Source organism: Haematobia irritans, chromosome 3 (assembly GCF_050003625.1).
Source record: "Haematobia irritans isolate KBUSLIRL chromosome 3, ASM5000362v1, whole genome shotgun sequence".
NCBI lineage: Eukaryota > Metazoa > Arthropoda > Insecta > Diptera > Muscidae > Haematobia > Haematobia irritans.
The window spans coordinates 75,097,841-75,169,929 of record NC_134399.1 but is presented as its reverse complement, the minus strand read 5'-3'; positions in this window follow the sequence as shown (position 1 = coordinate 75,169,929).

Genomic DNA, 72,089 nt, shown 5'->3' with positions numbered 1-72,089 from the left:
TTTAAGGAAATATGGGCAAAAGAAGTTTTTCATATAAAAATTTAAAGGTTTTTAGGTTTTGGGTGGATTTTTCAATTTTTTGAGGGTGGTCACGAATTAAAGTCCTTTTCGCTCTAGGACGCATATTTAAGGAGATATGGGCAAAAGAAGTCTTTCATATAAAAATTTCAATTTTTTTAGCTTTTGGGTGGATTTTTCAATTTTTTTGGGGTGGTCACGAATTAAAGTCCTTTTCGCTCTAGGACGCATATTTAAGGAGATATGGACAAAAGAAGTTTTTCATATAAAAATTTAAATTTTTCTAGGTTTTGGGTGGATTTTTCAATTTTTTGAGGGTGGTCACGAATTAAAGTCCTTTTCGCTCTAGGACGCATATTTAAGGAGATATAGCCAAAAGAAGTTTTTCATATAAAAATTTCAATTTTTTTAGGTTTTGGGTGGATTTTTCAATTTTTTTAGGGTGGACACGAATTAAAGTCCTTTTCGCTCTAAGGCGCATATTTAAGGAGATATGGGCAAAAGAAGTTTTTCATATAAAAATTTAAATTTTTTTAGGTTTTGAGTGGATTTTTAAATTTTTTGGTCACGAATTAAAGTCCTTTTCGCTATAGTACGCATATTTAAGGAGATATGGGCAAAAGAAGTTTTTCATATAAAAATTTCAATTTTTTTAGGTTTTGGGTGGATTTTTCAATTTTTTGGGGGTGGTCACGAATTAAAGTCCATTTCGCTCTAGGACGCATATTTAAGGAGATATGGGCAAAAGAAGTCTTTCATATAAAAATTTCAATTTTTTTAGGTTTTGGGTAGATTTTTCAATTTTTTGAGGGTGGTCACGAATTAAAGTCCTTTTCGCTCTAGGACGCATATTTAAGGAGATATGGGCAAAAGAAGTTTTTCATATAAAAATTTAAAGTTTTTTAGGTTTTGGGTGGATTTTTCAATTTTTTGAGGGTGGTCACGAATTAAAGTCCTTTTCGCTCTAGGACGCATATTTAAGGAGATATAGCCAAAAGAAGTTTTTCATATAAAAATTTCAATTTTTTTAGGTTTTGGGTGGATTTTTCAATTTTTTTAGGGTGGTCACGAATTAAAAAAGAAGTTTTTCATATAAAAATTTCAATTTTTTTAGGTTTTGCGTGGATTTTTCAATTTTTTGAGTGTGGTCACGAATTAAAGTCCTTTTCGCTCTAGGACGCATATTTAAGGAGATATGGGCAAAAGAAGTCTTTCATATAAAAATTTCAATTTTTTTAGGTTTTGGGTGGATTTTTCAATTGTTTGAGGGTGGTCACGAATTAAAGTCCTTTTCGCTCTAGGACGCATATTTAAGGAGATATGGGCAAAAGAAGTTTTTCATATAAAAATTTAAATATTTCTAGGTTTTGGGTGGATTTTTGAATTTTTTGGGGGTGGTCACGAATTAAAGTCCTTTTCGCTCTAGGACGCATATTTAAGGAGATATGGGCAAAAGAAGTCTTTCATATAAAAATTTAAATTTTTTTAGATTTTGGGTAGATTTTTCAATTTTTTGAGGGTGGTCACGAATTAAAGTCCTTTTCGCTCTAGGACGCATATTTAAGGAGATATGGGCAAAAGAAGTTTTTCATATAAAAATTTAAAGGTTTTTAGGTTTTGGGTGGATTTTTCAATTTTTTGAGGGTGGTCACGAATTAAAGTCCTTTTCGCTCTAGGACGCATATTTAAGGAGATATAGCCAAAAGAAGTTTTTCATATAAAAATTTCAATTTTTTTAGGTTTTGGGTGGATTTTTCAATTTTTTTAGGGTGGTCACGAATTAAAGTCCTTTTCGCTCTAGGACGCATATTTAAGGAGATATGGGCAAAAGAAGTTTTTCATATAAAAATTTCAATTTTTTTAGGTTTTGGGTGGATTTTTCAATTTTTTGAGGGTGGTCACGAATTAAAGTCCTTTTCGCTCTAGGACGCATATTTAAGGAGATATGGCCAAAAGAAGTTTTTCATATAAAAATTTCAATTTTTTTAGGTTTTGGGTGGATTTTTCAATTTTTTGAGGGTGGTCACGAATTAAAGTCCTTTTCGCTCTAGGACGCATATTTAAGGAGATATGGGCAAAAGAAGTTTTTCATATAAAAATTTAAATTTTTTTAGGTTTTGAGTGGATTTTTAAATTTTTTGGTCACGAATTAAAGTCCTTTTCGCTATAGTACGCATATTTAAGGAGATATGGGCAAAAGAAGTTTTTCATATAAAAATTTCAATTTTTTTAGGTTTTGGGTGGATTTTTCAATTTTTTGGGGGTGGTCACGAATTAAAGTCCATTTCGCTCTAGGACGCATATTTAAGGAGATATGGGCAAAAGAAGTCTTTCATATAAAAATTTCAATTTTTTTAGGTTTTGGGTAGATTTTTCAATTTTTTGAGGGTGGTCACGAATTAAAGTCCTTTTCGCTCTAGGACGCATATTTAAGGAGATATGGGCAAAAGAAGTTTTCATATAAAAATTTAAAGTTTTTTAGGTTTTGGTTGGATTTTTCAATTTTTTTGGGGTGGTCACGAATTAAAGTCCTTTTCGCTCTAGGACGCATATTTAAGGAGATATGGGCAAAAGAAGTTTTTCATATAAAAATTTAAAGGTTTTTAGGTTTTGGGTGGATTTTTCAATTTTTTGAGGGTGGTCACGAATTAAAGTCCTTTTCGCTCTAGGACGCATATTTAAGGAGATATAGCCAAAAGAAGTCTTTCATATAAAAATTTAAATTTTTTTAGATTTTGGGTAGATTTTTCAATTTTTTGAGGGTGGTCACGAATTAAAGTCCTTTTCGCTCTAGGACGCATATTTAAGGAAATATGGGCAAAAGAAGTTTTTCATATAAAAATTTAAAGGTTTTTAGGTTTTGGGTGGATTTTTCAATTTTTTGAGGGTGGTCACGAATTAAAGTCCTTTTCGCTCTAGGACGCATATTTAAGGAGATATGGGCAAAAGAAGTCTTTCATATAAAAATTTCAATTTTTTTAGCTTTTGGGTGGATTTTTCAATTTTTTTGGGGTGGTCACGAATTAAAGTCCTTTTCGCTCTAGGACGCATATTTAAGGAGATATGGACAAAAGAAGTTTTTCATATAAAAATTTAAATTTTTCTAGGTTTTGGGTGGATTTTTCAATTTTTTGAGGGTGGTCACGAATTAAAGTCCTTTTCGCTCTAGGACGCATATTTAAGGAGATATGGGCAAAAGAAGTTTTTCATATAAAAATTTAAAGTTTTTTAGGTTTTGGGTGAATTTTTCAATTTTTTGAGGGTGGTCACGAATTAAAGTCCTTTTCGCTCTAGGACGCATATTTAAGGAGATATAGCCAAAAGAAGTTTTTCATATAAAAATTTCAATTTTTTTAGGTTTTGGGTGGATTTTTCAATTTTTTTAGGGTGGTCACGAATTAAAGTCCTTTTCGCTCTAGGACGCATATTTAAGGAGATATGGGCAAAAGAAGTTTTTCATATAAAAATTTCAATTTTTTTAGGTTTTGCGTGGATTTTTCAATTTTTTGAGTGTGGTCACGAATTAAAGTCCTTTTCGCTCTAGGACGCATATTTAAGGAGATATGGGCAAAAGAAGTCTTTCATATAAAAATTTCAATTTTTTTAGGTTTTGGGTGGATTTTTCAATTGTTTGAGGGTGGTCACGAATTAAAGTCCTTTTCGCTCTAGGACGCATATTTAAGGAGATATGGGCAAAAGAAGTTTTTCATATAAAAATTTAAATATTTCTAGGTTTTGGGTGGATTTTTGAATTTTTTGGGGGTGGTCACGAATTAAAGTCCTTTTCGCTCTAGGCCGCATATTTAAGGAGATATGGGCAAAAGAAGTCTTTCATATAAAAATTTAAATTTTTTTAGATTTTGGGTAGATTTTTCAATTTTTTGAGGGTGGTCACGAATTAAAGTCCTTTTCGCTCTAGGACGCATATTTAAGGAGATATGGGCAAAAGAAGTTTTTCATATAAAAATTTAAAGGTTTTTAGGTTTTGGGTGGATTTTTCAATTTTTTGAGGGTGGTCACGAATTAAAGTCCTTTTCGCTCTAGGACGCATATTTAAGGAGATATAGCCAAAAGAAGTTTTTCATATAAAAATTTCAATTTTTTTAGGTTTTGGGTGGATTTTTCAATTTTTTTAGGGTGGTCACGAATTAAAGTCCTTTTCGCTCTAGGACGCATATTTAAGGAGATATGGGCAAAAGAAGTTTTTCATATAAAAATTTCAATTTTTTTAGGTTTTGCGTGGATTTTTCAATTTTTTGAGGGTGGTCACGAATTAAAGTCCTTTTCGCTCTAGGACGCATATTTAAGGAGATATGGCCAAAAGAAGTTTTTCATATAAAAATTTCAATTTTTTTAGGTTTTGGGTCGATTATTCAATTTTTTGAGGGTGGTCACGAATTAAAGTCCTTTTCGCTCTAGGACGCATATTTAAGGAGATATGGGCAAAAGAAGTTTTTCATATAAAAATTTAAATTTTTTTAGGTTTTGAGTGGATTTTTAAATTTTTTGGTCACGAATTAAAGTCCTTTTCGCTATAGTACGCATATTTAAGGAGATATGGGCAAAAGAAGTTTTTCATATAAAAATTTCAATTTTTTTAGGTTTTGGGTGGATTTTTCAATTTTTTGGGGGTGGTCACGAATTAAAGTCCATTTCGCTCTAGGACGCATATTTAAGGAGATATGGGCAAAAGAAGTCTTTCATATAAAAATTTCAATTTTTTTAGGTTTTGGGTAGATTTTTCAATTTTTTGAGGGTGGTCACGAATTAAAGTCCTTTTCGCTCTAGGACGCATATTTAAGGAGATATGGGCAAAAGAAGTTTTCATATAAAAATTTAAAGTTTTTTAGGTTTTGGGTGGATTTTTCAATTTTTTTGGGGTGGTCACGAATTAAAGTCCTTTTCGCTCTAGGACGCATATTTAAGGAGATATGGGCAAAAGAAGTTTTTCATATAAAAATTTAAAGGTTTTTAGGTTTTGGGTGGATTTTTCAATTTTTTGAGGGTGGTCACGAATTAAAGTCCTTTTCGCTCTAGGACGCATATTTAAGGAGATATAGCCAAAAGAAGTCTTTCATATAAAAATTTAAATTTTTTTAGATTTTGGGTAGATTTTTCAATTTTTTGAGGGTGGTCACGAATTAAAGTCCTTTTCGCTCTAGGACGCATATTTAAGGAAATATGGGCAAAAGAAGTTTTTCATATAAAAATTTAAAGGTTTTTAGGTTTTGGGTGGATTTTTCAATTTTTTGAGGGTGGTCACGAATTAAAGTCCTTTTCGCTCTAGGACGCATATTTAAGGAGATATGGGCAAAAGAAGTCTTTCATATAAAAATTTCAATTTTTTTAGCTTTTGGGTGGATTTTTCAATTTTTTTGGGGTGGTCACGAATTAAAGTCCTTTTCGCTCTAGGACGCATATTTAAGGAGATATGGACAAAAGAAGTTTTTCATATAAAAATTTAAATTTTTCTAGGTTTTGGGTGGATTTTTCAATTTTTTGAGGGTGGTCACGAATTAAAGTCCTTTTCGCTCTAGGACGCATATTTAAGGAGATATAGCCAAAAGAAGTTTTTCATATAAAAATTTCAATTTTTTTAGGTTTTGGGTGGATTTTTCAATTTTTTTAGGGTGGACACGAATTAAAGTCCTTTTCGCTCTAGGGCGCATATTTAAGGAGATATGGGCAAAAGAAGTTTTTCATATAAAAATTTAAATTTTTTTAGGTTTTGAGTGGATTTTTAAATTTTTTGGTCACGAATTAAAGTCCTTTTCGCTATAGTACGCATATTTAAGGAGATATGGGCAAAAGAAGTTTTTCATATAAAAATTTCAATTTTTTTAGGTTTTGGGTGGATTTTTCAATTTTTTGGGGGTGGTCACGAATTAAAGTCCATTTCGCTCTAGGACGCATATTTAAGGAGATATGGGCAAAAGAAGTCTTTCATATAAAAATTTCAATTTTTTTAGGTTTTGGGTAGATTTTTCAATTTTTTGAGGGTGGTCACGAATTAAAGTCCTTTTCGCTCTAGGACGCATATTTAAGGAGATATGGGCAAAAGAAGTTTTTCATATAAAAATTTAAAGTTTTTTAGGTTTTGGGTGGATTTTTCAATTTTTTGAGGGTGGTCACGAATTAAAGTCCTTTTCGCTCTAGGACGCATATTTAAGGAGATATGGGCAAAAGAAGTTTTTCATATAAAAATTTCAATTTTTTTAGGTTTTGGGTGGATTTTTCAATTTTTTTAGGGTGGTCACGAATTAAAGTCCTTTTCGCTCTAGGACGCATATTTAAGGAGATATGGGCAAAAGAAGTTTTTCATATAAAAATTTCAATTTTTTTAGGTTTTGCGTGGATTTTTCAATTTTTTGAGTGTGGTCACGAATTAAAGTCCTTTTCGCTCTAGGACGCATATTTAAGGAGATATGGGCAAAAGAAGTCTTTCATATAAAAATTTCAATTTTTTTAGGTTTTGGGTGGATTTTTCAATTGTTTGAGGGTGGTCACGAATTAAAGTCCTTTTCGCTCTAGGACGCATATTTAAGGAGATATGGGCAAAAGAAGTTTTTCATATAAAAATTTAAATATTTCTAGGTTTTGGGTGGATTTTTGAATTTTTTGGGGGTGGTCACGAATTAAAGTCCTTTTCGCTCTAGGACGCATATTTAAGGAGATATGGGCAAAAGAAGTCTTTCATATAAAAATTTAAATTTTTTTAGATTTTGGGTAGACTTTTCAATTTTTTGAGGGTGGTCACGAATTAAAGTCCTTTTCGCTCTAGGACGCATATTTAAGGAGATATGGGCAAAAGAAGTTTTTCATATAAAAATTTAAAGGTTTTTAGGTTTTGGGTGGATTTTTCAATTTTTTGAGGGTGGTCACGAATTAAAGTCCTTTTCGCTCTAGGACGCATATTTAAGGAGATATAGCCAAAAGAAGTTTTTCATATAAAAATTTCAATTTTTTTAGGTTTTGGGTGGATTTTTCAATTTTTTTAGGGTGGTCACGAATTAAAGTCCTTTTCGCTCTAGGACGCATATTTAAGGAGATATGGGCAAAAGAAGTTTTTCATATAAAAATTTCAATTTTTTTAGGTTTTGCGTGGATTTTTCAATTTTTTGAGGGTGGTCACGAATTAAAGTCCTTTTCGCTCTAGGACGCATATTTAAGGAGATATGGCCAAAAGAAGTTTTTCATATAAAAATTTCAATTTTTTTAGGTTTTGGGTGGATTTTTCAATTTTTTGAGGGTGGTCACGAATTAAAGTCCTTTTCGCTCTAGGACGCATATTTAAGGAGATATGGGCAAAAGAAGTTTTTCATATAAAAATTTAAATTTTTTTAGGTTTTGAGTGGATTTTTAAATTTTTTGGTCACGAATTAAAGTCCTTTTCGCTATAGTACGCATATTTAAGGAGATATGGGCAAAAGAAGTTTTTCATATAAAAATTTCAATTTTTTTAGGTTTTGGGTGGATTTTTCAATTTTTTGGGGGTGGTCACGAATTAAAGTCCTTTTCGCTATAGTACGCATATTTAAGGAGATATGGGCAAAAGAAGTTTTTCATATAAAAATTTCAATTTTTTTAGGTTTTGGGTGGATTTTTCAATTTTTTGGGGGTGGTCACGAATTAAAGTCCATTTCGCTCTAGGACGCATATTTAAGGAGATATGGGCAAAAGAAGTCTTTCATATAAAAATTTCAATTTTTTTAGGTTTTGGGTAGATTTTTCAATTTTTTGAGGGTGGTCACGAATTAAAGTCCTTTTCGCTCTAGGACGCATATTTAAGGAGATATGGGCAAAAGAAGTTTTTCATATAAAAATTTAAAGTTTTTTAGGTTTTGGGTGGATTTTTCAATTTTTTGAGGGTGGTCACGAATTAAAGTCCTTTTCGCTCTAGGACGCATATTTAAGGAGATATAGCCAAAAGAAGTTTATCATATAAAAATTTCAATTTTTTTAGGTTTTGGGTGGATTTTTCAATTTTTTTAGGGTGGTCACGAATTAAAGTCCTTTTCGCTCTAGGACGCATATTTAAGGAGATATGGGCAAAAGAAGTTTTTCATATAAAAATTTCAATTTTTTTAGGTTTTGCGTGGATTTTTCAATTTTTTGAGTGTGGTCACGAATTAAAGTCCTTTTCGCTCTAGGACGCATATTTAAGGAGATATGGGCAAAAGAAGTCTTTCATATAAAAATTTCAATTTTTTTAGGTTTTGGGTGGATTTTTCAATTGTTTGAGGGTGGTCACGAATTAAAGTCCTTTTCGCTCTAGGACGCATATTTAAGGAGATATGGGCAAAAGAAGTTTTTCATATAAAAATTTTAATATTTCTAGGTTTTGGGTGGATTTTTGAATTTTTTGGGGGTGGTCACGAATTAAAGTCCTTTTCGCTCTAGGACGCATATTTAAGGAGATATGGGCAAAAGAAGTTTTTCATATAAAAATTTAAAGGTTTTTAGGTTTTGGGTGGATTTTTCAATTTTTTGAGGGTGGTCACGAATTAAAGTCCTTTTCGCTCTAGGACGCATATTTAAGGAGATATAGCCAAAAGAAGTTTTTCATATAAAAATTTCAATTTTTTTAGGTTTTGGGTGGATTTTTCAATTTTTTGAGGGTGGTCACGAATTAAAGTCCTTTTCGCTATAGTACGCATATTTAAGGAGATATGGGCAAAAGAAGTTTTTCATATAAAAATTTCAATTTTTTTAGGTTTTGGGTGGATTTTTCAATTTTTTGGGGGTGGTCACGAATTAAAGTCCATTTCGCTCTAGGACGCATATTTAAGGAGATATGGGCAAAAGAAGTCTTTCATATAAAAATTTCAATTTTTTTAGGTTTTGGGTAGATTTTTCAATTTTTTGAGGGTGGTCACGAATTAAAGTCCTTTTCGCTCTAGGACGCATATTTAAGGAGATATGGGCAAAAGAAGTTTTTCATATAAAAATTTAAATTTTTCTAGGTTTTGGGTGGATTTTTCAATTTTTTGAGGGTGGTCACGAATTAAAGTCCTTTTCGCTCTAGGACGCATATTTAAGGAGATATAGCCAAAAGAAGTTTTTCATATAAAAATTTCATTTTTTTTAGGTTTTGGGTGGATTTTTCAATTTTTTTAGGGTGGACACGAATTAAAGTCCTTTTCGCTCTAGGGCGCATATTTAAGGAGATATGGGCAAAAGAAGTTTTTCATATAAAAATTTAAATTTTTTTAGGTTTTGAGTGGATTTTTAAATTTTTTGGTCACGAATTAAAGTCCTTTTCGCTATAGTACGCATATTTAAGGAGATATGGGCAAAAGAAGTTTTTCATATAAAAATTTCAATTTTTTTAGGTTTTGGGTGGATTTTTCAATTTTTTGGGGGTGGTCACGAATTAAAGTCCATTTCGCTCTAGGACGCATATTTAAGGAGATATGGGCAAAAGAAGTCTTTCATATAAAAATTTCAATTTTTTTAGGTTTTGGGTAGATTTTTCAATTTTTTGAGGGTGGTCACGAATTAAAGTCCTTTTCGCTCTAGGACGCATATTTAAGGAGATATGGGCAAAAGAAGTTTTTCATATAAAAATTTAAAGTTTTTTAGGTTTTGGGTGGATTTTTCAATTTTTTGAGGGTGGTCACGAATTAAAGTCCTTTTCGCTCTAGGACGCATATTTAAGGAGATATAGCCAAAAGAAGTTTTTCATATAAAAATTTCAATTTTTTTAGGTTTTGGGTGGATTTTTCAATTTTTTTAGGGTGGTCACGAATTAAAGTCCTTTTCGCTCTAGGACGCATATTTAAGGAGATATGGGCAAAAGAAGTTTTTCATATAAAAATTTCAATTTTTTTAGGTTTTGCGTGGATTTTTCAATTTTTTGAGTGTGGTCACGAATTAAAGTCCTTTTCGCTCTAGGACGCATATTTAAGGAGATATGGGCAAAAGAAGTCTTTCATATAAAAATTTCAATTTTTTTAGGTTTTGGGTGGATTTTTCAATTGTTTGAGGGTGGTCACGAATTAAAGTCCTTTTCGCTCTAGGACGCATATTTAAGGAGATATGGGCAAAAGAAGTTTTTCATATAAAAATTTAAATATTTCTAGGTTTTGGGTGGATTTTTGAATTTTTTGGGGGTGGTCACGAATTAAAGGCCTTTTCGCTCTAGGACGCATATTTAAGGAGATATGGGCAAAAGAAGTCTTTCATATAAAAATTTAAATTTTTTTAGATTTTGGGTAGATTTTTCAATTTTTTGAGGGTGGTCACGAATTAAAGTCCTTTTCGCTCTAGGACGCATATTTAAGGAGATATGGGCAAAAGAAGTTTTTCATATAAAAATTTAAAGGTTTTTAGGTTTTGGGTGGATTTTTCAATTTTTTGAGGGTGGTCACGAATTAAAGTCCTTTTCGCTCTAGGACGCATATTTAAGGAGATATAGCCAAAAGAAGTTTTTCATATAAAAATTTCAATTTTTTTAGGTTTTGGGTGGATTTTTCAATTTTTTTAGGGTGGTCACGAATTAAAGTCCTTTTCGCTCTAGGACGCATATTTAAGGAGATATGGGCAAAAGAAGTTTTTCATATAAAAATTTCAATTTTTTTAGGTTTTGCGTGGATTTTTCAATTTTTTGAGGGTGGTCACGAATTAAAGTCCTTTTCGCTCTATGACGCATATTTAAGGAGATATGGCCAAAAGAAGTTTTTCATATAAAAATTTCAATTTTTTTAGGTTTTGGGTGGATTTTTCAATTTTTTGAGGGTGGTCACGAATTAAAGTCCTTTTCGCTCTAGGACGCATATTTAAGGAGATATGGGCAAAAGAAGTTTTTCATATAAAAATTTAAATTTTTTTAGGTTTTGAGTGGATTTTTAAATTTTTTGGTCACGAATTAAAGTCCTTTTCGCTATAGTACGCATATTTAAGGAGATATGGGCAAAAGAAGTTTTTCATATAAAAATTTCAATTTTTTTAGCTTTTGGGTGGATTTTTCAATTTTTTTGGGGTGGTCACGAATTAAAGTCCTTTTCGCTCTAGGACGCATATTTAAGGAGATATGGACAAAAGAAGTTTTTCATATAAAAATTTAAATTTTTCTAGGTTTTGGGTGGATTTTTCAATTTTTTGAGGGTGGTCACGAATTAAAGTCCTTTTCGCTCTAGGACGCATATTTAAGGAGATATAGCCAAAAGAAGTTTTTCATATAAAAATTTCAATTTTTTTAGGTTTTGGGTGGATTTTTCAATTTTTTTAGGGTGGACACGAATTAAAGTCCTTTTCGCTCTAGGGCGCATATTTAAGGAGATATGGGCAAAAGAAGTTTTTCATATAAAAATTTAAATTTTTTTAGGTTTTGAGTGGATTTTTAAATTTTTTGGTCACGAATTAAAGTCCTTTTCGCTATAGTACGCATATTTAAGGAGATATGGGCAAAAGAAGTTTTTCATATAAAAATTTCAATTTTTTTAGGTTTTGGGTGGATTTTTCAATTTTTTGGGGGTGGTCACGAATTAAAGTCCATTTCGCTCTAGGACGCATATTTAAGGAGATATGGGCAAAAGAAGTCTTTCATATAAAAATTTCAATTTTTTAGGTTTTGGGTAGATTTTTCAATTTTTTGAGGGTGGTCACGAATTAAAGTCCTTTTCGCTCTAGGACGCATATTTAAGGAGATATGGGCAAAAGAAGTTTTTCATATAAAAATTTAAAGTTTTTTAGGTTTTGGGTGGATTTTTCAATTTTTTGAGGGTGGTCACGAATTAAAGTCCTTTTCGCTCTAGGACGCATATTTAAGGAGATATAGCCAAAAGAAGTTTTTCATATAAAAATTTCAATTTTTTTAGGTTTTGGGTGGATTTTTCAATTTTTTTAGGGTGGTCACGAATTAAAGTCCTTTTCGCTCTAGGACGCATATTTAAGGAGATATGGGCAAAAGAAGTTTTTCATATAAAAATTTCAATTTTTTTAGGTTTTGCGTGGATTTTTCAATTTTTTGAGTGTGGTCACGAATTAAAGTCCTTTTCGCTCTAGGACGCATATTTAAGGAGATATGGGCAAAAGAAGTCTTTCATATAAAAATTTCAATTTTTTTAGGTTTTGTTTGGATTTTTCAATTGTTTGAGGGTGGTCACGAATTAAAGTCCTTTTCGCTCTAGGACGCATATTTAAGGAGATATGGGCAAAAGAAGTTTTTCATATAAAAATTTAAATATTTCTAGGTTTTGGGTGGATTTTTGAATTTTTTGGGGGTGGTCACGAATTAAAGTCCTTTTCGCTCTAGGACGCATATTTAAGGAGATATGGGCAAAAGAAGTCTTTCATATAAAAATTTAAATTTTTTTAGATTTTGGGTAGATTTTTCAATTTTTTGAGGGTGGTCACGAATTAAAGTCCTTTTCGCTCTAGGACGCATATTTAAGGAGATATGGGCAAAAGAAGTTTTTCATATAAAAATTTAAAGGTTTTTAGGTTTTGGGTGGATTTTTCAATTTTTTGAGGGTGGTCACGAATTAAAGTCCTTTTCGCTCTAGGACGCATATTTAAGGAGATATAGCCAAAAGAAGTTTTTCATATAAAAATTTCAATTTTTTTAGGTTTTGGGTGGATTTTTCAATTTTTTTAGGGTGGACACGAATTAAAGTCCTTTTCGCTCTAGGGCGCATATTTAAGGAGATATGGGCAAAAGAAGTTTTTCATATAAAAATTTCAATTTTTTTAGGTTTTGCGTGGATTTTTCAATTTTTTGAGGGTGGTCACGAATTAAAGTCCTTTTCGCTCTAGGACGCATATTTAAGGAGATATGGCCAAAAGAAGTTTTTCATATAAAAATTTCAATTTTTTTAGGTTTTGGGTGGATTTTTCAATTTTTTGAGGGTGGTCACGAATTAAAGTCCTTTTCGCTCTAGGACGCATATTTAAGGAGATATGGGCAAAAGAAGTTTTTCATATAAAAATTTAAATTTTTTTAGGTTTTGAGTGGATTTTTAAATTTTTTGGTCACGAATTAAAGTCCTTTTCGCTATAGTACGCATATTTAAGGAGATATGGGCAAAAGAAGTTTTTCATATAAAAATTTCAATTTTTTTAGGTTTTGGGTGGATTTTTCAATTTTTTGGGGGTGGTCACGAATTAAAGTCCATTTCGCTCTAGGACGCATATTTAAGGAGATATGGGCAAAAGAAGTCTTTCATATAAAAATTTCAATTTTTTTAGGTTTTGGGTAGATTTTTCAATTTTTTGAGGGTGGTCACGAATTAAAGTCCTTTTCGCTCTAGGACGCATATTTAAGGAGATATGGGCAAAAGAAGTTTTCATATAAAAATTTAAAGTTTTTTAGGTTTTGGGTGGATTTTTCAATTTTTTTGGGGTGGTCACGAATTAAAGTCCTTTTCGCTCTAGGACGCATATTTAAGGAGATATGGGCAAAAGAAGTTTTTCATATAAAAATTTAAAGGTTTTTAGGTTTTGGGTGGATTTTTCAATTTTTTGAGGGTGGTCACGAATTAAAGTCCTTTTCGCTCTAGGACGCATATTTAAGGAGATATAGCCAAAAGAAGTCTTTCATATAAAAATTTAAATTTTTTTAGATTTTGGGTAGATTTTTCAATTTTTTGAGGGAGGTCACGAATTAAAGTCCTTTTCGCTCTAGGACGCATATTTAAGGAAATATGGGCAAAAGAAGTTTTTCATATAAAAATTTAAAGGTTTTTAGGTTTTGGGTGGATTTTTCAATTTTTTGAGGGTGGTCACGAATTAAAGTCCTTTTCGCTCTAGGACGCCTATTTAAGGAGATATGGGCAAAAGAAGTCTTTCATATAAAAATTTCAATTTTTTTAGCTTTTGGGTGGATTTTTCAATTTTTTTGGGGTGGTCACGAATTAAAGTCCTTTTCGCTCTAGGACGCATATTTAAGGAGATATGGACAAAAGAAGTTTTTCATATAAAAATTTAAATTTTTCTAGGTTTTGGGTGGATTTTTCAATTTTTTGAGGGTGGTCACGAATTAAAGTCCTTTTCGCTCTAGGACGCATATTTAAGGAGATATAGCCAAAAGAAGTTTTTCATATAAAAATTTCAATTTTTTTAGGTTTTGGGTGGATTTTTCAATTTTTTTAGGGTGGACACGAATTAAAGTCCTTTTCGCTCTAGGGCGCATATTTAAGGAGATATGGGCAAAAGAAGTTTTTCATATAAAAATTTAAATTTTTTTAGGTTTTGAGTGGATTTTTAAATTTTTTGGTCACGAATTAAAGTCCTTTTCGCTATAGTACGCATATTTAAGGAGATATGGGCAAAAGAAGTTTTTCATATAAAAATTTCAATTTTTTTAGGTTTTGGGTGGATTTTTCAATTTTTTGGGGGTGGTCACGAATTAAAGTCCATTTCGCTCTAGGACGCATATTTAAGGAGATATGGGCAAAAGAAGTCTTTCATATAAAAATTTCAATTTTTTTAGGTTTTGGGTAGATTTTTCAATTTTTTGAGGGTGGTCACGAATTAAAGTCCTTTTCGCTCTAGGACGCATATTTAAGGAGATATGGGCAAAAGAAGTTTTCATATAAAAATTTAAAGTTTTTTAGGTTTTGGGTGGATTTTTCAATTTTTTTGGGGTGGTCACGAATTAAAGTCCTTTTCGCTCTAGGACGCATATTTAAGGAGATATGGGCAAAAGAAGTTTTTCATATAAAAATTTAAAGGTTTTTAGGTTTTGGGTGGATTTTTCAATTTTTTGAGGGTGGTCACGAATTAAAGTCCTTTTCGCTCTAGGACGCATATTTAAGGAGATATAGCCAAAAGAAGTCTTTCATATAAAAATTTAAATTTTTTTAGATTTTGGGTAGATTTTTCAATTTTTTGAGGGAGGTCACGAATTAAAGTCCTTTTCGCTCTAGGACGCATATTTAAGGAAATATGGGCAAAAGAAGTTTTTCATATAAAAATTTAAAGGTTTTTAGGTTTTGGGTGGATTTTTCAATTTTTTGAGGGTGGTCACGAATTAAAGTCCTTTTCGCTCTAGGACGCCTATTTAAGGAGATATGGGCAAAAGAAGTCTTTCATATAAAAATTTCAATTTTTTTAGCTTTTGGGTGGATTTTTCAATTTTTTTGGGGTGGTCACGAATTAAAGTCCTTTTCGCTCTAGGACGCATATTTAAGGAGATATGGACAAAAGAAGTTTTTCATATAAAAATTTAAATTTTTCTAGGTTTTGGGTGGATTTTTCAATTTTTTGAGGGTGGTCACGAATTAAAGTCCTTTTCGCTCTAGGACGCATATTTAAGGAGATATAGCCAAAAGAAGTTTTTCATATAAAAATTTCAATTTTTTTAGGTTTTGGGTGGATTTTTCAATTTTTTTAGGGTGGACACGAATTAAAGTCCTTTTCGCTCTAGGGCGCATATTTAAGGAGATATGGGCAAAAGAAGTTTTTCATATAAAAATTTAAATTTTTTTAGGTTTTGAGTGGATTTTTAAATTTTTTGGTCACGAATTAAAGTCCTTTTCGCTATAGTACGCATATTTAAGGAGATATGGGCAAAAGAAGTTTTTCATATAAAAATTTCAATTTTTTTAGGTTTTGGGTGGATTTTTCAATTTTTTGGGGGTGGTCACGAATTAAAGTCCATTTCGCTCTAGGACGCATATTTAAGGAGATATGGGCAAAAGAAGTCTTTCATATAAAAATTTCAATTTTTTTAGGTTTTGGGTAGATTTTTCAATTTTTTTGGGGTGGTCACGAATTAAAGTCCTTTTCGCTCTAGGACGCATATTTAAGGAGATATGGACAAAAGAAGTTTTTCATATAAAAATTTAAATTTTTCTAGGTTTTGGGTGGATTTTTCAATTTTTTGAGGGTGGTCACGAATTAAAGTCCTTTTCGCTCTAGGACGCATATTTAAGGAGATATAGCCAAAAGAAGTTTTTCATATAAAAATTTCAATTTTTTTAGGTTTTGGGTGGATTTTTCAATTTTTTTAGGGTGGACACGAATTAAAGTCCTTTTCGCTCTAGGGCGCATATTTAAGGAGATATGGGCAAAAGAAGTTTTTCATATAAAAATTTAAATTTTTTTAGGTTTTGAGTGGATTTTTAAATTTTTTGGTCACGAATTAAAGTCCTTTTCGCTATAGTACGCATATTTAAGGAGATATGGGCAAAAGAAGTTTTTCATATAAAAATTTCAATTTTTTTAGGTTTTGGGTGGATTTTTCAATTTTTTGGGGGTGGTCACGAATTAAAGTCCATTTCGCTCTAGGACGCATATTTAAGGAGATATGGGCAAAAGAAGTCTTTCATATAAAAATTTCAATTTTTTTAGGTTTTGGGTAGATTTTTCAATTTTTTGAGGGTGGTCACGAATTAAAGTCCTTTTCGCTCTAGGACGCATATTTAAGGAGATATGGGCAAAAGAAGTTTTTCATATAAAAATTTAAAGTTTTTTAGGTTTTGGGTGGATTTTTCAATTTTTTGAGGGTGGTCACGAATTAAAGTCCTTTTCGCTCTAGGACGCATATTTAAGGAGATATAGCCAAAAGAAGTTTTTCATATAAAAATTTCAATTTTTTTAGGTTTTGGGTGGATTTTTCAATTTTTTTAGGGTGGTCACGAATTAAAGTCCTTTTCGCTCTAGGACGCATATTTAAGGAGATATGTGCAAAAGAAGTTTTTCATATAAAAATTTCAATTTTTTTAGGTTTTGCGTGGATTTTTCAATTTTTTGAGTGTGGTCACGAATTAAAGTCCTTTTCGCTCTAGGACGCATATTTAAGGAGATATGGGCAAAAGAAGTCTTTCATATAAAAATTTCAATTTTTTTAGGTTTTGGGTGGATTTTTCAATTGTTTGAGGGTGGTCACGAATTAAAGTCCTTTTCGCTCTAGGACGCATATTTAAGGAGATATGGGCAAAAGAAGTTTTTCATATAAAAATTTAAATATTTCTAGGTTTTGGGTGGATTTTTGAATTTTTTGGGGGTGGTCACGAATTAAAGTCCTTTTCGCTCTAGGACGCATATTTAAGGAGATATAGCCAAAAGAAGTTTTTCATATAAAAATTTCAATTTTTTTAGGTTTTGGGTGGATTTTTCAATTTTTTTAGGGTGGTCACGAATTAAAGTCCTTTTCGCTCTAGGACGCATATTTAAGGAGATATGGGCAAAAGAAGTTTTTCATATAAAAATTTAAAGTTTTTTAGGTTTTGGGTGGATTTTTCAATTTTTTGAGGGTGGTCACGAATTAAAGTCCTTTTCGCTCTAGGACGCATATTTAAGGAGATATAGCCAAAAGAAGTTTTTCATATAAAAATTTCAATTTTTTTAGGTTTTGGGTGGATTTTTCAATTTTTTTAGGGTGGTCACGAATTAAAGTCCTTTTCGCTCTAGGACGCATATTTAAGGAGATATGGGCAAAAGAAGTCTTTCATATAAAAATTTCAATTTTTTTAGGTTTTGTTTGGATTTTTCAATTGTTTGAGGGTGGTCACGAATTAAAGTCCTTTTCGCTCTAGGACGCATATTTAAGGAGATATGGGCAAAATAAGTTTTTCATATAAAAATTTAAATATTTCTAGGTTTTGGGTGGATTTTTGAATTTTTTGGGGGTGGTCACGAATTAAAGTCCTTTTCGCTCTAGGACGCATATTTAAGGAGATATGGGCAAAAGAAGTCTTTCATATAAAAATTTAAATTTTTTTAGATTTTGGGTAGATTTTTCAATTTTTTGAGGGTGGTCACGAATTAAAGTCCTTTTCGCTCTAGGACGCATATTTAAGGAGATATGGGCAAAAGAAGTTTTTCATATAAAAATTTAAAGGTTTTTAGGTTTTGGGTGGATTTTTCAATTTTTTGAGGGTGGTCACGAATTAAAGTCCTTTTCGCTCTAGGACGCATATTTAAGGAGATATAGCCAAAAGAAGTTTTTCATATAAAAATTTCAATTTTTTTAGGTTTTGCGTGGATTTTTCAATTTTTTGAGGGTGGTCACGAATTAAAGTCCTTTTCGCTCTAGGACGCATATTTAAGGAGATATGGCCAAAAGAAGTTTTTCATATAAAAATTTCAATTTTTTTAGGTTTTGGGTGGATTTTTCAATTTTTTGAGGGTGGTCACGAATTAAAGTCCTTTTCGCTCTAGGACGCATATTTAAGGAGATATGGGCAAAAGAAGTTTTTCATATAAAAATTTAAATTTTTTTAGGTTTTGAGTGGATTTTTAAATTTTTTGGTCACGAATTAAAGTCCTTTTCGCTATAGTACGCATATTTAAGGAGATATGGGCAAAAGAAGTTTTTCATATAAAAATTTCAATTTTTTTAGGTTTTGGGTGGATTTTTCAATTTTTTGGGGGTGGTCACGAATTAAAGTCCATTTCGCTCTAGGACGCATATTTAAGGAGATATGGGCAAAAGAAGTCTTTCATATAAAAATTTCAATTTTTTTAGGTTTTGGGTAGATTTTTCAATTTTTTGAGGGTGGTCACGAATTAAAGTCCTTTTCGCTCTAGGGCGCATATTTAAGGAGATATGGGCAAAAGAAGTTTTTCATATAAAAATTTCAATTTTTTTAGGTTTTGCGTGGATTTTTCAATTTTTTGAGGGTGGTCACGAATTAAAGTCCTTTTCGCTCTAGGACGCATATTTAAGGAGATATGGCCAAAAGAAGTTTTTCATATAAAAATTTCAATTTTTTTAGGTTTTGGGTGGATTTTTCAATTTTTTGAGGGTGGTCACGAATTAAAGTCCTTTTCGCTCTAGGACGCATATTTAAGGAGATATGGGCAAAAGAAGTTTTTCATATAAAAATTTAAATTTTTTTAGGTTTTGAGTGGATTTTTAAATTTTTTGGTCACGAATTAAAGTCCTTTTCGCTATAGTACGCATATTTAAGGAGATATGGGCAAAAGAAGTTTTTCATATAAAAATTTCAATTTTTTTAGGTTTTGGGTGGATTTTTCAATTTTTTGGGGGTGGTCACGAATTAAAGTCCATTTCGCTCTAGGACGCATATTTAAGGAGATATGGGCAAAAGAAGTCTTTCATATAAAAATTTCAATTTTTTTAGGTTTTGGGTAGATTTTTCAATTTTTTGAGGGTGGTCACGAATTAAAGTCCTTTTCGCTCTAGGACGCATATTTAAGGAGATATGGGCAAAAGAAGTTTTCATATAAAAATTTAAAGTTTTTTAGGTTTTGGGTGGATTTTTCAATTTTTTTGGGGTGGTCACGAATTAAAGTCCTTTTCGCTCTAGGACGCATATTTAAGGAGATATGGGCAAAAGAAGTTTTTCATATAAAAATTTAAAGGTTTTTAGGTTTTGGGTGGATTTTTCAATTTTTTGAGGGTGGTCACGAATTAAAGTCCTTTTCGCTCTAGGACGCATATTTAAGGAGATATAGCCAAAAGAAGTCTTTCATATAAAAATTTAAATTTTTTTAGATTTTGGGTAGATTTTTCAATTTTTTGAGGGAGGTCACGAATTAAAGTCCTTTTCGCTCTAGGACGCATATTTAAGGAAATATGGGCAAAAGAAGTTTTTCATATAAAAATTTAAAGGTTTTTAGGTTTTGGGTGGATTTTTCAATTTTTTGAGGGTGGTCACGAATTAAAGTCCTTTTCGCTCTAGGACGCCTATTTAAGGAGATATGGGCAAAAGAAGTCTTTCATATAAAAATTTCAATTTTTTTAGCTTTTGGGTGGATTTTTCAATTTTTTTGGGGTGGTCACGAATTAAAGTCCTTTTCGCTCTAGGACGCATATTTAAGGAGATATGGACAAAAGAAGTTTTTCATATAAAAATTTAAATTTTTCTAGGTTTTGGGTGGATTTTTCAATTTTTTGAGGGTGGTCACGAATTAAAGTCCTTTTCGCTCTAGGACGCATATTTAAGGAGATATAGCCAAAAGAAGTTTTTCATATAAAAATTTCAATTTTTTTAGGTTTTGGGTGGATTTTTCAATTTTTTTAGGGTGGACACGAATTAAAGTCCTTTTCGCTCTAGGGCGCATATTTAAGGAGATATGGGCAAAAGAAGTTTTTCATATAAAAATTTAAATTTTTTTAGGTTTTGAGTGGATTTTTAAATTTTTTGGTCACGAATTAAAGTCCTTTTCGCTATAGTACGCATATTTAAGGAGATATGGGCAAAAGAAGTTTTTCATATAAAAATTTCAATTTTTTTAGGTTTTGGGTGGATTTTTCAATTTTTTGGGGGTGGTCACGAATTAAAGTCCATTTCGCTCTAGGACGCATATTTAAGGAGATATGGGCAAAAGAAGTCTTTCATATAAAAATTTCAATTTTTTTAGGTTTTGGGTAGATTTTTCAATTTTTTTGGGGTGGTCACGAATTAAAGTCCTTTTCGCTCTAGGACGCATATTTAAGGAGATATGGACAAAAGAAGTTTTTCATATAAAAATTTAAATTTTTCTAGGTTTTGGGTGGATTTTTCAATTTTTTGAGGGTGGTCACGAATTAAAGTCCTTTTCGCTCTAGGACGCATATTTAAGGAGATATAGCCAAAAGAAGTTTTTCATATAAAAATTTCAATTTTTTTAGGTTTTGGGTGGATTTTTCAATTTTTTTAGGGTGGACACGAATTAAAGTCCTTTTCGCTCTAGGGCGCATATTTAAGGAGATATGGGCAAAAGAAGTTTTTCATATAAAAATTTAAATTTTTTTAGGTTTTGAGTGGATTTTTAAATTTTTTGGTCACGAATTAAAGTCCTTTTCGCTATAGTACGCATATTTAAGGAGATATGGGCAAAAGAAGTTTTTCATATAAAAATTTCAATTTTTTTAGGTTTTGGGTGGATTTTTCAATTTTTTGGGGGTGGTCACGAATTAAAGTCCATTTCGCTCTAGGACGCATATTTAAGGAGATATGGGCAAAAGAAGTCTTTCATATAAAAATTTCAATTTTTTTAGGTTTTGGGTAGATTTTTCAATTTTTTGAGGGTGGTCACGAATTAAAGTCCTTTTCGCTCTAGGACGCATATTTAAGGAGATATGGGCAAAAGAAGTTTTTCATATAAAAATTTAAAGTTTTTTAGGTTTTGGGTGGATTTTTCAATTTTTTGAGGGTGGTCACGAATTAAAGTCCTTTTCGCTCTAGGACGCATATTTAAGGAGATATAGCCAAAAGAAGTTTTTCATATAAAAATTTCAATTTTTTTAGGTTTTGGGTGGATTTTTCAATTTTTTTAGGGTGGTCACGAATTAAAGTCCTTTTCGCTCTAGGACGCATATTTAAGGAGATATGGGCAAAAGAAGTTTTTCATATAAAAATTTCAATTTTTTTAGGTTTTGCGTGGATTTTTCAATTTTTTGAGTGTGGTCACGAATTAAAGTCCTTTTCGCTCTAGGACGCATATTTAAGGAGATATGGGCAAAAGAAGTCTTTCATATAAAAATTTCAATTTTTTTAGGTTTTGGGTGGATTTTTCAATTGTTTGAGGGTGGTCACGAATTAAAGTCCTTTTCGCTCTAGGACGCATATTTAAGGAGATATGGGCAAAAGAAGTTTTTCATATAAAAATTTAAATATTTCTAGGTTTTGGGTGGATTTTTGAATTTTTTGGGGGTGGTCACGAATTAAAGTCCTTTTCGCTCTAGGACGCATATTTAAGGAGATATAGCCAAAAGAAGTTTTTCATATAAAAATTTCAATTTTTTTAGGTTTTGGGTGGATTTTTCAATTTTTTTAGGGTGGTCACGAATTAAAGTCCTTTTCGCTCTAGGACGCATATTTAAGGAGATATGGGCAAAAGAAGTTTTTCATATAAAAATTTAAAGTTTTTTAGGTTTTTGGGTGGATTTTTCAATTTTTTGAGGGTGGTCACGAATTAAAGTCCTTTTCGCTCTAGGACGCATATTTAAGGAGATATAGCCAAAAGAAGTTTTTCATATAAAAATTTCAATTTTTTTAGGTTTTGGGTGGATTTTTCAATTTTTTTAGGGTGGTCACGAATTAAAGTCCTTTTCGCTCTAGGACGCATATTTAAGGAGATATGGGCAAAAGAAGTCTTTCATATAAAAATTTCAATTTTTTTAGGTTTTGTTTGGATTTTTCAATTGTTTGAGGGTGGTCACGAATTAAAGTCCTTTTCGCTCTAGGACGCATATTTAAGGAGATATGGGCAAAATAAGTTTTTCATATAAAAATTTAAATATTTCTAGGTTTTGGGTGGATTTTTGAATTTTTTGGGGGTGGTCACGAATTAAAGTCCTTTTCGCTCTAGGACGCATATTTAAGGAGATATGGGCAAAAGAAGTCTTTCATATAAAAATTTAAATTTTTTTAGATTTTGGGTAGATTTTTCAATTTTTTGAGGGTGGTCACGAATTAAAGTCCTTTTCGCTCTAGGACGCATATTTAAGGAGATATGGGCAAAAGAAGTTTTTCATATAAAAATTTAAAGGTTTTTAGGTTTTGGGTGGATTTTTCAATTTTTTGAGGGTGGTCACGAATTAAAGTCCTTTTCGCTCTAGGACGCATATTTAAGGAGATATAGCCAAAAGAAGTTTTTCATATAAAAATTTCAATTTTTTTAGGTTTTGCGTGGATTTTTCAATTTTTTGAGGGTGGTCACGAATTAAAGTCCTTTTCGCTCTAGGACGCATATTTAAGGAGATATGGCCAAAAGAAGTTTTTCATATAAAAATTTCAATTTTTTTAGGTTTTGGGTGGATTTTTCAATTTTTTGAGGGTGGTCACGAATTAAAGTCCTTTTCGCTCTAGGACGCATATTTAAGGAGATATGGGCAAAAGAAGTTTTTCATATAAAAATTTAAATTTTTTTAGGTTTTGAGTGGATTTTTAAATTTTTTGGTCACGAATTAAAGTCCTTTTCGCTATAGTACGCATATTTAAGGAGATATGGGCAAAAGAAGTTTTTCATATAAAAATTTCAATTTTTTTAGGTTTTGGGTGGATTTTTCAATTTTTTGGGGGTGGTCACGAATTAAAGTCCATTTCGCTCTAGGACGCATATTTAAGGAGATATGGGCAAAAGAAGTCTTTCATATAAAAATTTCAATTTTTTTAGGTTTTGGGTAGATTTTTCAATTTTTTGAGGGTGGTCACGAATTAAAGACCTTTTCGCTCTAGGACGCATATTTAAGGAGATATGGGCAAAAGAAGTTTTCATATAAAAATTTAAAGTTTTTTAGGTTTTGGGTGGATTTTTCAATTTTTTTGGGGTGGTCACGAATTAAAGTCCTTTTCGCTCTAGGACGCATATTTAAGGAGATATGGGCAAAAGAAGTTTTTCATATAAAAATTTAAAGGTTTTTAGGTTTTGGGTGGATTTTTCAATTTTTTGAGGGTGGTCACGAATTAAAGTCCTTTTCGCTCTAGGACGCATATTTAAGGAGATATAGCCAAAAGAAGTCTTTCATATAAAAATTTAAATTTTTTTAGATTTTGGGTAGATTTTTCAATTTTTTGAGGGTGGTCACGAATTAAAGTCCTTTTCGCTCTAGGACGCATATTTAAGGAAATATGGGCAAAAGAAGTTTTTCATATAAAAATTTAAAGGTTTTTAGGTTTTGGGTGGATTTTTCAATTTTTTGAGGGTGGTCACGAATTAAAGTCCTTTTCGCTCTAGGACGCATATTTAAGGAGATATGGGCAAAAGAAGTCTTTCATATAAAAATTTCAATTTTTTTAGCTTTTGGGTGGATTTTTCAATTTTTTTGGGGTGGTCACGAATTAAAGTCCTTTTCGCTCTAGGACGCATATTTAAGGAGATATGGACAAAAGAAGTTTTTCATATAAAAATTTAAATTTTTCTAGGTTTTGGGTGGATTTTTCAATTTTTTGAGGGTGGTCACGAATTAAAGTCCTTTTCGCTCTAGGACGCATATTTAAGGAGATATAGCCAAAAGAAGTTTTTCATATAAAAATTTCAATTTTTTTAGGTTTTGGGTGGATTTTTCAATTTTTTTAGGGTGGACACGAATTAAAGTCCTTTTCGCTCTAGGGCGCATATTTAAGGAGATATGGGCAAAAGAAGTTTTTCATATAAAAATTTAAATTTTTTTAGGTTTTGAGTGGATTTTTAAATTTTTTGGTCACGAATTAAAGTCCTTTTCGCTATAGTACGCATATTTAAGGAGATATGGGCAAAAGAAGTTTTTCATATAAAAATTTCAATTTTTTTAGGTTTTGGGTGGATTTTTGAATTTTTTGAGGGTGGTCACGAATTAAAGTCCATTTCGCTCTAGGACGCATATTTAAGGAGATATGGGCAAAAGAAGTCTTTCATATAAAAATTTCAATTTTTTTAGGTTTTGGGTAGATTTTTCAATTTTTTGAGGGTGGTCACGAATTAAAGTCCTTTTCGCTCTAGGACGCATATTTAAGGAGATATGGGCAAAAGAAGTTTTTCATATAAAAATTTAAAGTTTTTTAGGTTTTGGGTGGATTTTTCAATTTTTTGAGGGTGGTCACGAATTAAAGTCCTTTTCGCTCTAGGACGCATATTTAAGGAGATATAGCCAAAAGAAGTTTTTCATATAAAAATTTCAATTTTTTTAGGTTTTGGGTGGATTTTTCAATTTTTTTAGGGTGGTCACGAATTAAAGTCCTTTTCGCTCTAGGACGCATATTTAAGGAGATATGGGCAAAAGAAGTTTTTCATATAAAAATTTCAATTTTTTTAGGTTTTGCGTGGATTTTTCAATTTTTTGAGTGTGGTCACGAATTAAAGTCCTTTTCGCTCTAGGACGCATATTTAAGGAGATATGGGCAAAAGAAGTCTTTCATATAAAAATTTCAATTTTTTTAGGTTTTGGGTGGATTTTTCAATTGTTTGAGGGTGGTCACGAATTAAAGTCCTTTTCGCTCTAGGACGCATATTTAAGGAGATATGGGCAAAAGAAGTTTTTCATATAAAAATTTAAATATTTCTAGGTTTTGGGTGGATTTTTGAATTTTTTGGGGGTGGTCACGAATTAAAGTCCTTTTCGCTCTAGGACGCATATTTAAGGAGATATGGGCAAAAGAAGTCTTTCATATAAAAATTTAAATTTTTTTAGATTTTGGGTAGATTTTTCAATTTTTTGAGGGTGGTCACGAATTAAAGTCCTTTTCGCTCTAGGACGCATATTTAAGGAGATATGGGCAAAAGAAGTTTTTCATATAAAAATTTAAAGGTTTTTAGGTTTTGGGTGGATTTTTCAATTTTTTGAGGGTGGTCACGAATTAAAGTCCTTTTCGCTCTAGGACGCATATTTAAGGAGATATAGCCAAAAGAAGTTTTTCATATAAAAATTTCAATTTTTTTAGGTTTTGGGTGGATTTTTCAATTTTTTTAGGGTGGTCACGAATTAAAGTCCTTTTCGCTCTAGGACGCATATTTAAGGAGATATGGGCAAAAGAAGTTTTTCATATAAAAATTTCAATTTTTTTAGGTTTTGCGTGGATTTTTCAATTTTTTGAGGGTGGTCACGAATTAAAGTCCTTTTCGCTCTAGGACGCATATTTAAGGAGATATGGCCAAAAGAAGTTTTTCATATAAAAATTTCAATTTTTTTAGGTTTTGGGTGGATTTTTCAATTTTTTGAGGGTGGTCACGAATTAAAGTCCTTTTCGCTCTAGGACGCATATTTAAGGAGATATGGGCAAAAGAAGTTTTTCATATAAAAATTTAAATTTTTTTAGGTTTTGAGTGGATTTTTAAATTTTTTGGTCACGAATTAAAGTCCTTTTCGCTATAGTACGCATATTTAAGGAGATATGGGCAAAAGAAGTTTTTCATATAAAAATTTCAATTTTTTTAGGTTTTGGGTGGATTTTTCAATTTTTTGGGGGTGGTCACGAATTAAAGTCCATTTCGCTCTAGGACGCATATTTAAGGAGATATGGGCAAAAGAAGTCTTTCATATAAAAATTTCAATTTTTTTAGGTTTTGGGTAGATTTTTCAATTTTTTGAGGGTGGTCACGAATTAAAGTCCTTTTCGCTCTAGGACGCATATTTAAGGAGATATGGGCAAAAGAAGTTTTCATATAAAAATTTAAAGTTTTTTAGGTTTTGGGTGGATTTTTCAATTTTTTTGGGGTGGTCACGAATTAAAGCCCTTTTCGCTCTAGGACGCATATTTAAGGAGATATGGGCAAAAGAAGTTTTTCATATAAAAATTTAAAGGTTTTTAGGTTTTGGGTGGATTTTTCAATTTTTTGAGGGTGGTCACGAATTAAAGTCCTTTTCGCTCTAGGACGCATATTTAAGGAGATATAGCCAAAAGAAGTCTTTCATATAAAAATTTAAATTTTTTTAGATTTTGGGTAGATTTTTCAATTTTTTTAGGGTGGTCACGAATTAAAGTCCTTTTCGCTCTAGGACGCATATTTAAGGAAATATGGGCAAAAGAAGTTTTTCATATAAAAATTTAAAGGTTTTTAGGTTTTGGGTGGATTTTTCAATTTTTTGAGGGTGGTCACGAATTAAAGTCCTTTTCGCTCTAGGACGCATATTTAAGGAGATATGGGCAAAAGAAGTCTTTCATATAAAAATTTAAATTTTTCTAGGTTTTGGGTGGATTTTTCAATTTTTTGAGGGTGGTCACGAATTAAAGTCCTTTTCGCTCTAGGACGCATATTTAAGGAGATATAGCCAAAAGAAGTTTTTCATATAAAAATTTCAATTTTTTTAGGTTTTGGGTGGATTTTTCAATTTTTTTAGGGTGGACACGAATTAAAGTCCTTTTCGCTCTAGGGCGCATATTTAAGGAGATATGGGCAAAAGAAGTTTTTCATATAAAAATTTAAATTTTTTTAGGTTTTGAGTGGATTTTTAAATTTTTTGGTCACGAATTAAAGTCCTTTTCGCTATAGTACGCATATTTAAGGAGATATGGGCAAAAGAAGTTTTTCATATAAAAATTTCAATTTTTTTAGGTTTTGGGTGGATTTTTCAATTTTTTGGGGGTGGTCACGAATTAAAGTCCATTTCGCTCTAGGACGCATATTTAAGGAGATATGGGCAAAAGAAGTCTTTCATATAAAAATTTCAATTTTTTTAGGTTTTGGGTAGATTTTTCAATTTTTTGATGGTGGTCACGAATTAAAGTCCTTTTCGCTCTAGGACGCATATTTAAGGAGATATGGGCAAAAGAAGTTTTTCATATAAAAATTTAAAGTTTTTTAGGTTTTGGGTGGATTTTTCAATTTTTTGAGGGTGGTCACGAATTAAAGTCCTTTTCGCTCTAGGACGCATATTTAAGGAGATATAGCCAAAAGAAGTTTTTCATATAAAAATTTCAATTTTTTTAGGTTTTGGGTGGATTTTTAAATTTTTTTAGGGTGGTCACGAATTAAAGTCCTTTTCGCTCTAGGACGCATATTTAAGGAGATATGGGCAAAAGAAGTTTTTCATATAAAAATTTCAATTTTTTTAGGTTTTGCGTGGATTTTTCAATTTTTTGAGTGTGGTCACGAATTAAAGTCCTTTTCGCTCTAGGACGCATATTTAAGGAGATATGGGCAAAAGAAGTCTTTCATATAAAAATTTCAATTTTTTTAGGTTTTGGGTGGATTTTTCAATTGTTTGAGGGTGGTCACGAATTAAAGTCCTTTTCGCTCTAGGACGCATATTTAAGGAGATATGGGCAAAAGAAGTTTTTCATATAAAAATTTAAATATTTCTAGGTTTTGGGTGGATTTTTGAATTTTTTGGGGGTGGTCACGAATTAAAGTCCTTTTCGCTCTAGGACGCATATTTAAGGAGATATGGGCAAAAGAAGTCTTTCATATAAAAATTTAAATTTTTTTAGATTTTGGGTAGATTTTTCAATTTTTTGAGGGTGGTCACGAATTAAAGTCCTTTTCGCTCTAGGACGCATATTTAAGGAGATATGGGCAAAAGAAGTTTTTCATATAAAAATTTAAAGGTTTTTAGGTTTTGGGTGGATTTTTCAATTTTTTGAGGGTGGTCACGAATTAAAGTCCTTTTCGCTCTAGGACGCATATTTAAGGAGATATAGCCAAAAGAAGTTTTTCATATAAAAATTTCAATTTTTTTAGGTTTTGGGTGGATTTTTCAATTTTTTTAGGGTGGTCACGAATTAAAGTCCTTTTCGCTCTAGGACGCATATTTAAGGAGATATGGGCAAAAGAAGTTTTTCATATAAAAATTTCAATTTTTTTAGGTTTTGCGTGGATTTTTCAATTTTTTGAGGGTGGTCACGAATTAAAGTCCTTTTCGCTCTAGGACGCATATTTAAGGAGATATGGCCAAAAGAAGTTTTTCATATAAAAATTTCAATTTTTTTAGGTTTTGGGTGGATTTTTCAATTTTTTGAGGGTGGTCACGAATTAAAGTCCTTTTCGCTCTAGGACGCATATTTAAGGAGATATGGGCAAAAGAAGTTTTTCATATAAAAATTTAAATTTTTTTAGGTTTTGAGTGGATTTTTAAATTTTTTGGTCACGAATTAAAGTCCTTTTCGCTATAGTACGCATATTTAAGGAGATATGGGCAAAAGAAGTTTTTCATATAAAAATTTCAATTTTTTTAGGTTTTGGGTGGATTTTTCAATTTTTTGGGGGTGGTCACGAATTAAAGTCCATTTCGCTCTAGGACGCATATTTAAGGAGATATGGGCAAAAGAAGTCTTTCATATAAAAATTTCAATTTTTTTAGGTTTTGGGTAGATTTTTCAATTTTTTGAGGGTGGTCACGAATTAAAGTCCTTTTCGCTCTAGGACGCATATTTAAGGAGATATGGGCAAAAGAAGTTTTCATATAAAAATTTAAAGTTTTTTAGGTTTTGGGTGGATTTTTCAATTTTTTTGGGGTGGTCACGAATTAAAGTCCTTTTCGCTCTAGGACGCATATTTAAGGAGATATGGGCAAAAGAAGTTTTTCATATAAAAATTTAAAGGTTTTTAGGTTTTGGGTGGATTTTTCAATTTTTTGAGGGTGGTCACGAATTAAAGTCCTTTTCGCTCTAGGACGCATATTTAAGGAGATATAGCCAAAAGAAGTCTTTCATATAAAAATTTAAATTTTTTTAGATTTTGGGTAGATTTTTCAATTTTTTGAGGGTGGTCACGTATTAAAGTCCTTTTCGCTCTAGGACGCATATTTAAGGAAATATGGGCAAAAGAAGTTTTTCATATAAAAATTTAAAGGTTTTTAGGTTTTGGGTGGATTTTTCAATTTTTTGAGGGTGGTCACGAATTAAAGTCCTTTTCGCTCTAGGACGCATATTTAAGGAGATATGGGCAAAAGAAGTCTTTCATATAAAAATTTCAATTTTTTTAGCTTTTGGGTGGATTTTTCAATTTTTTTGGGGTGGTCACGAATTAAAGTCCTTTTCGCTCTAGGACGCATATTTAAGGAGATATGGACAAAAGAAGTTTTTCATATAAAAATTTAAATTTTTCTAGGTTTTGGGTGGATTTTTCAATTTTTTGAGGGTGGTCACGAATTAAAGTCCTTTTCGCTCTAGGACGCATATTTAAGGAGATATAGCCAAAAGAAGTTTTTCATATAAAAATTTCAATTTTTTTAGGTTTTGGGTGGATTTTTCAATTTTTTTAGGGTGGACACGAATTAAAGTCCTTTTCGCTCTAGGGCGCATATTTAAGGAGATATGGGCAAAAGAAGTTTTTCATATAAAAATTTAAATTTTGTTAGGTTTTGAGTGGATTTTTAAATTTTTTGGTCACGAATTAAAGTCCTTTTCGCTATAGTACGCATATTTAAGGAGATATGGGCAAAAGAAGTTTTTCATATAAAAATTTCAATTTTTTTAGGTTTTGGGTGGATTTTTCAATTTTTTGGGGGTGGTCACGAATTAAAGTCCATTTCGCTCTAGGACGCATATTTAAGGAGATATGGGCAAAAGAAGTCTTTCATATAAAAATTTCAATTTTTTTAGGTTTTGGGTAGATTTTTCAATTTTTTGAGGGTGGTCACGAATTAAAGTCCTTTTCGCTCTAGGACGCATATTTAAGGAGATATGGGCAAAAGAAGTTTTTCATATAAAAATTTAAATATTTCTAGGTTTTGGGTGGATTTTTGAATTTTTTGGGGGTGGTCACGAATTAAAGTCCTTTTCGCTCTAGGACGCATATTTAAGGAGATATGGGCAAAAGAAGTCTTTCATATAAAAATTTAAATTTTTTTAGATTTTGGGTAGATTTTTCAATTTTTTGAGGGTGGTCACGAATTAAAGTCCTTTTCGCTCTAGGACGCATATTTAAGGAGATATGGGCAAAAGAAGTTTTTCATATAAAAATTTAAAGGTTTTTAGGTTTTGGGTGGATTTTTCAATTTTTTGAGGGTGGTCACGAATTAAAGTCCTTTTCGCTCTAGGACGCATATTTAAGGAGATATAGCCAAAAGAAGTTTTTCATATAAAAATTTCAATTTTTTTAGGTTTTGGGTGGATTTTTCAATTTTTTTAGGGTGGTCACGAATTAAAGTCCTTTTCGCTCTAGGACGCATATTTAAGGAGATATGGGCAAAAGAAGTTTTTCATATAAAAATTTCAATTTTTTTAGGTTTTGCGTGGATTTTTCAATTTTTTGAGGGTGGTCACGAATTAAAGTCCTTTTCGCTCTAGGACGCATATTTAAGGAGATATGGCCAAAAGAAGTTTTTCATATAAAAATTTCAATTTTTTTAGGTTTTGGGTGGATTTTTCAATTTTTTGAGGGTGGTCACGAATTAAAGTCCTTTTCGCTCTAGGACGTATATTTAAGGAGATATGGGCAAAAGAAGTTTTTCATATAAAAATTTAAATTTTTTTAGGTTTTGAGTGGATTTTTAAATTTTTTGGTCACGAATTAAAGTCCTTTTCGCTATAGTACGCATATTTAAGGAGATATGGGCAAAAGAAGTTTTTCATATAAAAATTTAAAGTTTTTTAGGTTTTGGGTGGATTTTTCAATTTTTTGAGGGTGGTCACGAATTAAAGTCCTTTTCGCTCTAGGACGCATATTTAAGGAGATATAGCCAAAAGAAGTTTTTCATATAAAAATTTCAATTTTTTTAGGTTTTGGGTGGATTTTTCAATTTTTTTAGGGTGGTCACGAATTAAAGTCCTTTTCGCTCTAGGACGCATATTTAAGGAGATATGGGCAAAAGAAGTTTTTCATATAAAAATTTAAATATTTCTAGGTTTTGGGTGGATTTTTGAATTTTTTGGGGGTGGTCACGAATTAAAGTCCTTTTCGCTCTAGGACGCATATTTAAGGAGATATGGGCAAAAGAAGTCTTTCATATAAAAATTTAAATTTTTTTAGATTTTGGGTAGATTTTTCAATTTTTTGAGGGTGGTCACGAATTAAAGTCCTTTTCGCTCTAGGACGCATATTTAAGGAGATATGGGCAAAAGAAGTTTTTCATATAAAAATTTAAAGGTTTTTAGGTTTTGGGTGGATTTTTCAATTTTTTGAGGGTGGTCACGAATTAAAGTCCTTTTCGCTCTAGGACGCATATTTAAGGAGATATAGCCAAAAGAAGTTTTTCATATAAAAATTTCAATTTTTTTAGGTTTTGGGTGGATTTTTCAATTTTTTTAGGGTGGTCACGAATTAAAGTCCTTTTCGCTCTAGGACGCATATTTAAGGAGATATGGGCAAAAGAAGTTTTTCATATAAAAATTTCAATTTTTTTAGGTTTTGCGTGGATTTTTCAATTTTTTGAGGGTGGTCACGAATTAAAGTCCTTTTCGCTCTAGGACGCATATTTAAGGAGATATGGCCAAAAGAAGTTTTTCATATAAAAATTTCAATTTTTTTAGGTTTTGGGTGGATTTTTCAATTTTTTGAGGGTGGTCACGAATTAAAGTCCTTTTCGCTCTAGGACGCATATTTAAGGAGATATGGGCAAAAGAAGTTTTTCATATAAAAATTTAAATTTTTTTAGGTTTTGAGTGGATTTTTAAATTTTTTGGTCACGAATTAAAGTCCTTTTCGCTATAGTACGCATATTTAAGGAGATATGGGCAAAAGAAGTTTTTCATATAAAAATTTCAATTTTTTTAGGTTTTGGGTGGATTTTTCAATTTTTTGGGGGTGGTCACGAATTAAAGTCCATTTCGCTCTAGGACGCATATTTAAGGAGATATGGACAAAAGAAGTCTTTCATATAAAAATTTCAATTTTTTTAGGTTTTGGGTAGATTTTTCAATTTTTTGAGGGTGGTCACGAATTAAAGTCCTTTTCGCTCTAGGACGCATATTTAAGGAGATATGGGCAAAAGAAGTTTTCATATAAAAATTTAAAGTTTTTTAGGTTTTGGGTGGATTTTTCAATTTTTTTGGGGTGGTCACGAATTAAAGTCCTTTTCGCTCTAGGACGCATATTTAAGGAGATATGGGCAAAAGAAGTTTTTCATATAAAAATTTAAAGGTTTTTAGGTTTTGGGTGGATTTTTCAATTTTTTGAGGGTGGTCACGAATTAAAGTCCTTTTCGCTCTAGGACGCATATTTAAGGAGATATAGCCAAAAGAAGTCTTTCATATAAAAATTTAAATTTTTTTAGATTTTGGGTAGATTTTTCAATTTTTTGAGGGTGGTCACGAATTAAAGTCCTTTTCGCTCTAGGACGCATATTTAAGGAAATATGGGCAAAAGAAGTTTTTCATATAAAAATTTAAAGGTTTTTAGGTTTTGGGTGGATTTTTCAATTTTTTGAGGGTGGTCACGAATTAAAGTCCTTTTCGCTCTAGGACGCATATTTAAGGAGATATGGGCAAAAGAAGTCTTTCATATAAAAATTTCAATTTTTTTAGCTTTTGGGTGGATTTTTCAATTTTTTTGGGGTGGTCACGAATTAAAGTCCTTTTCGCTCTAGGACGCATATTTAAGGAGATATGGACAAAAGAAGTTTTTCATATAAAAATTTAAATTTTTCTAGGTTTTGGGTGGATTTTTCAATTTTTTGAGGGTGGTCACGAATTAAAGTCCTTTTCGCTCTAGGACGCATATTTAAGGAGATATAGCCAAAAGTAGTTTTTCATATAAAAATTTCAATTTTTTTAGGTTTTGGGTGGATTTTTCAATTTTTTTAGGGTGGACACGAATTAAAGTCCTTTTCGCTCTAGGGCGCATATTTAAGGAGATATGGGCAAAAGAAGTTTTTCATATAAAAATTTAAATTTTTTTAGGTTTTGAGTGGATTTTTAAATTTTTTGGTCACGAATTAAAGTCCTTTTCGCTATAGTACGCATATTTAAGGAGATATGGGCAAAAGAAGTTTTTCATATAAAAATTTCAATTTTTTTAGGTTTTGGGTGGATTTTTCAATTTTTTGGGGGTGGTCACGAATTAAAGTCCATTTCGCTCTAGGACGCATATTTAAGGAGATATGGGCAAAAGAAGTCTTTCATATAAAAATTTCAATTTTTTTAGGTTTTGGGTAGATTTTTCAATTTTTTGAGGGTGGTCACGAATTAAAGTCCTTTTCGCTCTAGGACGCATATTTAAGGAGATATGGGCAAAAGAAGTTTTTCATATAAAAATTTAAAGTTTTTTAGGTTTTGGGTGGATTTTTCAATTTTTTGAGGGTGGTCACGAATTAAAGTCCTTTTCGCTCTAGGACGCATATTTAAGGAGATATAGCCAAAAGAAGTTTTTCATATAAAAATTTCAATTTTTTTAGGTTTTGGGTGGATTTTTCAATTTTTTTAGGGTGGTCACGAATTAAAGTCCTTTTCGCTCTAGGACGCATATTTAAGGAGATATGGGCAAAAGAAGTTTTTCATATAAAAATTTCAATTTTTTTAGGTTTTGCGTGGATTTTTCAATTTTTTGAGTGTGGTCACGAATTAAAGTCCTTTTCGCTCTAGGACGCATATTTAAGGAGATATGGGCAAAAGAAGTCTTTCATATAAAAATTTCAATTTTTTTAGGTTTTGGGTGGATTTTTCAATTGTTTGAGGGTGGTCACGAATTAAAGTCCTTTTCGCTCTAGGACGCATATTTAAGGAGATATGGGCAAAAGAAGTTTTTCATATAAAAATTTAAATATTTCTAGGTTTTGGGTGGATTTTTGAATTTTTTGGGGGTGGTCACGAATTAAAGTCCTTTTCGCTCTAGGACGCATATTTAAGGAGATATGGGCAAAAGAAGTCTTTCATATAAAAATTTAAATTTTTTTAGATTTTGGGTAGATTTTTCAATTTTTTGAGGGTGGTCACGAATTAAAGTCCTTTTCGCTCTAGGACGCATATTTAAGGAGATATGGGCAAAAGAAGTTTTTCATATAAAAATTTAAAGGTTTTTAGGTTTTGGGTGGATTTTTCAATTTTTTGAGGGTGGTCACGAATTAAAGTCCTTTTCGCTCTAGGACGCATATTTAAGGAGATATAGCCAAAAGAGGTTTTTCATATAAAAATTTCAATTTTTTTAGGTTTTGGGTGGATTTTTCAATTTTTTTAGGGTGGTCACGAATTAAAGTCCTTTTCGCTCTAGGACGCATATTTAAGGAGATATGGGCAAAAGAAGTTTTTCATATAAAAATTTCAATTTTTTTAGGTTTTGCGTGGATTTTTCAATTTTTTGAGGGTGGTCACGAATTAAAGTCCTTTTCGCTCTAGGACGCATATTTAAGGAGATATGGCCAAAAGAAGTTTTTCATATAAAAATTTCAATTTTTTTAGGTTTTGGGTGGATTTTTCAATTTTTTGAGGGTGGTCACGAATTAAAGTCCTTTTCGCTCTAGGACGCATATTTAAGGAGATATGGGCAAAAGAAGTTTTTCATATAAAAATTTAAATTTTTTTAGGTTTTGAGTGGATTTTTAAATTTTTTGGTCACGAATTAAAGTCCTTTTCGCTATAGTACGCATATTTAAGGAGATATGGGCAAAAGAAGTTTTTCATATAAAAATTTCAATTTTTTTAGGTTTTGGGTGGATTTTTCAATTTTTTGGGGGTGGTCACGAATTAAAGTCCATTTCGCTCTAGGACGCATATTTAAGGAGATATGGGCAAAAGAAGTCTTTCATATAAAAATTTCAATTTTTTTAGGTTTTGGGTAGATTTTTCAATTTTTTGAGGGTGGTCACGAATTAAAGTCCTTTTCGCTCTAGGACGCATATTTAAGGAGATATGGGCAAAAGAAGTTTTCATATAAAAATTTAAAGTTTTTTAGGTTTTGGGTGGATTTTTCAATTTTTTTGGGGTGGTCACGAATTAAAGTCCTTTTCGCTCTAGGACGCATATTTAAGGAGATATGGGCAAAAGAAGTTTTTCATATAAAAATTTAAAGGTTTTTAGGTTTTGGGTGGATTTTTCAATTTTTTGAGGGTGGTCACGAATTAAAGTCCTTTTCGCTCTAGGACGCATATTTAAGGAGATATAGCCAAAAGAAGTCTTTCATATAAAAATTTAAATTTTTTTAGATTTTGGGTAGATTTTTCAATTTTTTGAGGGTGGTCACGAATTAAAGTCCTTTTCGCTCTAGGACGCATATTTAAGGAAATATGGGCAAAAGAAGTTTTTCATATAAAAATTTAAAGGTTTTTAGGTTTTGGGTGGATTTTTAAATTTTTTGAGGGTGGTCACGAATTAAAGTCCTTTTCGCTCTAGGACGCATATTTAAGGAGATATGGGCAAAAGAAGTCTTTCATATAAAAATTTCAATTTTTTTAGCTTTTGGGTGGATTTTTCAATTTTTTTGGGGTGGTCACGAATTAAAGTCCTTTTCGCTCTAGGACGCATATTTAAGGAGATATGGACAAAAGAAGTTTTTCATATAAAAATTTAAATTTTTCTAGGTTTTGGGTGGATTTTTCAATTTTTTGAGGGTGGTCACGAATTAAAGTCCTTTTCGCTCTAGGACGCATATTTAAGGAGATATAGCCAAAAGAAGTTTTTCATATAAAAATTTCAATTTTTTTAGGTTTTGGGTGGATTTTTCAATTTTTTTAGGGTGGACACGAATTAAAGTCCTTTTCGCTCTAGGGCGCATATTTAAGGAGATATGGGCAAAAGAAGTTTTTCATATAAAAATTTAAATTTTTTTAGGTTTTGAGTGGATTTTTAAATTTTTTGGTCACGAATTAAAGTCCTTTTCGCTATAGTACGCATATTTAAGGAGATATGGGCAAAAGAAGTTTTTCATATAAAAATTTCAATTTTTTTAGGTTTTGGGTGGATTTTTCAATTTTTTGGGGGTGGTCACGAATTAAAGTCCATTTCGCTCTAGGACGCATATTTAAGGAGATATGGGCAAAAGAAGTCTTTCATATAAAAATTTCAATTTTTTTAGGTTTTGGGTAGATTTTTCAATTTTTTGAGGGTGGTCACGAATTAAAGTCCTTTTCGCTCTAGGACGCATATTTAAGGAGATATGGGCAAAAGAAGTTTTTCATATAAAAATTTAAAGTTTTTTAGGTTTTGGGTGGATTTTTCAATTTTTTGAGGGTGGTCACGAATTAAAGTCCTTTTCGCTCTAGGACGCATATTTAAGGAGATATAGCCAAAAGAAGTTTTTCATATAAAAATTTCAATTTTTTTAGGTTTTGGGTGGATTTTTCAATTTTTTTAGGGTGGTCACGAATTAAAGTCCTTTTCGCTCTAGGACGCATATTTAAGGAGATATGGGCAAAAGAAGTTTTTCATATAAAAATTTCAATTTTTTTAGGTTTTGCGTGGATTTTTCAATTTTTTGAGTGTGGTCACGAATTAAAGTCCTTTTCGCTCTAGGACGCATATTTAAGGAGATATGGGCAAAAGAAGTCTTTCATATAAAAATTTCAATTTTTTTAGGTTTTGGGTGGATTTTTCAATTGTTTGAGGGTGGTCACGAATTAAAGTCCTTTTCGCTCTAGGACGCATATTTAAGGAGATATGGGCAAAAGAAGTTTTTCATATAAAAATTTAAATATTTCTAGGTTTTGGGTGGATTTTTGAATTTTTTGGGGGTGGTCACGAATTAAAGTCCTTTTCGCTCTAGGACGCATATTTAAGGAGATATGGGCAAAAGAAGTCTTTCATATAAAAATTTAAATTTTTTTAGATTTTGGGTAGATTTTTCAATTTTTTGAGGGTGGTCACGAATTAAAGTCCTTTTCGCTCTAGGACGCATATTTAAGGAGATATGGGCAAAAGAAGTTTTTCATATAAAAATTTAAAGGTTTTTAGGTTTTGGGTGGATTTTTCAATTTTTTGAGGGTGGTCACGAATTAAAGTCCTTTTCGCTCTAGAACGCATATTTAAGGAGATATAGCCAAAAGAAGTTTTTCATATAAAAATTTCAATTTTTTTAGGTTTTGGGTGGATTTTTCAATTTTTTTAGGGTGGTCACGAATTAAAGTCCTTTTCGCTCTAGGACGCATATTTAAGGAGATATGGGCAAAAGAAGTTTTTCATATAAAAATTTCAATTTTTTTAGGTTTTGCGTGGATTTTTCAATTTTTTGAGGGTGGTCACGAATTAAAGTCCTTTTCGCTCTAGGACGCATATTTAAGGAGATATGGCCAAAAGAAGTTTTTCATATAAAAATTTCAATTTTTTTAGGTTTTGGGTGGATTTTTCAATTTTTTGAGGGTGGTCACGAATTAAAGTCCTTTTCGCTCTAGGACGCATATTTAAGGAGATATGGGCAAAAGAAGTTTTTCATATAAAAATTTAAATTTTTTTAGGTTTTGAGTGGATTTTTAAATTTTTTGGTCACGAATTAAAGTCCTTTTCGCTATAGTACGCATATTTAAGGAGATATGGGCAAAAGAAGTTTTTCATATAAAAATTTCAATTTTTTTAGGTTTTGGGTGGATTTTTCAATTTTTTGGGGGTGGTCACGAATTAAAGTCCATTTCGCTCTAGGACGCATATTTAAGGAGATATGGGCAAAAGAAGTCTTTCATATAAAAATTTCAATTTTTTTAGGTTTTGGGTAGATTTTTCAATTTTTTGAGGGTGGTCACGAATTAAAGTCCTTTTCGCTCTAGGACGCATATTTAAGGAGATATGGGCAAAAGAAGTTTTCATATAAAAATTTAAAGTTTTTTAGGTTTTGGGTGGATTTTTCAATTTTTTTGGGGTGGTCACGAATTAAAGTCCTTTTCGCTCTAGGACGCATATTTAAGGAGATATGGGCAAAAGAAGTTTTTCATATAAAAATTTAAAGGTTTTTAGGTTTTGGGTGGATTTTTCAATTTTTTGAGGGTGGTCACGAATTAAAGTCCTTTTCGCTCTAGGACGCATATTTAAGGAGATATAGCCAAAAGAAGTCTTTCATATAAAAATTTAAATTTTTTTAGATTTTGGGTAGATTTTTCAATTTTTTGAGGGTGGTCACGAATTAAAGTCCTTTTCGCTCTAGGACGCATATTTAAGGAAATATGGGCAAAAGAAGTTTTTCATATAAAAATTTAAAGGTTTTTAGGTTTTGGGTGGATTTTTCAATTTTTTGAGGGTGGTCACGAATTAAAGTCCTTTTCGCTCTAGGACGCATATTTAAGGAGATATGGGCAAAAGAAGTCTTTCATATAAAAATTTCAATTTTTTTAGCTTTTGGGTGGATTTTTCAATTTTTTTGGGGTGGTCACGAATTAAAGTCCTTTTCGCTCTAGGACGCATATTTAAGGAGATATGGACAAAAGAAGTTTTTCATATAAAAATTTAAATTTTTCTAGGTTTTGGGTGGATTTTTCAATTTTTTGAGGGTGGTCACGAATTAAAGTCCTTTTCGCTCTAGGACGCATATTTAAGGAGATATAGCCAAAAGAAGTTTTTCATATAAAAATTTCAATTTTTTTAGGTTTTGGGTGGATTTTTCAATTTTTTTAGGGTGGACACGAATTAAAGTCCTTTTCGCTCTAGGGCGCATATTTAAGGAGATATGGGCAAAAGAAGTTTTTCATATAAAAATTTAAATTTTTTTAGGTTTTGAGTGGATTTTTAAATTTTTTGGTCACGAATTAAAGTCCTTTTCGCTATAGTACGCATATTTAAGGAGATATGGGCAAAAGAAGTTTTTCATATAAAAATTTCAATTTTTTTAGGTTTTGGGTGGATTTTTCAATTTTTTGGGGGTGGTCACGAATTAAAGTCCATTTCGCTCTAGGACGCATATTTAAGGAGATATGGGCAAAAGAAGTCTTTCATATAAAAATTTCAATTTTTTTAGGTTTTGGGTAGATTTTTCAATTTTTTGAGGGTGGTCACGAATTAAAGTCCTTTTCGCTCTAGGACGCATATTTAAGGAGATATGGGCAAAAGAAGTTTTTCATATAAAAATTTAAAGTTTTTTAGGTTTTGGGTGGATTTTTCAATTTTTTGAGGGTGGTCACGAATTAAAGTCCTTTTCGCTCTAGGACGCATATTTAAGGAGATATAGCCAAAAGAAGTTTTTCATATAAAAATTTCAATTTTTTTAGGTTTTGGGTGGATTTTTCAATTTTTTTAGGGTGGTCACGAATTAAAGTCCTTTTCGCTCTAGGACGCATATTTAAGGAGATATGGGCAAAAGAAGTTTTTCATATAAAAATTTAAATATTTCTAGGTTTTGGGTGGATTTTTGAATTTTTTGGGGGTGGTCACGAATTAAAGTCCTTTTCGCTCTAGGACGCATATTTAAGGAGATATGGGCAAAAGAAGTCTTTCATATAAAAATTTAAATTTTTTTAGATTTTGGGTAGATTTTTCAATTTTTTGAGGGTGGTCACGAATTAAAGTCCTTTTCGCTCTAGGACGCATATTTAAGGAGATATGGGCAAAAGAAGTTTTTCATATAAAAATTTAAAGGTTTTTAGGTTTTGGGTGGATTTTTCAATTTTTTGAGGGTGGTCACGAATTAAAGTCCTTTTCGCTCTAGGACGCATATTTAAGGAGATATAGCCAAAAGAAGTTTTTCATATAAAAATTTCAATTTTTTTAGGTTTTGGGTGGATTTTTCAATTTTTTTAGGGTGGTCACGAATTAAAGTCCTTTTCGCTCTAGGACGCATATTTAAGGAGATATGGGCAAAAGAAGTTTTTCATATAAAAATTTCAATTTTTTTAGGTTTTGCGTGGATTTTTCAATTTTTTGAGGGTGGTCACGAATTAAAGTCCTTTTCGCTCTAGGACGCATATTTAAGGAGATATGGCCAAAAGAAGTTTTTCATATAAAAATTTCAATTTTTTTAGGTTTTGGGTGGATTTTTCAATTTTTTGAGGGTGGTCACGAATTAAAGTCCTTTTCGCTCTAGGACGCATATTTAAGGAGATATGGGCAAAAGAAGTTTTTCATATAAAAATTTAAATTTTTTTAGGTTTTGAGTGGATTTTTAAATTTTTTGGTCACGAATTAAAGTCCTTTTCGCTATAGTACGCATATTTAAGGAGATATGGGCAAAAGAAGTTTTTCATATAAAAATTTCAATTTTTTTAGGTTTTGGGTGGATTTTTCAATTTTTTGGGGGTGGTCACGAATTAAAGTCCATTTCGCTCTAGGACGCATATTTAAGGAGATATGGGCAAAAGAAGTCTTTCATATAAAAATTTCAATTTTTTTAGGTTTTGGGTAGATTTTTCAATTTTTTGAGGGTGGTCACGAATTAAAGTCCTTTTCGCTCTAGGACGCATATTTAAGGAGATATGGGCAAAAGAAGTTTTCATATAAAAATTTAAAGTTTTTTAGGTTTTGGGTGGATTTTTCAATTTTTTTGGGGTGGTCACGAATTAAAGTCCTTTTCGCTCTAGGACGCATATTTAAGGAGATATGGGCAAAAGAAGTTTTTCATATAAAAATTTAAAGGTTTTTAGGTTTTGGGTGGATTTTTCAATTTTTTGAGGGTGGTCACGAATTAAAGTCCTTTTCGCTCTAGGACGCATATTTAAGGAGATATAGCCAAAAGAAGTCTTTCATATAAAAATTTAAATTTTTTTAGATTTTGGGTAGATTTTTCAATTTTTTGAGGGTGGTCACGAATTAAAGTCCTTTTCGCTCTAGGACGCATATTTAAGGAAATATGGGCAAAAGAAGTTTTTCATATAAAAATTTAAAGGTTTTTAGGTTTTGGGTGGATTTTTCAATTTTTTGAGGGTGGTCACGAATTAAAGTCCTTTTCGCTCTAGGACGCTTATTTAAGGAGATATGGGCAAAAGAAGTCTTTCATATAAAAATTTCAATTTTTTTAGCTTTTGGGTGGATTTTTAAATTTTTTTGGGGTGGTCACGAATTAAAGTCCTTTTCGCTCTAGGACGCATATTTAAGGAGATATGGACAAAAGAAGTTTTTTATAAAAATTTAAATTTTTCTAGGTTTTGGGTGGATTTTTCAATTTTTTGAGGGTGGTCACGAATTAAAGTCCTTTTCGCTCTAGGACGCATATTTAAGGAGATATAGCCAAAAGAAGTTTTTCATATAAAAATTTCAATTTTTTTAGGTTTTGGGTGGATTTTTCAATTTTTTTAGGGTGGACACGAATTAAAGTCCTTTTCGCTCTAGGGCGCATATTTAAGGAGATATGGGCAAAAGAAGTTTTTCATATAAAAATTTAAATTTTTTTAGGTTTTGAGTGGATTTTTAAATTTTTTGGTCACGAATTAAAGTCCTTTTCGCTATAGTACGCATATTTAAGGAGATATGGGCAAAAGAAGTTTTTCATATAAAAATTTCAATTTTTTTAGGTTTTGGGTGGATTTTTCAATTTTTTGGGGGTGGTCACGAATTAAAGTCCATTTCGCTCTAGGACGCATATTTAAGGAGATATGGGCAAAAGAAGTCTTTCATATAAAAATTTCAATTTTTTTAGGTTTTGGGTAGATTTTTCAATTTTTTGAGGGTGGTCACGAATTAAAGTCCTTTTCGCTCTAGGACGCATATTTAAGGAGATATGGGCAAAAGAAGTTTTTCATATAAAAATTTAAAGTTTTTTAGGTTTTGGGTGGATTTTTCAATTTTTTGAGGGTGGTCACGAATTAAAGTCCTTTTCGCTCTAGGACGCATATTTAAGGAGATATAGCCAAAAGAAGTTTTTCATATAAAAATTTCAATTTTTTTAGGTTTTGGGTGGATTTTTCAATTTTTTTAGGGTGGTCACGAATTAAAGTCCTTTTCGCTCTAGGACGCATATTTAAGGAGATATGGGCAAAAGAAGTTTTTCATATAAAAATTTCAATTTTTTTAGGTTTTGCGTGGATTTTTCAATTTTTTGAGTGTGGTCACGAATTAAAGTCCTTTTCGCTCTAGGACGCATATTTAAGGAGATATGGGCAAAAGAAGTCTTTCATATAAAAATTTCAATTTTTTTTAGGTTTTGGGTGGATTTTTCAATTGTTTGAGGGTGGTCACGAATTAAAGTCCTTTTCGCTCTAGGACGCATATTTAAGGAGATATGGGCAAAAGAAGTTTTTCATATAAAAATTTAAATATTTCGAGGTTTTGGGTGGATTTTTGAATTTTTTGGGGGTGGTCACGAATTAAAGTCCTTTTCGCTCTAGGACGCATATTTAAGGAGATATGGGCAAAAGAAGTCTTTCATATAAAAATTTAAATTTTTTTAGATTTTGGGTAGATTTTTCAATTTTTTGAGGGTGGTCACGAATTAAAGTCCTTTTCGCTCTAGGACGCATATTTAAGGAGATATGGGCAAAAGAAGTTTTTCATATAAAAATTTAAAGGTTTTTAGGTTTTGGGTGGATTTTTCAATTTTTTGAGGGTGGTCACGAATTAAAGTCCTTTTCGCTCTAGGACGCATATTTAAGGAGATATAGCCAAAAGAGGTTTTTCATATAAAAATTTCAATTTTTTTAGGTTTTGGGTGGATTTTTCAATTTTTTTAGGGTGGTCACGAATTAAAGTCCTTTTCGCTCTAGGACGCATATTTAAGGAGATATGGGCAAAAGAAGTTTTTCATATAAAAATTTCAATTTTTTTAGGTTTTGCGTGGATTTTTCAATTTTTTGAGGGTGGTCACGAATTAAAGTCCTTTTCGCTCTAGGACGCATATTTAAGGAGATATGGCCAAAAGAAGTTTTTCATATAAAAATTTCAATTTTTTTAGGTTTTGGGTGGATTTTTCAATTTTTTGAGGGTGGTCACGAATTAAAGTCCGTTTCGCTCTAGGACCCATATTTAAGGAGATATGGGCAAAAGAAGTTTTTCATATAAAAATTTAAATTTTTTTAGGTTTTGAGTGGATTTTTAAATTTTTTGGTCACGAATTAAAGTCCTTTTCGCTATAGTACGCATATTTAAGGAGATATGGGCAAAAGAAGTTTTTCATATAAAAATTTCAATTTTTTTAGGTTTTGGGTGGATTTTTCAATTTTTTGGGGGTGGTCACGAATTAAAGTCCATTTCGCTCTAGGACGCATATTTAAGGAGATATGGGCAAAAGAAGTCTTTCATATAAAAATTTCAATTTTTTTAGGTTTTGGGTAGATTTTTCAATTTTTTGAGGGTGGTCACGAATTAAAGTCCTTTTCGCTCTAGGACGCATATTTAAGGAGATATGGGCAAAAGAAGTTTTCATATAAAAATTTAAAGTTTTTTAGGTTTTGGGTGGATTTTTCAATTTTTTTGGGGTGGTCACGAATTAAAGTCCTTTTCGCTCTAGGACGCATATTTAAGGAGATATGGGCAAAAGAAGTTTTTCATATAAAAATTTAAAGGTTTTTAGGTTTTGGGTGGATTTTTCAATTTTTTGAGGGTGGTCACGAATTAAAGTCCTTTTCGCTCTAGGACGCATATTTAAGGAGATATAGCCAAAAGAAGTCTTTCATATAAAAATTTAAATTTTTTTAGATTTTGGGTAGATTTTTCAATTTTTTGAGGGTGGTCACGAATTAAAGTCCTTTTCGCTCTAGGACGCATATTTAAGGAAATATGGGCAAAAGAAGTTTTTCATATAAAAATTTAAAGGTTTTTAGGTTTTGGGTGGATTTTTAAATTTTTTGAGGGTGGTCACGAATTAAAGTCCTTTTCGCTCTAGGACGCATATTTAAGGAGATATGGGCAAAAGAAGTCTTTCATATAAAAATTTCAATTTTTTTAGCTTTTGGGTGGATTTTTCAATTTTTTTGGGGTGGTCACGAATTAAAGTCCTTTTCGCTCTAGGACGCATATTTAAGGAGATATGGACAAAAGAAGTTTTTCATATAAAAATTTAAATTTTTCTAGGTTTTGGGTGGATTTTTCAATTTTTTGAGGGTGGTCACGAATTAAAGTCCTTTTCGCTCTAGGACGCATATTTAAGGAGATATAGCCAAAAGAAGTTTTTCATATAAAAATTTCAATTTTTTTAGGTTTTGGGTGGATTTTTCAATTTTTTTAGGGTGGACACGAATTAAAGTCCTTTTCGCTCTAGGGCGCATATTTAAGGAGATATGGGCAAAAGAAGTTTTTCATATAAAAATTTAAATTTTTTTAGGTTTTGAGTGGATTTTTCAATTTTTTGAGGGTGGTCACGAATTAAAGTCCTTTTCGCTATAGTACGCATATTTAAGGAGATATGGGCAAAAGAAGTTTTTCATATAAAAATTTCAATTTTTTTAGGTTTTGGGTGGATTTTTCAATTTTTTGGGGGTGGTCACGAATTAAAGTCCATTTCGCTCTAGGACGCATATTTAAGGAGATATGGGCAAAAGAAGTCTTTCATATAAAAATTTCAATTTTTTTAGGTTTTGGGTAGATTTTTCAATTTTTTGAGGGTGGTCACGAATTAAAGTCCTTTTCGCTCTAGGACGCATATTTAAGGAGATATGGGCAAAAGAAGTTTTTCATATAAAAATTTAAAGTTTTTTAGGTTTTGGGTGGATTTTTCAATTTTTTGAGGGTGGTCACGAATTAAAGTCCTTTTCGCTCTAGGACGCATATTTAAGGAGATATAGCCAAAAGAAGTTTTTCATATAAAAATTTCAATTTTTTTTGGTTTTGGGTGGATTTTTCAATTTTTTTAGGGTGGTCACGAATTAAAGTCCTTTTCGCTCTAGGACGCATATTTAAGGAGATATGGGCAAAAGAAGTTTTTCATATAAAAATTTCAATTTTTTTAGGTTTTGCGTGGATTTTTCAATTTTTTGAGTGTGGTCACGAATTAAAGTCCTTTTCGCTCTAGGACGCATATTTAAGGAGATATGGGCAAAAGAAGTCTTTCATATAAAAATTTCAATTTTTTTAGGTTTTGGGTGGATTTTTCAATTGTTTGAGGGTGGTCACGAATTAAAGTCCTTTTCGCTCTAGGACGCATATTTAAGGAGATATGGGCAAAAGAAGTTTTTCATATAAAAATTTAAATATTTCTAGGTTTTGGGTGGATTTTTGAATTTTTTGGGGGTGGTCACGAATTAAAGTCCTTTTCGCTCTAGGACGCATATTTAAGGAGATATGGGCAAAAGAAGTCTTTCATATAAAAATTTAAATTTTTTTAGATTTTGGGTAGATTTTTCAATTTTTTGAGGGTGGTCACGAATTAAAGTCCTTTTCGCTCTAGGACGCATATTTAAGGAGATATGGGCAAAAGAAGTTTTTCATATAAAAATTTAAAGGTTTTTAGGTTTTGGGTGGATTTTTCAATTTTTTGAGTGTGGTCACGAATTAAAGTCCTTTTCGCTCTAGAACGCATATTTAAGGAGATATAGCCAAAAGAAGTTTTTCATATAAAAATTTCAATTTTTTTAGGTTTTGGGCGGATTTTTCAATTTTTTTAGGGTGGTCACGAATTAAAGTCCTTTTCGCTCTAGGACGCATATTTAAGGAGATATGGGCAAAAGAAGTTTTTCATATAAAAATTTCAATTTTTTTAGGTTTTGCGTGGATTTTTCAATTTTTTGAGGGTGGTCACGAATTAAAGTCCTTTTCGCTCTAGGACGCATATTTAAGGAGATATGGCCAAAAGAAGTTTTTCATATAAAAATTTCAATTTTTTTAGGTTTTGGGTGGATTTTTCAATTTTTTGAGGGTGGTCACGAATTAAAGTCCTTTTCGCTCTAGGACGCATATTTAAGGAGATATGGGCAAAAGAAGTTTTTCATATAAAAATTTAAATTTTTTTAGGTTTTGAGTGGATTTTTAAATTTTTTGGTCACGAATTAAAGTCCTTTTCGCTATAGTACGCATATTTAAGGAGATATGGGCAAAAGAAGTTTTTCATATAAAAATTTCAATTTTTTTAGGTTTTGGGTGGATTTTTCAATTTTTTGGGGGTGGTCACGAATTAAAGTCCATTTCGCTCTAGGACGCATATTTAAGGAGATATGGGCAAAAGAAGTCTTTCATATAAAAATTTCAATTTTTTTAGGTTTTGGGTAGATTTTTCAATTTTTTGAGGGTGGTCACGAATTAAAGTCCTTTTCGCTCTAGGACGCATATTTAAGGAGATATGGGCAAAAGAAGTTTTCATATAAAAATTTAAAGTTTTTTAGGTTTTGGGTGGATTTTTCAATTTTTTTGGGGTGGTCACGAATTAAAGTCCTTTTCGCTCTAGGACGCATATTTAAGGAGATATGGGCAAAAGAAGTTTTTCATATAAAAATTTAAAGGTTTTTAGGTTTTGGGTGGATTTTTCAATTTTTTGAGGGTGGTCACGAATTAAAGTCCTTTTCGCTCTAGGACGCATATTTAAGGAGATATAGCCAAAAGAAGTCTTTCATATAAAAATTTAAATTTTTTTAGATTTTGGGTAGATTTTTCAATTTTTTGAGGGTGGTCACGAATTAAAGTCCTTTTCGCTCTAGGACGCATATTTAAGGAAATATGGGCAAAAGAAGTTTTTCATATAAAAATTTAAAGGTTTTTAGGTTTTGGGTGGATTTTTCAATTTTTTGAGGGTGGTCACGAATTAAAGTCCTTTTCGCTCTAGGACGCACATTTAAGGAGATATGGGCAAAAGAAGTCTTTCATATAAAAATTTCAATTTTTTTAGCTTTTGGGTGGATTTTTCAATTTTTTTGGGGTGGTCACGAATTAAAGTCCTTTTCGCTCTAGGACGCATATTTAAGGAGATATGGACAAAAGAAGTTTTTCATATAAAAATTTAAATTTTTCTAGGTTTTGGGTGGATTTTTCAATTTTTTGAGGGTGGACACGAATTAAAGTCCTTTTCGCTCTAGGGCGCATATTTAAGGAGATATGGGCAAAAGAAGTTTTTCATATAAAAATTTAAATTTTTTTAGGTTTTGAGTGGATTTTTAAATTTTTTGGTCACGAATTAAAGTCCTTTTCGCTATAGTACGCATATTTAAGGAGATATGGGCAAAAGAAGTTTTTCATATAAAAATTTCTATTTTTTTAGGTTTTGGGTGGATTTTTCAATTTTTTGGGGGTGGTCACGAATTAAAGTCCATTTCGCTCTAGGACGCATATTTAAGGAGATATGGGCAAAAGAAGTCTTTCATATAAAAATTTCAATTTTTTTAGGTTTTGGGTAGATTTTTCAATTTTTTGAGGGTGGTCACGAATTAAAGTCCTTTTCGCTCTAGGACGCATATTTAAGGAGATATGGGCAAAAGAAGTTTTTCATATAAAAATTTAAAGTTTTTTAGGTTTTGGGTGGATTTTTCAATTTTTTGAGGGTGGTCACGAATTAAAGTCCTTTTCGCTCTAGGACGCATATTTAAGGAGATATAGCCAAAAGAAGTTTTTCATATAAAAATTTCAATTTCTAGGACGCATATTTAAGGAGATATGGGCAAAAGAAGTCTTTCATATAAAAATTTCAATTTTTTTAGGTTTTGGGTAGATTTTTCAATTTTTTGAGGGTGGTCACGAATTAAAGTCCTTTTCGCTCTAGGACGCATATTTAAGGAGATATGGGCAAAAGAAGTTTTCATATAAAAATTTAAAGTTTTTTAGGTTTTGGGTGGATTTTTCAATTTTTTTGGGGTGGTCACGAATTAAAGTCCTTTTCGCTCTAGGACGCATATTTAAGGAGATATGGGCAAAAGAAGTTTTTCATATAAAAATTTAAAGGTTTTTAGGTTTTGGGTGGATTTTTCAATTTTTTGAGGGTGGTCACGAATTAAAGTCCTTTTCGCTCTAGGACGCATATTTAAGGAGATATAGCCAAAAGAAGTCTTTCATATAAAAATTTAAATTTTTTTAGATTTTGGGTAGATTTTTCAATTTTTTGAGGGTGGTCACGAATTAAAGTCCTTTTCGCTCTAGGACGCATATTTAAGGAAATATGGGCAAAAGAAGTTTTTCATATAAAAATTTAAAGGTTTTTAGGTTTTGGGTGGATTTTTCAATTTTTTGAGGGTGGTCACGAATTAAAGTCCTTTTCGCTCTAGGACGCATATTTAAGGAGATATGGGCAAAAGAAGTCTTTCATATAAAAATTTCAATTTTTTTAGCTTTTGGGTGGATTTTTCAATTTTTTTGGGGTGGTCACGAATTAAAGTCCTTTTCGCTCTAGGACGCATATTTAAGGAGATATGGACAAAAGAAGTTTTTCATATAAAAATTTAAATTTTTCTAGGTTTTGGGTGGATTTTTCAATTTTTTGAGGGTGGACACGAATTAAAGTCCTTTTCGCTCTAGGGCGCATATTTAAGGAGATATGGGCAAAAGAAGTTTTTCATATAAAAATTTAAATTTTTTTAGGTTTTGAGTGGATTTTTAAATTTTTTGGTCACGAATTAAAGTCCTTTTCGCTATAGTACGCATATTTAAGGAGATATGGGCAAAAGAAGTTTTTCATATAAAAATTTCTATTTTTTTAGGTTTTGGGTGGATTTTTCAATTTTTTGGGGGTGGTCACGAATTAAAGTCCATTTCGCTCTAGGACGCATATTTAAGGAGATATGGGCAAAAGAAGTCTTTCATATAAAAATTTCAATTTTTTTAGGTTTTGGGTAGATTTTTCAATTTTTTGAGGGTGGTCACGAATTAAAGTCCTTTTCGCTCTAGGACGCATATTTAAGGAGATATGGGCAAAAGAAGTTTTTCATATAAAAATTTAAAGTTTTTTAGGTTTTGGGTGGATTTTTCAATTTTTTGAGGGTGGTCACGAATTAAAGTCCTTTTCGCTCTAGGACGCATATTTAAGGAGATATAGCCAAAAGAAGTTTTTCATATAAAAATTTCAATTTTTTTAGGTTTTGGGTGGATTTTTCAATTTTTTTAGGGTGGTCACGAATTAAAGTCCTTTTCGCTCTAGGACGCATATTTAAGGAGATATGGGCAAAAGAAGTTTTTCATATAAAAATTTCAATTTTTTTAGGATTTGCGTGGATTTTTCAATTTTTTGAGTGTGGTCACGAATTAAAGTCCTTTTCGCTCTAGGACGCATATTTAAGGAGATATGGGCAAAAGAAGTCTTTCATATAAAAATTTCAATTTTTTTAGGTTTTGGGTGGATTTTTCAATTGTTTGGGGGTGGTCACGAATTAAAGTCCTTTTCGCTCTAGGACGCATATTTAAGGAGATATGGGCAAAAGAAGTTTTTCATATAAAAATTTAAATATTTCTAGGTTTTGGGTGGATTTTTGAATTTTTTGGGGGTGGTCACGAATTAAAGTCCTTTTCGCTCTAGGACGCATATTTAAGGAGATATGGGCAAAAGAAGTCTTTCATATAAAAATTTAAATTTTTTTAGATTTTGGGTAGATTTTTCAATTTTTTGAGGGTGGTCACGAATTAAAGTCCTTTTCGCTCTAGGACGCATATTTAAGGAGATATGGGCAAAAGAAGTTTTTCATATAAAAATTTAAAGGTTTTTAGGTTTTGGGTGGATTTTTCAATTTTTTGAGGGTGGTCACGAATTAAAGTCCTTTTCGCTCTAGGACGCATATTTAAGGAGATATAGCCAAAAGAAGTTTTTCATATAAAAATTTCAATTTTTTTAGGTTTTGGGTGGATTTTTCAATTTTTTTAGGGTGGTCACGAATTAAAGTCCTTTTCGCTCTAGGACGCATATTTAAGGAGATATGGGCAAAAGAAGTTTTTCATATAAAAATTTCAATTTTTTTAGGTTTTGCGTGGATTTTTCAATTTTTTGAGGGTGGTCACGAATTAAAGTCCTTTTCGCTCTAGGACGCATATTTAAGGAGATATGGCCAAAAGAAGTTTTTCATATAAAAATTTCAATTTTTTTAGGTTTTGGGTGGATTTTTCAATTTTTTGAGGGTGGTCACGAATTAAAGTCCTTTTCGCTCTAGGACGCATATTTAAGGAGATATGGGCAAAAGAAGTTTTTCATAAAAAAATTTAAATTTTTTTAGGTTTTGAGTGGATTTTTAAATTTTTTGGTCACGAATTAAAGTCCTTTTCGCTATAGTACGCATATTTAAGGAGATATGGGCAAAAGAAGTTTTTCATATAAAAATTTCAATTTTTTTAGGTTTTGGGTGGATTTTTCAATTTTTTGGGGGTGGTCACGAATTAAAGTCCATTTCGCTCTAGGACGCATATTTAAGGAGATATGGGCAAAAGAAGTCTTTCATATAAAAATTTCAATTTTTTTAGGTTTTGGGTAGATTTTTCAATTTTTTGAGGGTGGTCACGAATTAAAGTCCTTTTCGCTCTAGGACGCATATTTAAGGAGATATGGGCAAAAGAAGTTTTTCATATAAAAATTTAAAGGTTTTTAGGTTTTGGGTGGATTTTTCAATTTTTTGAGGGTGGTCACGAATTAAAGTCCTTTTCGCTCTAGGACGCATATTTAAGGAGATATAGCCAAAAGAAGTCTTTCATATAAAAATTTAAATTTTTTTAGATTTTGGGTAGATTTTTCAATTTTTTGAGGGTGGTCACGAATTAAAGTCCTTTTCGCTCTAGGACGCATATTTAAGGAAATATGGGCAAAAGAAGTTTTTCATATAAAAATTTAAAGGTTTTTAGGTTTTGGGTGGATTTTTCAATTTTTTGAGGGTGGTCACGAATTAAAGTCCTTTTCGCTCTAGGACGCATATTTAAGGAGATATGGGCAAAAGAAGTCTTTCATATAAAAATTTCAATTTTTTTAGCTTTTGGGTGGATTTTTCAATTTTTTTGGGGTGGTCACGAATTAAAGTCCTTTTCGCTCTAGGACGCATATTTAAGGAGATATGGGCAAAAGAAGTTTTTCATATAAAAATTTCAATTTTTTTAGGTTTTGCGTGGATTTTTCAATTTTTTGAGTGTGGTCACGAATTAAAGTCCTTTTCGCTCTAGGACGCATATTTAAGGAGATATGGGCAAAAGAAGTCTTTCATATAAAAATTTCAATTTTTTTAGGTTTTGGGTGGATTTTTCAATTGTTTGAGGGTGGTCACGAATTAAAGTCCTTTTCGCTCTAGGACGCATATTTAAGGAGATATGGGCAAAAGAAGTTTTTCATATAAAAATTTAAATATTTCTAGGTTTTGGGTGGATTTTTGAATTTTTTGGGGGTGGTCACGAATTAAAGTCCTTTTCGCTCTAGGACGCATATTTAAGGAGATATGGGCAAAAGAAGTCTTTCATATAAAAATTTAAATTTTTTTAGATTTTGGGTAGATTTTTCAATTTTTTGAGGGTGGTCACGAATTAAAGTCCTTTTCGCTCTAGGACGCATATTTAAGGAGATATGGGCAAAAGAAGTTTTTCATATAAAAATTTAAAGGTTTTTAGGTTTTGGGTGGATTTTTCAATTTTTTGAGGGTGGTCACGAATTAAAGTCCTTTTCGCTCTAGGACGCATATTTAAGGAGATATAGCCAAAAGAAGTTTTTCATATAAAAATTTCAATTTTTTTAGGTTTTGGGTGGATTTTTCAATTTTTTTAGGGTGGTCACGAATTAAAGTCCTTTTCGCTCTAGGACGCATATTTAAGGAGATATGGGCAAAAGAAGTTTTTCATATAAAAATTTCAATTTTTTTAGGTTTTGCGTGGATTTTTCAATTTTTTGAGGGTGGTCACGAATTAAAGTCCTTTTCGCTCTAGGACGCATATTTAAGGAGATATGGCCAAAAGAAGTTTTTCATATAAAAATTTCAATTTTTTTAGGTTTTGGGTGGATTTTTCAATTTTTTGAGGGTGGTCACGAATTAAAGTCCTTTTCGCTCTAGGACGCATATTTAAGGAGATATGGGCAAAAGAAGTTTTTCATAAAAAAATTTAAATTTTTTTAGGTTTTGAGTGGATTTTTAAATTTTTTGGTCACGAATTAAAGTCCTTTTCGCTATAGTACGCATATTTAAGGAGATATGGGCAAAAGAAGTTTTTCATATAAAAATTTCAATTTTTTTAGGTTTTGGGTGGATTTTTCAATTTTTTGGGGGTGGTCACGAATTAAAGTCCATTTCGCTCTAGGACGCATATTTAAGGAGATATGGGCAAAAGAAGTCTTTCATATAAAAATTTCAATTTTTTAGGTTTTGGGTAGATTTTTCAATTTTTTGAGGGTGGTCACGAATTAAAGTCCTTTTCGCTCTAGGACGCATATTTAAGGAGATATGGGCAAAAGAAGTTTTCATATAAAAATTTAAAGTTTTTTAGGTTTTGGGTGGATTTTTCAATTTTTTTGGGGTGGTCACGAATTAAAGTCCTTTTCGCTCTAGGACGCATATTTAAGGAGATATGGGCAAAAGAAGTTTTTCATATAAAAATTTAAAGGTTTTTAGGTTTTGGGTGGATTTTTCAATTTTTTGAGGGTGGTCACGAATTAAAGTCCTTTTCGCTCTAGGACGCATATTTAAGGAGATATAGCCAAAAGAAGTCTTTCATATAAAAATTTAAATTTTTTTAGATTTTGGGTAGATTTTTCAATTTTTTGAGGGTGGTCACGAATTAAAGTCCTTTTCGCTCTAGGACGCATATTTAAGGAAATATGGGCAAAAGAAGTTTTTCATATAAAAATTTAAAGGTTTTTAGGTTTTGGGTGGATTTTTCAATTTTTTGAGGGTGGTCACGAATTAAAGTCCTTTTCGCTCTAGGACGCATATTTAAGGAGATATGGGCAAAAGAAGTCTTTCATATAAAAATTTCAATTTTTTTAGCTTTTGGGTGGATTTTTCAATTTTTTTGGGGTGGTCACGAATTAAAGTCCTTTTCGCTCTAGGACGCATATTTAAGGAGATATGGACAAAAGAAGTTTTTCATATAAAAATTTAAATTTTTCTAGGTTTTGGGTGGATTTTTCAATTTTTTGAGGGTGGTCACGAATTAAAGTCCTTTTCGCTCTAGGACGCATATTTAAGGAGATATAGCCAAAAGAAGTTTTTCATATAAAAATTTCAATTTTTTTAGGTTTTGGGTGGATTTTTCAATTTTTTTAGGGTGGACACGAATTAAAGTCCTTTTCGCTCTAGGGCGCATATTTAAGGAGATATGGGCAAAAGAAGTTTTTCATATAAAAATTTAAATTTTTTTAGGTTTTGAGTGGATTTTTAAATTTTTTGGTCACGAATTAAAGTCCTTTTCGCTATAGTACGCATATTTAAGGAGATATGGGCAAAAGAAGTTTTTCATATAAAAATTTCAATTTTTTTAGGTTTTGGGTGGATTTTTCAATTTTTTGGGGGTGGTCACGAATTAAAGTCCATTTCGCTCTAGGACGCATATTTAAGGAGATATGGGCAAAAGAAGTCTTTCATATAAAAATTTCAATTTTTTTAGGTTTTGGGTAGATTTTTCAATTTTTTTAGGGTGGTCACGAATTAAAGTCCTTTTCGCTCTAGGACGCATATTTAAGGAGATATGGGCAAAAGAAGTTTTTCATATAAAAATTTAAAGTTTTTTAGGTTTTGGGTGGATTTTTCAATTTTTTGAGGGTGGTCACGAATTAAAGTCCTTTTCGCTCTAGGACGCATATTTAAGGAGATATAGCCAAAAGAAGTTTTTCATATAAAAATTTCAATTTTTTTAGGTTTTGGGTGGATTTTTCAATTTTTTTAGGGTGGTCACGAATTAAAGTCCTTTTCGCTCTAGGACGCATATTTAAGGAGATATGGGCAAAAGAAGTTTTTCATATAAAAATTTAAATATTTCTAGGTTTTGGGTGGATTTTTGAATTTTTTGGGGGTGGTCACGAATTAAAGTCCTTTTCGCTCTAGGACGCATATTTAAGGAGATATGGGCAAAAGAAGTTTTTCATATAAAAATTTAAATATTTCTAGGTTTTGGGTGGATTTTTGAATTTTTTGGGGGTGGTCACGAATTAAAGTCCTTTTCGCTCTAGGACGCATATTTAAGGAGATATGGGCAAAAGAAGTCTTTCATATAAAAATTTAAATTTTTTTAGATTTTGGGTAGATTTTTCAATTTTTTGAGGGTGGTCACGAATTAAAGTCCTTTTCGCTCTAGGACGCATATTTAAGGAGATATGGGCAAAAGAAGTTTTTCATATAAAAATTTAAAGGTTTTTAGGTTTTGGGTGGATTTTTCAATTTTTTGAGGGTGGTCACGAATTAAAGTCCTTTTCGCTCTAGGACGCATATTTAAGGAGATATAGCCAAAAGAAGTTTTTCATATAAAAATTTCAATTTTTTTAGGTTTTGGGTGGATTTTTCAATTTTTTTAGGGTGGTCACGAATTAAAGTCCTTTTCGCTCTAGGACGCATATTTAAGGAGATATGGGCAAAAGAAGTTTTTCATATAAAAATTTCAATTTTTTTAGGTTTTGCGTGGATTTTTCAATTTTTTGAGGGTGGTCACGAATTAAAGTCCTTTTCGCTCTAGGACGCATATTTAAGGAGATATGGCCAAAAGAAGTTTTTCATATAAAAATTTCAATTTTTTTAGGTTTTGGGTGGATTTTTCAATTTTTTGAGGGTGGTCACGAATTAAAGTCCTTTTCGCTCTAGGACGCATATTTAAGGAGATATGGGCAAAAGAAGTTTTTCATATAAAAATTTAAATTTTTTTAGGTTTTGAGTGGATTTTTAAATTTTTTGGTCACGAATTAAAGTCCTTTTCGCTATAGTACGCATATTTAAGGAGATATGGGCAAAAGAAGTTTTTCATATAAAAATTTCAATTTTTTTAGGTTTTGGGTGGATTTTTCAATTTTTTGGGGGTGGTCACGAATTAAAGTCCATTTCGCTCTAGGACGCATATTTAAGGAGATATGGGCAAAAGAAGTCTTTCATATAAAAATTTCAATTTTTTTAGGTTTTGGGTAGATTTTTCAATTTTTTGAGGGTGGTCACGAATTAAAGTCCTTTTCGCTCTAGGACGCATATTTAAGGAGATATGGGCAAAAGAAGTTTTCATATAAAAATTTAAAGTTTTTTAGGTTTTGGGTGGATTTTTCAATTTTTTTGGGGTGGTCACGAATTAAAGTCCTTTTCGCTCTAGGACGCATATTTAAGGAGATATGGGCAAAAGAAGTTTTTCATATAAAAATTTAAAGTTTTTTAGGTTTTGGGTGGATTTTTCAATTTTTTGAGGGTGGTCACGAATTAAAGTCCTTTTCGCTCTAGGACGCATATTTAAGGAGATATAGCCAAAAGAAGTTTTTCATATAAAAATTTCAATTTTTTTAGGTTTTGGGTGGATTTTTCAATTTTTTTAGGGTGGTCACGAATTAAAGTCCTTTTCGCTCTAGGACGCATATTTAAGGAGATATGGGCAAAAGAAGTTTTTCATATAAAAATTTCAATTTTTTTAGGTTTTGCGTGGATTTTTCAATTTTTTGAGTGTGGTCACGAATTAAAGTCCTTTTCGCTCTAGGACGCATATTTAAGGAGATATGGGCAAAAGAAGTCTTTCATATAAAAATTTCATTTTTTTTAGGTTTTGGGTGGATTTTTCAATTGTTTGAGGGTGGTCACGAATTAAAGTCCTTTTCGCTCTAGGACGCATATTTAAGGAGATATGGGCAAAAGAAGTTTTTCATATAAAAATTTAAATATTTCTAGGTTTTGGGTGGATTTTTGAATTTTTTGGGGGTGGTCACGAATTAAAGTCCTTTTCGCTCTAGGACGCATATTTAAGGAGATATAGCCAAAAGAAGTCTTTCATATAAAAATTTAAATTTTTTTAGATTTTGGGTAGATTTTTCAATTTTTTGAGGGTGGTCACGAATTAAAGTCCTTTTCGCTCTAGGACGCATATTTAAGGAAATATGGGCAAAAGAAGTTTTTCATATAAAAATTTAAAGGTTTTTAGGTTTTGGGTGGATTTTTCAATTTTTTGAGGGTGGTCACGAATTAAAGTCCTTTTCGCTCTAGGACGCATATTTAAGGAGATATGGGCAAAAGAAGTCTTTCATATAAAAATTTCAATTTTTTTAGCTTTTGGGTGGATTTTTCAATTTTTTTGGGGTGGTCACGAATTAAAGTCCTTTTCGCTCTAGGACGCATATTTAAGGAGATATGGACAAAAGAAGTTTTTCATATAAAAATTTAAATTTTTCTAGGTTTTGGGTGGATTTTTCAATTTTTTGAGGGTGGTCACGAATTAAAGTCCTTTTCGCTATAGTACGCATATTTAAGGAGATATGGGCAAAAGAAGTTTTTCATATAAAAATTTCAATTTTTTTAGGTTTTGGGTGGATTTTTCAATTTTTTGGGGGTGGTCACGAATTAAAGCCATTTCGCTCTAGGACGCATATTTAAGGAGATATGGGCAAAAGAAGTCTTTCATATAAAAATTTCAATTTTTTTAGGTTTTGGGTAGATTTTTCAATTTTTTGAGGGTGGTCACGAATTAAAGTCCTTTTCGCTCTAGGACGCATATTTAAGGAGATATGGGCAAAAGAAGTTTTTCATATAAAAATTTAAAGTTTTTTAGGTTTTGGGTGGATTTTTCAATTTTTTGAGGGTGGTCACGAATTAAAGTCCTTTTCGCTCTAGGACGCATATTTAAGGAGATATAGCCAAAAGAAGTTTTTCATATAAAAATTTCAATTTTTTTAGGTTTTGGGTGGATTTTTCAATTTTTTTAGGGTGGTCACGAATTAAAGTCCTTTTCGCTCTAGGACGCATATTTAAGGAGATATGGGCAAAAGAAGTTTTTCATATAAAAATTTCAATTTTTTTAGGTTTTGCGTGGATTTTTCAATTTTTTGAGTGTGGTCACGAATTAAAGTCCTTTTCGCTCTAGGACGCATATTTAAGGAGATATGGGCAAAAGAAGTCTTTCATATAAAAATTTCAATTTTTTTAGGTTTTGGGTGGATTTTTCAATTGTTTGAGGGTGGTCACGAATTAAAGTCCTTTTCGCTCTAGGACGCATATTTAAGGAGATATGGGCAAAAGAAGTTTTTCATATAAAAATTTAAATATTTCTAGGTTTTGGGTGGATTTTTGAATTTTTTGGGGGTGGTCACGAATTAAAGTCCTTTTCGCTCTAGGACGCATATTTAAGGAGATATGGGCAAAAGAAGTCTTTCATATAAAAATTTAAATTTTTTTAGATTTTGGGTAGATTTTTCAATTTTTTGAGGGTGGTCACGAATTAAAGTCCTTTTCGCTCTAGGACGCATATTTAAGGAGATATGGGCAAAAGAAGTTTTTCATATAAAAATTTAAAGGTTTTTAGGTTTTGGGTGGACTTTTCAATTTTTTGAGGGTGGTCACGAATTAAAGTCCTTTTCGCTCTAGGACGCATATTTAAGGAGATATAGCCAAAAGAAGTTTTTCATATAAAAATTTAAATTTTTTTAGGTTTTGGGTGGATTTTTCAATTTTTTTAGGGTGGTCACGAATTAAAGTCCTTTTCGCTCTAGGACGCATATTTAAGGAGATATGGGCAAAAGAAGTTTTTCATATAAAAATTTCAATTTTTTTAGGTTTTGCGTGGATTTTTCAATTTTTTGAGGGTGGTCACGAATTAAAGTCCTTTTCGCTCTAGGACGCATATTTAAGGAGATATGGCCAAAAGAAGTTTTTCATATAAAAATTTCAATTTTTTTAGGTTTTGGGTGGATTTTTCAATTTTTTGAGGGTGGTCACGAATTAAAGTCCTTTTCGCTCTAGGACGCATATTTAAGGAGATATGGGCAAAAGAAGTTTTTCATATAAAAATTTAAATTTTTTTAGGTTTTGAGTGGATTTTTAAATTTTTTGGTCACGAATTAAAGTCCTTTTCGCTATAGTACGCATATTTAAGGAGATATGGGCAAAAGAAGTTTTTCATATAAAAATTTAAATTTTTTTAGGTTTTGGGTGGATTTTTCAATTTTTTGGGGGTGGTCACGAATTAAAGTCCATTTCGCTCTAGGACGCATATTTAAGGAGATATGGGCAAAAGAAGTCTTTCATATAAAAATTTCAATTTTTTTAGGTTTTGGGTAGATTTTTCAATTTTTTGAGGGTGTTCACGAATTAAAGTCCTTTTCGCTCTAGGACGCATATTTAAGGAGATATGGGCAAAAGAAGTTTTCATATAAAAATTTAAAGTTTTTTAGGTTTTGGGTGGATTTTTCAATTTTTTTGGGGTGGTCACGAATTAAAGTCCTTTTCGCTCTAGGACGCATATTTAAGGAGATATGGGCAAAAGAAGTTTTTCATATAAAAATTTAAAGGTTTTTAGGTTTTGGGTGGATTTTTCAATTTTTTGAGGGTGGTCACGAATTTTCATATAAAAATTTAAATTTTTTTAGATTTTGGGTAGATTTTTCAATTTTTTGAGGGTGGTCACGAATTAAAGTCCTTTTCGCTCTAGGACGCATATTTAAGGAAATATGGGCAAAAGAAGTTTTTCATATAAAAATTTAAAGGTTTTTAGGTTTTGGGTAGATTTTTCAATTTTTTGAGGGTGGTCACGAATTAAAGTCCTTTTCGCTCTAGGACGCATATTTAAGGAGATATGGGCAAAAGAAGTCTTTCATATAAAAATTTCAATTTTTTTAGCTTTTGGGTGGATTTTTCAATTTTTTTGGGGTGGTCACGAATTAAAGTCCTTTTCGCTCTAGGACGCATATTTAAGGAGATATGGACAAAAGAAGTTTTTCATATAAAAATTTAAATTTTTCTAGGTTTTGGGTGGATTTTTCAATTTTTTGAGGGTGGTCACGAATTAAAGTCCTTTTCGCTCTAGGACGCATATTTAAGGAGATATAGCCAAAAGAAGTTTTTCATATAAAAATTTCAATTTTTTTAGGTTTTGGGTGGATTTTTCAATTTTTTTAGGGTGGACACGAATTAAAGTCCTTTTCGCTCTAGGGCGCATATTTAAGGAGATATGGGCAAAAGAAGTTTTTCATATAAAAATTTAAATTTTTTTAGGTTTTGAGTGGATTTTTAAATTTTTTGGTCACGAATTAAAGTCCTTTTCGCTATAGTACGCATATTTAAGGAGATATGGGCAAAAGAAGTTTTTCATATAAAAATTTCAATTTTTTTAGGTTTTGGGTGGATTTTTCAATTTTTTGGGGGTGGTCACGAATTAAAGTCCATTTCGCTCTAGGACGCATATTTAAGGAGATATGGGCAAAAGAAGTCTTTCATATAAAAATTTCAATTTTTTTAGGTTTTGGGTAGATTTTTCAATTTTTTGAGGGTGGTCACGAATTAAAGTCCTTTTCGCTCTAGGACGCATATTTAAGGAGATATGGGCAAAAGAAGTTTTTCATATAAAAATTTAAAGTTTTTTAGGTTTTGGGTGGATTTTTCAATTTTTTGAGGGTGGTCACGAATTAAAGTCCTTTTCGCTCTAGGACGCATATTTAAGGAGATATAGCCAAAAGAAGTTTTTCATATAAAAATTTCAATTTTTTTAGGTTTTGGGTGGATTTTTCAATTTTTTTAGGGTGGTCACGAATTAAAGTCCTTTTCGCTCTAGGACGCATATTTAAGGAGATATGGGCAAAAGAAGTTTTTCATATAAAAATTTCAATTTTTTTAGGTTTTGCGTGGATTTTTCAATTTTTTGAGTGTGGTCACGAATTAAAGTCCTTTTCGCTCTAGGACGCATATTTAAGGAGATATGGGCAAAAGAAGTCTTTCATATAAAAATTTCAATTTTTTTAGGTTTTGGGTGGATTTTTCAATTGTTTGAGGGTGGTCACGAATTAAAGTCCTTTTCGCTCTAGGACGCATATTTAAGGAGATATGGGCAAAAGAAGTTTTTCATATAAAAATTTAAATATTTCTAGGTTTTGGGTGGATTTTTGAATTTTTTGGGGGTGGTCACGAATTAAAGTCCTTTTCGCTCTAGGACGCATATTTAAGGAGATATGGGCAAAAGAAGTCTTTCATATAAAAATTTAAATTTTTTTAGATTTTGGGTAGATTTTTCAATTTTTTGAGGGTGGTCACGAATTAAAGTCCTTTTCGCTCTAGGACGCATATTTAAGGAGATATGGGCAAAAGAAGTTTTTCATATAAAAATTTAAAGGTTTTTAGGTTTTGGGTGGATTTTTCAATTTTTTGAGGGTGGTCACGAATTAAAGTCCTTTTCGCTCTAGGACGCATATTTAAGGAGATATAGCCAAAAGAAGTTTTTCATATAAAAATTTCAATTTTTTTAGGTTTTGGGTGGATTTTTCAATTTTTTTAGGGTGGTCACGAATTAAAGTCCTTTTCGCTCTAGGACGCATATTTAAGGAGATATGGGCAAAAGAAGTTTTTCATATAAAAATTTCAATTTTTTTAGGTTTTGCGTGGATTTTTCAATTTTTTGAGGGTGGTCACGAATTAAAGTCCTTTTCGCTCTAGGACGCATATTTAAGGAGATATGGCCAAAAGAAGTTTTTCATATAAAAATTTCAATTTTTTTAGGTTTTGGGTGGATTTTTCAATTTTTTGAGGGTGGTCACGAATTAAAGTCCTTTTCGCTCTAGGACGCATATTTAAGGAGATATGGGCAAAAGAAGTTTTTCATATAAAAATTTAAATTTTTTTAGGTTTTGAGTGGATTTTTAAATTTTTTGGTCACGAATTAAAGTCCTTTTCGCTATAGTACGCATATTTAAGGAGATATGGGCAAAAGAAGTTTTTCATATAAAAATTTCAATTTTTTTAGGTTTTGGGTGGATTTTTCAATTTTTTGGGGGTAGTCACGAATTAAAGTCCATTTCGCTCTAGGACGCATATTTAAGGAGATATGGGCAAAAGAAGTCTTTCATATAAAAATTTCAATTTTTTTAGGTTTTGGGTAGATTTTTCAATTTTTTGAGGGTGGTCACGAATTAAAGTCCTTTTCGCTCTAGGACGCATATTTAAGGAGATATGGGCAAAAGAAGTTTTCATATAAAAATTTAAAGTTTTTTAGGTTTTGGGTGGATTTTTCAATTTTTTTGGGGTGGTCACGAATTAAAGTCCTATTCGCTCTAGGACGCATATTTAAGGAGATATGGGCAAAAGAAGTTTTTCATATAAAAATTTAAAGGTTTTTAGGTTTTGGGTGGATTTTTCAATTTTTTGAGGGTGGTCACGAATTAAAGTCCTTTTCGCTCTAGGACGCATATTTAAGGAGATATAGCCAAAAGAAGTCTTTCATATAAAAATTTAAATTTTTTTAGATTTTGGGTAGATTTTTCAATTTTTTGAGGGTGGTCACGAATTAAAGTCCTTTTCGCTCTAGGACGCATATTTAAGGAAATATGGGCAAAAGAAGTTTTTCATATAAAAATTTAAAGGTTTTTAGGTTTTGGGTGGATTTTTCAATTTTTTGAGGGTGGTCACGAATTAAAGTCCTTTTCGCTCTAGGACGCATATTTAAGGAGATATGGGCAAAAGAAGTCTTTCATATAAAAATTTCAATTTTTTTAGCTTCTGGGTGGATTTTTCAATTTTTTTGGGGTGGTCACGAATTAAAGTCCTTTTCGCTCTAGGACGCATATTTAAGGAGATATGGACAAAAGAAGTTTTTCATATAAAAATTTAAATTTTTCTAGGTTTTGGGTGGATTTTTCAATTTTTTGAGGGTGGTCACGAATTAAAGTCCTTTTCGCTCTAGGACGCATATTTAAGGAGATATAGCCAAAAGAAGTTTTTCATATAAAAATTTCAATTTTTTTAGGTTTTGGGTGGATTTTTCAATTTTTTTAGGGTGGACACGAATTAAAGTCCTTTTCGCTCTAGGGCGCATATTTAAGGAGATATGGGCAAAAGAAGTTTTTCATATAAAAATTTAAATTTTTTTAGGTTTTGAGTGGATTTTTAAATTTTTTGGTCACGAATTAAAGTCCTTTTCGCTATAGTACGCATATTTAAGGAGATATGGGCAAAAGAAGTTTTTCATATAAAAATTTCAATTTTTTTAGGATTTGGGTGGATTTTTCAATTTTTTGGGGGTGGTCACGAATTAAAGTCCATTTCGCTCTAGGACGCATATTTAAGGAGATATGGGCAAAAGAAGTCTTTCATATAAAAATTTCAATTTTTTTAGGTTTTGGGTAGATTTTTCAATTTTTTGAGGGTGGTCACGAATTAAAGTCCTTTTCGCTCTAGGACGCATATTTAAGGAGATATGGGCAAAAGAAGTTTTTCATATAAAAATTTAAAGTTTTTTAGGTTTTGGGTGGATTTTTCAATTTTTTTAGGGTGGTCACGAATTAAAGTCCTTTTCGCTCTAGGACGCATATTTAAGGAGATATGGGCAAAAGAAGTTTTTCATATAAAAATTTCAATTTTTTTAGGTTTTGCGTGGATTTTTCAATTTTTTGAGTGTGGTCACGAATTAAAGTCCTTTTCGCTCTAGGACGCATATTTAAGGAGATATGGGCAAAAGAAGTCTTTCATATAAAAATTTCAATTTTTTTAGGTTTTGGGTGGATTTTTCAATTGTTTGAGGGTGGTCACGAATTAAAGTCCTTTTCGCTCTAGGACGCATATTTAAGGAGATATGGGCAAAAGAAGTTTTTCATATAAAAATTTAAATATTTCTAGGTTTTGGGTGGATTTTTGAATTTTTTGGGGGTGGTCACGAATAAAGTCCTTTTCGCTCTAGGACGCATATTTAAGGCGATATGGGCAAAAGAAGTCTTTCATATAAAAATTTAAATTTTTTTAGATTTTGGGTAGATTTTTCAATTTTTTGAGGGTGGTCACGAATTAAAGTCCTTTTCGCTCTAGGACGCATATTTAAGGAGATATGGGCAAAAGAAGTTTTTCATATAAAAATTTAAAGGTTTTTAGGTTTTGGGTGGATTTTTCAATTTTTTGAGGGTGGTCACGAATTAAAGTCCTTTTCGCTCTAGGACGCATATTTAAGGAGATATAGCCAAAAGAAGTTTTTCATATAAAAATTTCAATTTTTTTAGGTTTTGGGTGGATTTTTCAATTTTTTTAGGGTGGTCACGAATTAAAGTCCTTTTCGCTCTAGGACGCATATTTAAGGAGATATGGGCAAAAGAAGTTTTTCATATAAAAATTTCAATTTTTTTAGGTTTTGCGTGGATTTTTCAATTTTTTGAGGGTGGTCACGAATTAAAGTCCTTTTCGCTCTAGGACGCATATTTAAGGAGATATGGCCAAAAGAAGTTTTTCATATAAAAATTTCAATTTTTTTAGGTTTTGGGTGGATTTTTCAATTTTTTGAGGGTGGTCACGAATTAAAGTCCTTTTCGCTCTAGGACGCATATTTAAGGAGATATGGGCAAAAGAAGTTTTTCATATAAAAATTTAAATTTTTTTAGGTTTTGAGTGGATTTTTAAATTTTTTGGTCACGAATTAAAGTCCTTTTCGCTATAGTACGCATATTTAAGGAGATATGGGCAAAAGAAGTTTTTCATATAAAAATTTCAATTTTTTCAGGTTTTGGGTGGATTTTTCAATTTTTTGGGGGTGGTCACGAATTAAAGTCCATGGGCAAAAGAAGTCTTTCATATAAAAATTTCAATTTTTTTAGGTTTTGGGTAGATTTTTCAATTTTTTGAGGGTGGTCACGAATTAAAGTCCTTTTCGCTCTAGGACGCATATTTAAGGAGATATGGGCAAAAGAAGTTTTCATATAAAAATTTAAAGTTTTTTAGGTTTTGGGTGGATTTTTCAATTTTTTTGGGGTGGTCACGAATTAAAGTCCTTTTCGCTCTAGGACGCATATTTAAGGAGATATGGGCAAAAGAAGTTTTTCATATAAAAATTTAAAGGTTTTTAGGTTTTGGGTGGATTTTTCAATTTTTTGAGGGTGGTCACGAATTAAAGTCCTTTTCGCTCTAGGACGCATATTTAAGGATATATAGCCAAAAGAAGTCTTTCATATAAAAATTTAAATTTTTTTAGATTTTGGGTAGATTTTTCAATTTTTTGAGGGTGGTCACGAATTAAAGTCCTTTTCGCTCTAGGACGCATATTTAAGGAAATATGGGCAAAAGAAGTTTTTCATATAAAAATTTAAAGGTTTTTAGGTTTTGGGTGGATTTTTCAATTTTTTGAGGGTGGTCACGAATTAAAGTCCTTTTCGCTCTAGGACGCATATTTAAGGAGATATGGGCAAAAGAAGTCTTTCATATAAAAATTTCAATTTTTTTAGCTTTTGGGTGGATTTTTCAATTTTTTTGGGGTGGTCACGAATTAAAGTCCTTTTCGCTCTAGGACGCATATTTAAGGAGATATGGACAAAAGAAGTTTTTCATATAAAAATTTAAATTTTTCTAGGTTTTGGGTGGATTTTTCAATTTTTTGAGGGTGGTCACGAATTAAAGTCCTTTTCGCTCTAGGACGCATATTTAAGGAGATATAGCCAAAAGAAGTTTTTCATATAAAAATTTCAATTTTTTTAGGTTTTGGGTGGATTTTTCAATTTTTTTAGGGTGGACACGAATTAAAGTCCTTTTCGCTCTAGGGCGCATATTTAAGGAGATATGGGCAAAAGAAGTTTTTCATATAAAAATTTAAATTTTTTTAGGTTTTGAGTGGATTTTTAAATTTTTTGGTCACGAATTAAAGTCCTTTTCGCTATAGTACGCATATTTAAGGAGATATGGGCAAAAGAAGTTTTTCATATAAAAATTTCAATTTTTTTAGGTTTTGGGTGGATTTTTCAATTTTTTGGGGGTGGTCACGAATTAAAGTCCATTTCGCTCTAGGACGCATATTTAAGGAGATATGGGCAAAAGAAGTCTTTCATATAAAAATTTCAATTTTTTTAGGTTTTGGGTAGATTTTTCAATTTTTTGAGGGTGGTCACGAATTAAAGTCCTTTTCGCTCTAGGACGCATATTTAAGGAGATATGGGCAAAAGAAGTTTTTCATATAAAAATTTAAAGTTTTTTAGGTTTTGGGTGGATTTTTCAATTTTTTGAGGGTGGTCACGAATTAAAGTCCTTTTCGCTCTAGGACGCATATTTAAGGAGATATAGCCAAAAGAAGTTTTTCATATAAAAATTTCAATTTTTTTAGGTTTTGGGTGGATTTTTCAATTTTTTTAGGGTGGTCACGAATTAAAGTCCTTTTCGCTCTAGGACGCATATTTAAGGAGATATGGGCAAAAGAAGTTTTTCATATAAAAATTTCAATTTTTTTAGGTTTTGCGTGGATTTTTCAATTTTTTGAGTGTGGTCACGAATTAAAGTCCTTTTCGCTCTAGGACGCATATTTAAGGAGATATGGGCAAAAGAAGTCTTTCATATAAAAATTTAAATTTTTTTAGATTTTGGGTAGATTTTTCAATTTTTTGAGGGTGGTCACGAATTAAAGTCCTTTTCGCTCTAGGACGCATATTTAAGGAGATATGGGCAAAAGTAGTTTTTCATATAAAAATTTAAAGGTTTTTAGGTTTTGGGTGGATTTTTCAATTTTTTGAGGGTGGTCACGAATTAAAGTCCTTTTCGCTCTAGGACGCATATTTAAGGAGATATAGCCAAAAGAAGTTTTTCATATAAAAATTTCAATTTTTTTAGGTTTTGGGTGGATTTTTCAATTTTTTTAGGGTGGTCACGAATTAAAGTCCTTTTCGCTCTAGGACGCATATTTAAGGAGATATGGGCAAAAGAAGTTTTTCATATAAAAATTTCAATTTTTTTAGGTTTTGCGTGGATTTTTCAATTTTTTGAGGGTGGTCACGAATTAAAGTCCTTTTTGCTCTAGGACGCATATTTAAGGAGATATGGCCAAAAGAAGTCTTTCATATAAAAATTTCAATTTTTTTAGGTTTTGGGTAGATTTTTCAATTTTTTGAGGGTGGTCACGAATTAAAGTCCTTTTCGCTCTAGGACGCATATTTAAGGAGATATGGGCAAAAGAAGTTTTCATATAAAAATTTAAAGTTTTTTAGGTTTTGGGTGGATTTTTCAATTTTTTTGGGGTGGTCACGAATTAAAGTCCTTTTCGCTCTAGGACGCATATTTAAGGAGATATGGGCAAAAGAAGTTTTTCATATAAAAATTTAAAGGTTTTTAGGTTTTGGGTGGATTTTTCAATTTTTTGAGGGTGGTCACGAATTAAAGTCCTTTTCGCTCTAGGACGCATATTTAAGGAGATATAGCCAAAAGAAGTCTTTCATATAAAAATTTAAATTTTTTTAGATTTTGGGTAGATTTTTCAATTTTTTGAGGGTGGTCACGAATTAAAGTCCTTTTCGCTCTAGGACGCATATTTAAGGAAATATGGGCAAAAGAAGTTTTTCATATAAAAATTTAAAGGTTTTTAGGTTTTGGGTGGATTTTTCAATTTTTTGAGGGTGGTCACGAATTAAAGTCCTTTTCGCTCTAGGACGCATATTTAAGGAGATATGGGCAAAAGAAGTCTTTCATATAAAAATTTCAATTTTTTTAGCTTTTGGGTGGATTTTTCAATTTTTTTGGGGTGGTCACGAATTAAAGTCCTTTTCGCTCTAGGACGCATATTTAAGGAGATATGGACAAAAGAAGTTTTTCATATAAAAATTTAAATTTTTCTAGGTTTTGGGTGGATTTTTCAATTTTTTGAGGGTGGTCACGAATTAAAGTCCTTTTCGCTCTAGGACGCATATTTAAGGAGATATAGCCAAAAGAAGTTTTTCATATAAAAATTTCAATTTTTTTTAGGTTTTGGGTGGATTTTTCAATTTTTTTAGGGTGGACACGAATTAAAGTCCTTTTCGCTCTAGGGCGCATATTTAAGGAGATATGGGCAAAAGAAGTTTTTCATATAAAAATTTAAATTTTTTTAGGTTTTGAGTGGATTTTTAAATTTTTTGGTCACGAATTAAAGTCCTTTTCGCTATAGTACGCATATTTAAGGAGATATGGGCAAAAGAAGTTTTTCATATAAAAATTTCAATTTTTTTAGGTTTTGGGTGGATTTTTCAATTTTTTGGGGGTGGTCACGAATTAAAGTCCATTTCGCTCTAGGACGCATATTTAAGGAGATATGGGCAAAAGAAGTTTTTCATATAAAAATTTCAATTTTTTTAGGTTTTGCGTGGATTTTTCAATTTTTTGAGGGTGGTCACGAATTAAAGTCCTTTTCGCTCTAGGACGCATATTTAAGGAGATATGGCCAAAAGAAGTTTTTCATATAAAAATTTCAATTTTTTTAGGTTTTGGGTGGATTTTTCAATTTTTTGAGGGTGGTCACGAATTAAAGTCCATTTCGCTCTAGGACGCATATTTAAGGAGATATGGGCAAAAGAAGTTTTTCATATAAAAATTTAAATTTTTTTAGGTTTTGAGTGGATTTTTAAATTTTTTGGTCACGAATTAAAGTCCTTTTCGCTATAGTACGCATATTTAAGGAGATATGGGCAAAAGAAGTTTTTCATATAAAAATTTCAATTTTTTTAGGTTTTGGGTGGATTTTTCAATTTTTTGGGGGTGGTCACGAATTAAAGTCCATTTCGCTCTAGGACGCATATTTAAGGAGATATGGGCAAAAGAAGTCTTTCATATAAAAATTTCAATTTTTTTAGGTTTTGGGTAGATTTTTCAATTTTTTGAGGGTGGTCACGAATTAAAGTCCTTTTCGCTCTAGGACGCATATTTAAGGAGATATGGGCAAAAGAAGTTTTCATATAAAAATTTAAAGTTTTTTAGGTTTTGGGTGGATTTTTCAATTTTTTTGGGGTGGTCACGAATTAAAGTCCTTTTCGCTCTAGGACGCATATTTAAGGAGATATGGGCAAAAGAAGTTTTTCATATAAAAATTTAAAGGTTTTTAGGTTTTGGGTGGATTTTTCAATTTTTTGAGGGTGGTCACGAATTAAAGTCCTTTTCGCTCTAGGACGCATATTTAAGGAGATATAGCCAAAAGAAGTCTTTCATATAAAAATTTAAATTTTTTTAGATTTTGGGTAGATTTTTCAATTTTTTGAGGGTGGTCACGAATTAAAGTCCTTTTCGCTCTAGGACGCATATTTAAGGAAATATGGGCAAAAGAAGTTTTTCATATAAAAATTTAAAGGTTTTTAGGTTTTGGGTGGATTTTTCAATTTTTTGAGGGTGGTCACGAATTAAAGTCCTTTTCGCTCTAGGACGCATATTTAAGGAGATATGGGCAAAAGAAGTCTTTCATATAAAAATTTCAATTTTTTTAGCTTTTGGGTGGATTTTTCAATTTTTTTGGGGTGGTCACGAATTAAAGTCCTTTTCGCTCTAGGACGCATATTTAAGGAGATATGGACAAAAGAAGTTTTTCATATAAAAATTTAAATTTTTCTAGGTTTTGGGTGGATTTTTCAATTTTTTGAGGGTGGTCACGAATTAAAGTCCTTTTCGCTCTAGGACGCATATTTAAGGAGATATAGCCAAAAGAAGTTTTTCATATAAAAATTTCAATTTTTTTAGGTTTTGGGTGGATTTTTCAATTTTTTTAGGGTGGACACGAATTAAAGTCCTTTTCGCTCTAGGGCGCATATTTAAGGAGATATGGGCAAAAGAAGTTTTTCATATAAAAATTTAAATTTTTTTAGGTTTTGAGTGGATTTTTAAATTTTTTGGTCACGAATTAAAGTCCTTTTCGCTATAGTACGCATATTTAAGGAGATATGGGCAAAAGAAGTTTTTCATATAAAAATTTCAATTTTTTTAGGTTTTGGGTGGATTTTTCAATTTTTTGGGGGTGGTCACGAATTAAAGTCCATTTCGCTCTAGGACGCATATTTAAGGAGATATGGGCAAAAGAAGTCTTTCATATAAAAATTTCAATTTTTTTAGGTTTTGGGTAGATTTTTCAATTTTTTGAGGGTGGTCACGAATTAAAGTCCTTTTCGCTCTAGGACGCATATTTAAGGAGATATGGGCAAAAGAAGTCTTTCATATAAAAATTTCAATTTTTTTAGGTTTTGGGTGGATTTTTCAATTGTTTGAGGGTGGTCACGAATTAAAGTCCTTTTCGCTCTAGGACGCATATTTAAGGAGATATGGGCAAAAGAAGTTTTTCATATAAAAATTTAAATATTTCTAGGTTTTGGGTGGATTTTTGAATTTTTTGGGGGTGGTCACGAATTAAAGTCCTTTTCGCTCTAGGACGCATATTTAAGGAGATATGTGCAAAAGAAGTCTTTCATATAAAAATTTCAATTTTTTTAGGTTTTGGGTAGATTTTTCAATTTTTTGAGGGTGGTCACGAATTAAAGTCCTTTTCGCTCTAGGACGCATATTTAAGGAGATATGGGCAAAAGAAGTTTTTCATATAAAAATTTAAAGGTTTTTAGGTTTTGGGTGGATTTTTCAATTTTTTGAGGGTGGTCACGAATTAAAGTCCTTTTCGCTCTAGGACGCATATTTAAGGAGATATAGCCAAAAGAAGTTTTTCATATAAAAATTTCAATTTTTTTAGGTTTTGGGTGGATTTTTCAATTTTTTTAGGGTGGTCACGAATTAAAGTCCTTTTCGCTCTAGGACGCATATTTAAGGAGATATGGGCAAAAGAAGTTTTTCATATAAAAATTTCAATTTTTTTAGGTTTTGCGTGGATTTTTCAATTTTTTGAGGGTGGTCACGAATTAAAGTCCTTTTCGCTCTAGGACGCATATTTAAGGAGATATGGCCAAAAGAAGTTTTTCATATAAAAATTTCAATTTTTTTAGGTTTTGGGTGGATTTTTCAATTTTTTGAGGGTGGTCACGAATTAAAGTCCTTTTCGCTCTAGGACGCATATTTAAGGAGATATGGGCAAAAGAAGTTTTTCATATAAAAATTTAAATTTTTTTAGGTTTTGAGTGGATTTTTAAATTTTTTGGTCACGAATTAAAGTCCTTTTCGCTATAGTACGCATATTTAAGGAGATATGGGCAAAAGAAGTTTTTCATATAAAAATTTCAATTTTTTTAGGTTTTGGGTGGATTTTTCAATTTTTTGGGGGTGGTCACGAATTAAAGTCCATTTCGCTCTAGGACGCATATTTAAGGAGATATGGGCAAAAGAAGTCTTTCATATAAAAATTTCAATTTTTTTAGGTTTTGGGTAGATTTTTCAATTTTTTGAGGGTGGTCACGAATTAAAGTCCTTTTCGCTCTAGGACGCATATTTAAGGAGATATGGGCAAAAGAAGTTTTCATATAAAAATTTAAAGTTTTTTAGGTTTTGGGTGGATTTTTCAATTTTTTTGGGGTGGTCACGAATTAAAGTCCTTTTCGCTCTAGGACGCATATTTAAGGAGATAAGGGCAAAAGAAGTTTTTCATATAAAAATTTAAAGGTTTTTAGGTTTTGGGTGGATTTTTCAATTTTTTGAGGGTGGTCACGAATTAAAGTCCTTTTCGCTCTAGGACGCATATTTAAGGAGATATAGCCAAAAGAAGTCTTTCATATAAAAATTAAAATTTTTTTAGATTTTGGGTAGATTTTTCAATTTTTTGAGGGTGGTCACGAATTAAAGTCCTTTTCGCTCTAGGACGCATATTTAAGGAAATATGGGCAAAAGAAGTTTTTCATATAAAAATTTAAAGGTTTTTAGGTTTTGGGTGGATTTTTCAATTTTTTGAGGGTGGTCACGAATTAAAGTCCTTTTCGCTCTAGGACGCATATTTAAGGAGATATGGGCAAAAGAAGTCTTTCATATAAAAATTTCAATTTTTTTAGCTTTTGGGTGGATTTTTCAATTTTTTTGGGGTGGTCACGAATTAAAGTCCTTTTCGCTCTAGGACGCATATTTAAGGAGATATGGACAAAAGAAGTTTTTCATATAAAAATTTAAATTTTTCTAGGTTTTGGGTGGATTTTTCAATTTTTTGAGGGTGGTCACGAATTAAAGTCCTTTTCGCTCTAGGACGCATATTTAAGGAGATATAGCCAAAAGAAGTTTTTCATATAAAAATTTCAATTTTTTTAGGTTTTGGGTGGATTTTTCAATTTTTTTAGGGTGGACACGAATTAAAGTCCTTTTCGCTCTAGGGCGCATATTTAAGGAGATATGGGCAAAAGAAGTTTTTCATATAAAAATTTAAATTTTTTTAGGTTTTGAGTGGATTTTTAAATTTTTTGGTCACGAATTAAAGTCCTTTTCGCTATAGTACGCATATTTAAGGAGATATGGGCAAAAGAAGTTTTTCATATAAAAATTTCAATTTTTTTAGGTTTTGGGTGGATTTTTCAATTTTTTGGGGGTGGTCACGAATTAAAGTCCATTTCGCTCTAGGACGCATATTTAAGGAGATATGGGCAAAAGAAGTCTTTCATATAAAAATTTCAATTTTTTTAGGTTTTGGGTAGATTTTTCAATTTTTTGAGGGTGGTCACGAATTAAAGTCCTTTTCGCTCTAGGACGCATATTTAAGGAGATATGGGCAAAAGAAGTTTTTCATATAAAAATTTAAAGTTTTTTAGGTTTTGGGTGGATTTTTCAATTTTTTGAGGGTGGTCACGAATTAAAGTCCTTTTCGCTCTAGGACGCATATTTAAGGAGATATAGCCAAAAGAAGTTTTTCATATAAAAATTTCAATTTTTTTAGGTTTTGGGTGGATTTTTCAATTTTTTTAGGGTGGTCACGAATTAAAGTCCTTTTCGCTCTAGGACGCATATTTAAGGAGATATGGGCAAAAGAAGTTTTTCATATAAAAATTTCAATTTTTTTAGGTTTTGCGTGGATTTTTCAATTTTTTGAGTGTGGTCACGAATTAAAGTCCTTTTCGCTCTAGGACGCATATTTAAGGAGATATGGGTAAAAGAAGTCTTTCATATAAAAATTTCAATTTTTTTAGGTTTTGGGTGGATTTTTCAATTGTTTGAGGGTGGTCACGAATTAAAGTCCTTTTCGCTCTAGGACGCATATTTAAGGAGATATGGGCAAAAGAAGTTTTTCATATAAAAATTTAAATATTTCTAGGTTTTGGGTGGATTTTTGAATTTTTTGGGGGTGGTCACGAATTAAAGTCCTTTTCGCTCTAGGACGCATATTTAAGGAGATATGGGCAAAAGAAGTCTTTCATATAAAAATTTAAATTTTTTTAGATTTTGGGTAGATTTTTCAATTTTTTGAGGGTGGTCACGAATTAAAGTCCTT